Genomic DNA, 60948 nt, shown 5'->3' with positions numbered 1-60948 from the left:
AACAAAAGGCAGCCAACATCCAAAGAAGAGCTTTGAATGTCCTACAAGAATCATACCTGAAGACTACTTAAAGAAACTATAGAAAAGCTTAAAATTGTTCAGGCTGTGAAGAATGAAGGTGGTCACACCAAATATTGACCTTCAAGCTCATTACTAAAAACTCTGTTTTTGCCTTATATATTTCCAAGTGTTTTTTTTTTCAATAAATCACTGGATACATTTCACATTTTCCTAGCAAAATATAAAGAAGTGAGGGATGGCTCAAGACTTTTGCACACTGCTGTACTTTCAGATAAATGGCGAGCCCGTACATTTTAAGGTAATAAATAATAATAAATAACAGCACTTTACTTTTTCAGATTTCTGATTACTAACCAGGTTAGATACATCTGCTGTGACGTGACACACAGTCACTGGAGAAAACACCAGAGTACTCTCACAAAATGATGACAAAGCCTCAGAAAAATATGGAAACCATTAGCTTTTATTGTTATAGAGATTTTTACAAAAAACAAAAAAAATGTGCGATTCCCTCAAATACTTCAGAATGTTTTTCACATAACAGATTTGTGCCAAACACGTCAATTTCAGTTTCATCATTTTCAGACATAACAGATGATCTACAGACTTAAAAAACAAACAAAAAAAAAAATCAAGTAAGTCACCTTGGCATATAAGAAATCTGTTAAGCTGGATTGAGCAAACTTAAGTTGCCATGTGTTTGGATGAATGAAGACTAGTAATTATTTTAAGAAATGCTTCATATTCTGAGTTGTAAACTGTGCAGCCTATGCATGAAAAACATGTACGAGACGTCAGTATGATTTGAAACGGTGCGGTAGTGTGTATGCCAGTATAACTGTGTGCATCTGTGTAGGAGTATGTCTGTATATTAAAGGCTTCCCAGTGAAATGAAAAGACACTCGATGAGGGAGAGTTTGAGCAGAGCGCCTGAGGTTGGTGTGGTGACGGCCAAGACGACAAGAAAACATCAGATTAATTCTATATAAAAAGAAGCCCTAACAGTGATTTGTACCATCGCTTTCCGCCCTCGCTCCAAATTTCAAGCAAATGACAACATATTTCCAGCAGTCAGTTACACAGTGGTCCCCTCAATTAACAACAAAAGACTTAAAAAATAATTATCACACACGCTTGAAACTCTGGGTCTAAATCAGTCGTTAAACTCATTCTCAAAGCCAAATTTGGCACGATTCAGTGATTGCCTCAACATGTTTAAACACCCCACGGACCTCAAACGACTTCCTGAAAAAATCTGATGAATAAGTCACATTACATTAACTGATGTGAGGTTCCCTTAGGCGAGGAGGTGGGGGGTGGGGGGTGGGTTCACAGTAATGCGTTTACTCTAAAGGGTTTCATTGATTTTTCAGAGGGCTTTTTAAAGTGAACCTACTATGCTTTTCCTTCTTTTCTGTGATACAGCTTTTGCTACAAAGGTGGATGCTTTATTACAAATAGCCAAAGTTTGACATAATGAGGTCACCAATTAAGCTCGAGCATCAGAGAGCAGTAAACTCCTGGTTTCAGACAGATCTTTCTACTTCTGGCTCTGTAAAATGTCAGCGTCCTATCCTTCTGAATAAAGCTATCCTTCAAGCTTTATTTATTGGTTCTGTCATTGTTTGCATTTATACCTGAGCCCAATGTGTCTACACTAATCATACTGACTTGAAACCAGGTAGAAGACTTTAAAAGTGATCCAATCTAAGCACAAACTGCTAAGCTATAGACTCAATGTAGCTCTATAAGCAGAGCAGCGCGACCCACCGCAGGCTGGGCAGTGAATTGGATTTAAATTTAAATCTGATTGATCAGGATCAAACAACTAAAGGTGTACATATTTCACTAGCAGGTTTACTTCATGTATTGTGTTTTAAATCAAGCAAACACCGTTTTTTTGTTGTTTTTTTTTACACTGTTGTACATTTAGTCCTCTAAAAAAACCCAAACTCACTTCCAGTTTAAAGTTGACAAGATCAATCTAAAGGTTTCTGTCAAAAGTGGTGTATGACAGAGGTGCCAGCTGGATCGTCTCTTTGGCTTTCCATTGCACTCGCCTCTCCTCTTCTTGAGTCCACTGTCGTCTGATGATGCCATCTCACAGAGGACACAAGCCCGGATGGACCGGAAGTTCCTACTGTACCATCATGCTTCCCAAATTATGTGAACAATATATGAAATTCAGGAAAATCCCCAATAAAAACACATTTTGTTTAAATTTCTTTAAGTTAATTAATAACTAAAAAATAACCAGATTAAAACTGTTAACATAATAATAGAGTAACCATCTGTCCACTTCCTTCTACCTATCTAATTCCTGCTGTCAATGGGCAAGATGTGGGGTACAGTCTATTACAGGCTTAACACAGATTGACAGACAGCCATTCATGCTCACATTCACACTAGTTCAGCTAAAAATGGAAGTCCAAGGACTGCGGATGAAGCTGGAACACCTGGAGAGAAACCACAGAGAACATACAAACTGCACAGAAATGCTCCAACTCACTGCTGGATTTGAACCCAGGACCTTCTTAGAGTGAGACACCGCATGCCTCTTGAACAATTTTGGCTCCTCTATCATCAAAAGCCTTTTGTTTATTAGGTGCAGCCAATCAGATAAAAGCTGGTTTAAAAGCAGAGGAACTAACCTGCTTGTTTCAGAGGAAGAACTCAGAGGCTGCACCAATGCCCAGTATAAGATAAACAAGGATTATTTCCAACTGTGAGTTGTGCAAAGCTAATACTTGAGTCCAAAATTAAAAATGAGCATAACTGGTCAACTTCAAGGCAAAGAAGAATGATCTTTTATGAGGATTACACTTTCATTTTTTTAAAAGTATTCTAAAATTGCTAATTCATTTTCAGTTCAACAAGCACCAAACCTACAGCCAAATCCCCTCCAATCACTAAGAAATCTTATAGTAATTCAAGTCAGTACAACAATGAACAGAAAAAAACTTTGAATCGCTTAACCATGAAAAACAGGGGGAAAAAAAAATCAAGGGCTCAATGTGATTGATTTCAATAAAAATTTGCGATTGGATTCAACAGACTGAATGCACCTCTTCCTGTGGAGCGATACAACATGCTACTTTAGGCAAACATTCTGTGCTTTAGCTAGCAGTGTTTCTTATTGCCACAAGTCACATTAGGAATGAGTTCGTGTTCACAAACGGAGCCCATTGAGGGGCAACTGTGTCCGATTAGTTATATGACACTCTCTCTACGAGCAGCAGGTGTCAGCGTCTCTGAAATGTGTAGCTAACATAAAATAAATACACACTGAAAGGAATCGGCCGTGCACTGTTACTGAAATGTTATGTCGCTCCCGTGATGGAGTGCTCTGTCCAGGTTTGGCTACTGCCGAGGGAGGGAGGTTAGGAGAGCAGCTACTCTGGTCAGTAAATATAAAGAAGGTACAAAGTAAGCATCATTTGAGTCCATTTTGGAGTGTGTTTTTCGCATATTAAAAACGGCAGAGCCAAACAGTCCCGCAGCACATCTGTCAGCACTTTGTCTCCTGCGGATGGCTTTGCTAATCACATGCAAATGTTTGATCAATGCAGTATCAGCCCTTTACACTGCAACCACACTGCAAGAAAAAACTAGATGCCTGTAAATGGCACACAGAAATAATTTGTCAAAGCGGAGTACTCAAATGTGCAATACAGCAGATCTCTGTTAGGATCCCCCGGATTCAATAATGCCTTCGGAGGAGAAGTGTCTTATTTTCTACTCTGCAGCACAATTTGTTCTGATCTGTTCCACCTAATATACTGCCTTCTGACAGTCTGAACAGCAGTCATATAGAGAAAAGCAAATCTGATGTATTAAAATAAGGCGTGTGCTTTACTTAACCCCTTAACATGTGGCACTACAAAAAGGTTGATCTATGAAATAAGTTAAAATGTGTAACATACGGATAAACAGTTCATATTGGATGTTTTAGGACTAATCATACTTGTGTCCTTATGTACAATAAAGTGAGGAACAGTACAAGGCACACATTTAACAGTTGAATTGTTACAAAGATATAAATAACCAACAAAAAAAAGTAAAGAGAAGTTCATGAGTAGTGTGTGCTCTCCTCTAACTCTGTCCAATGTGCTTTCATTGATTTTTTTCTGCAGCGCTCTCGAGTGCCAACAGTGGTCTATTTCAAGACTTGAAGTGTCATCGTGGTTGACCTGTCCAAGCAACCTTGGGAGCAGTGACACCTTAACGAGGCTAGCAGCAGTCAGATGGATCACTGTGTGTGTGTGTGTGTGTGTGTGTGTGTGTGTGTGTGTGTGTATTAAATGATGTCTACAAAGCTGCCAGGGAACAGTCCCGTCCTGCCATTCCTCTGCAGCGTGCCTTTGAACCAGCCATCTTCCCTCTTCCTGTGAACAAACACAATGTCGCCCTCCTTAAGTTCCAGCTCTGCTTCGCTCTGGGGAGGATATGATACAACCACCCTGTACCTGAAAGAGAATAGCCAGGCAGATGGTGAATGATACACACTGCAACAATGGCAGTGAGTGTGTCCTGGAAACAGATTTAAAAACAACAAACAACCTGTACACATGGAAAAATTTGAGTACCGCATGTATATATCCCACTCAAACTGAACTGAATTAGGAACAACATAACATGGACACAAAGTTCTAGTCTAAACAGGCCTTCGTGAATCTGGCTATTGATTGATCTAGTTGTACAGATAAACAATAATCTGAAACAGTCCAAAGAAATTGCGCATTTACCTCTCACATATGATGGGACGTGCGTCATGCTGTTGAGATAAAAGAGAGGAGCAGGGCTGGCGGGGAGGAGGAGCGATAGGAACACATCCATCAAGGGGACTGCTCTTCCGATGGGAGGACTCTGGGACTGAGGAGGAGGAGGATGACGAAGCAGAAGCAGCAGCAGGTTCAGGCTCCAGGCAGCCCGCTGGGCCAGAGGGAGGGGAGGTGTCAGGGCCCACAGCACCATGTAGCAGCTCTCCAGCAGCAGCGGCCTGCTCTGCCTCAAGGGTAGGAGAAGAGGGGGGCGAAGGGCGAGACTTCTTCTTATTGGAGGACAACAGCTTCAGAAGACTTTTCTTTTCTCTCTGCAAAATGAAGACAAGCATTTTTTTGCAGCAACCTCTGAGGCGATGAGAAGTAATTTTCAGAAGCCGCAGACAGACATAATCTAATGTCTGGACCTGTTCGTTTCTCCCTACGGAAACTAAAAACTGTGGTGGGGCAAATTCCAATTTTTTTTTTTTTTTGCAGGCAAGGTAGATGTGTAAAAACATGGCATCTATTTGTTAAGCAGACATTAAAAATATATATATATATATATAACAGCCCCCCTTGTTGCTACTACTGGTGAATCGTCCCTGCATGATTAACATTTAAATAAAAATTAAGTCTCCCAGGGCATTTCAATCATCTGCTACAAATGAAGACATTCTTTATTATGATGGGAAAAAACAAAACAGGTATCTATTAAAAATACAAACAGCAACAGACAATTGGAGACCATTTTAATTCAAATCCATTTTAAAACAAATCCAACCTTGATGTCTTTATCCAGTCTGCAGGCAGGAGCTGCATTGTTAGATGTGGGATTGAGAGCGGAGTTGCTCCCAGGGCCGACAGGCACAGCGAGGACAGGTACAGGTCTCAAAGCGTCACTATCCAAAGATGCGGCGCTGACATTGGGTGGGGTCAAGGAGGCAGCTGCGCAGCCCATTGCCACCCCTACTCGAGTGCAGCCTTGTGCAGGGCTTGACCCGGGCTGTGAGCACACTGTGAGGTGTGGGAGATACGTCACGGGTGTTGAAGACTGTATTGGTGTCACTGCTGCTGTGGGCCTGTCCTGACTGTGACATGCAGCTGCAAATTCAATATATGAAAATTAAAGGTTTAAATTTGTCTTCATACAAAAGGACAAAATCCACTTTTAAGCCAGTGAGTTTACCTGTCCTGACCGCGTTGCGAGCCTGATTCACGGTCATCTGGGAGGTGACGTGCAGCGAGACTTTTGGCTGTTGGCCTGTGGCTGTTTGAGCTGTGGTGACCACCGCTGCAGGCTGGGAGCTGGCAGGTGCAGCGGCGGGGCATACAGTGAGCGGTTTGTTAAAATCAGGCCCTGAAACAATGGCTCCAAGGGGAGCAGAAGAGGGGCTGACGATGGTGACACCTCTGCCTGCCTGAGTGCACAGACTCATGGGCACTTTGGGCTGAGAGCTCCCAGATGCTGTCCTGCAGATGGAGAGAGGAAGTAAAAAGGTGTAAGACACAGTACAGCTTTATATGATGAGATGCATCTTTAGTGTGAAGTGTGCCCGGCAGCTGTAGTGTGTGCACTAGCATCCAGAACACCAATATATTAGGGTTTCAGAAAAGATTAATCACAGCCTGGACAACTAAGATTTCAGTACATCAAATTTAAGATACTGACTTTATGATAACCAAATATTTCAGTAAAGCAGATTGTTCTCTCTGGTTTGGAGGACAGTTGTTGCCCCAAATAAGAAAGTTTAAATATTTCAGGATCTTTACAAGTGATGGTGAGGTGGAGCATAGAAAGTCCAGCAGGACAGAGCTGCATCCTCAGTAATGCTAGCAATATACCAGCATGTTGTGGTGAAGACAGCAGAACCACATGGTGTAGCTTTTGATTTATAATTAAATAATCTTCGATATCTTCCAACTGTCACCTGTGTTCAGTAGCTGTGGGCAGTGTCTGAAAATAACAAGACTGCGGGTACAAGCTAACATAATTAGCTAACCCACTGGGTGGCTGAGCTAAGCCTTAGACACAAGGTGAAGAGCTCAGAGTGGAGATGCTGCTCCGTTGTGTCAAAAAGGAGACCACTCATCCTTACAAGGATGCCATCTGGATGTCTCCCTTAGGAGGTTTACGAGCTGTACCCAACCGATAGACCCAGAACTCCCTGGGGATTACACAGCTCTCCTGGCTGGCTTGAGAACACCTCGAGATCCCCTAGGAGGAATTGGAAAACATTGCTGGGAAAAGTGAGGTCTGGAATACCCGGCTTAGCCAGCAGTCACTGTGACCTGACTTCAGATAAGCGGAAGATTATAAATGGACAAATAAAAATGCACAGCACCGTAGCTCTGTTTTTAGAAGGACCTCAGTCAGAACATGGAGCATCATTTCCAGATTTAAGTAGCTTACCACTACCCGATCCACCTCATAAACACTTTTCTGTCGATGATGCCTGGACAATATTTTTGATTTTAGCACCTGGAGGAGCAGTCGTACCAATCATTTTATTGACCCTGAAGGAATCTGGAAAGTTTTAAGTCTGAGTGTCTCTCTGTGGTTGTTTGGAACTGAAGCAGCATATAGTAAATTACATTAGCCATAAAAAGGTAAAGATTTCTGGTCTTAAACGGTGACTAATAAGAGTCACGATTATGGTTTAAATTGACCATAAACCAAAAACTTACTAAAACCTTAAATGAGGTCTACAATTTTGTCAGACTGAAAGCTGAATGCAGGAAAACAAAAAACTCACATGAGGAATTTGTGCAGCAAAATGTATTCTTTATGGGAATTATTCTTTGCTAAGCTGGTTCAATAACTCAGCAGAAAGCATTTGTACAGAATAAACATCAGGTGTGGCTTTATCAATAGAACACAGCATACTTTACACTATCAGCAAACTGGAGGAATTTTTATGCTATAGCTTTGCATCATACACAAAAGGATGTGAAAGCGAGTGCACCTGCGTGTGTGTGTGTGTGTGTGTGTGTATACAGTATGCTGATAAGAATAAATGCCTGACCTGCTGACGGGGCTCATGTAGTTCCCAGGAAACACTCCAATCTTGCCTGTGTGCATGGACGTGCCCTTGAACCAGCCATCCTGACAGCGTTCCAGCACCAGAAACATCTCTCCTTTCCTCAGCTCCAGTTCATCCTCCTTTCGAGGAGTGTAGGGAAACATTGCCACATAGCTGCATTAAAAACAAACAAAGATGAGACATTTACCAGACACATAGATGGCTTTCATGGCGGACTTTCTCCCCTCTGGAATAAAAGCATGCCATTTGCTTTGCGTTCATCCCATCATCCAGTACATCTGTCATCGGCTCCTCTGGGAGCCTCCAGCAAAGACAGTGCCCTCTGACCCAGAGAAAATCTGCACTGGAGGACAAAACAATTTGTGGGTCATGTCTCTACCGCAGCCAAAAAACAGGCCTCAGCTGGGATGTTTTCAGTCTGATTTCAGTGTTGTCTGCGAGGGAACATAAATGGATGAGTCTGACATGCATGCAATGGCAGGAAAACAGGCATGAATGGATCTAATTCTTATCAGGTGTGTGGTTTGTCTTCAGGGAGTAATGAGGGTAAAAGGTGAAAGGGTCAAAAGTCAGGGGTCACCGAGTGGATCGACCAATGGGACCCAGGAGATTGTCACTCCCAGACTTTGACCCCTTCACCTGAGCAGAAGCTCACACTCTGCAGACTCTCAACTGACAGATGAGGGGGAGGGAGGGAGAAAGAGGGGGCTGTGTGAGAGACAGACGAGGATTTCCTCCCTCTGATCCGAGCATGTGCATGGGCCATCAGTGCACAAACCGCTTGTGACATTTCACTGCACATTTCAGAAGACTGCATATTTTCATGTGGGACTGTTTTTATTACTCACACTGTGGGTCTTTGTCTCCCACTTTGGTCGCTTATGCTGGGGGAGGGTCTCTGTCCGGCAGCCAGCGAATATGCAGCTCCACCGACGGAGGACTGGGGGGGAGGCGGTGGGGGTGGTGGGAGAGCATCCTATAGAGGAAAGAAAAAAAAATCACATTATTTTTCACTATGTCACTTATTTCCTCTCAGTTTGAAATAGAAAGATCAGGAAAAAAAGCAAAATGGACCACAGGAAGAAGAAAAAAACAAAACAGACTGCACACTGCATAAGCACAGAAACCAGTTTGTTTATGAGAAACAAAGGAAGAAGAAGAATGAGAGATCATCTGTCATTTGGGTTATTCCCTCCAGCTGTCAACACCAGGGAGAGTGGTTTGGCAGCCTCCGTCGTCTCGTCCCCGACGTCCCATTGCAACGGAGAATCTCCTTTTCTGCTTGTTTGTTTGTTGCTAGGACACCGCATAGCTTGATGTTAAATCCATTGCAGTATTTAATTGGGAACATATGAAGTGAAAAGCATGTCTGTTGGCACACTTGAGAGCAACCCTCAAACCAGTCATGAGTAGATTCATCTTGACTCACTTGTTTTCCCTTGGTGAACGTCTTTAAGGTCAAAAGAGACTCAAGCTTTTGACTGGAGACCTTTAAGGGATTTTCTTTGTATGTCTTTTGTGCTTCTAGGATTACAGGATTAAAATATAAGTCACCAACCTCCTATGTCACCACACAAAGCAGAAGTACAATTTTAGGAAGAAGTTGTCAAAAAATTCACAAGATTAATTTTTCATGTTTGAAAATTATAAACTTGTTATCAGATGTCTGCCTTTGTCTGCTGCCCAGCCTCCATTGCACTCTACCTTAAAATCTGTTACAATGGGTGGGTAAACCAAAGGACAGCAAACACATATTTATTCAGGATATGCTCAGTTGAGCCATATGGATCACATCTACCAGATGCTTGACAACAGGCTTCCCTTCCAGGTCCAGAAGGAAACTGTTTTCTAGTGCTCGCCCGAGTTCTCCATCTCTTTGGTGGTCTCATTGGAGCATCTAAACAATATGTTTTCTGGCTGCTTTCCTGTGGAGATTTTTGGGCATGCTCAATTTGAAGGAGGTCCAGGATAGATCTAGAACCCACTTGAGAGATTATATATTTTATGTGGCTTGGGAATGCCTCAAGAGGAGGAGGAGGAACCAAAAAGTGTTACCCTGCTTAGCCTGCTACCAAGAAAACCCAACTTCACATAAGCAAAATTGAATGGAAGGATCTGTCTTTAACAGCTCTGTTTTTCTCTCTTAAAAAAATAAATGGAAAATGACATTCTTTTACAACAGTAAAAATGGCCCCTGAAGCTTTTCAAACAGATGTTTTTGTTATCTTTCAATATATACTATTCTTTTTAGTGGAAATTTGTTCTTCTGAATAAAGATCAAACAGATTTAATTTTGGGTCTAGTGAAACTTCATCTTATTTTTTTTCCTCTTCACATGGCTTTGAGCTCTTCCCAAACCCTTTTATTCTTTCTACACTCCAAAATGGTGACGAAAATGTCCTTTTACCCTGCGTATATTTAGTACTTATGGCTGCCATATTTTTTAATAACAATTTAACCTGGCAGGATACAAATATTGGCATTAACCGGTTATAATTTTGTGTTCAAACTTTGGTTATGAATCCTTTTGTTTTCTCTTTGCCATGAGTCGTAGTTTTGGAGTCAGTTAATCCGTGTTTATAAGTAACTTTGGAAATGAAACACAGTAAATAATCAAAAAAAGAGAAAACAATGCATCATTACAAAATCGTAAACTGTTAAAAAAACAAAAAACAAAACAAAAACAAAAACAGATAAAGGTCTCAGTGTGTTGGAATGATGCTGAAGAGGACTCTCCTATCCAGGAGCAAGATGAGTCTTCCCAAACCGAATGCTGGCAGTTCTGCACAGCAGAGTAATAGCTTCCATGACACACTGGGGGAGGAGAGTGGCACTCAGACATCCCTGCGGTGTGCGTACGGGCTGTGTGTATGTGTGAGTGTCGATGTGCGTTTCGGTTCGCTGCCGACGCTTGAGCTGAGATAATTAGGTTGCCTGCAGGCTGGAGAAATCATCTGTACAAAAACATCATGTTGGGTTCCCAAGTGAAGCGGAGAGCGCAACCTTTTGTGTACACATTCCTGCTCATTCAGAAACTCCACATGCCAGAGCATACACACAGACAGACAGGAAGTGTATGTGCTGCTTTGTGTGGGCTGCAGGGACTTCTTGACATTTTTAGCTGTACTCATTCTTTTTCCCTCTGCACATAGGTGTTGTTAAAAAGTTGTTTGCAAAGTGTAGAATTGTAAAACCATTATCGGCACAGAATACAGATGAACAAAACTTTATGTCTAAAAGACCCTGACATAAACGGAGGTCTGGCCAATCATCAGCAACATGTTTTAACGCTCTGAGGTTTAAGTCTTCATTGATGGCAACCGCAAACCTACATTTTAATCCTACAGGTGATAGAGACGATAACTTAGACCTCAGAAGATTACTGGATCAGTTAATCCAATCTTAATAGAATAACCGGTATAATGTATACCATTACCAGATGATGTTATGCTGTTTTTGAAAGTCTGGAGTGACATAAGAGGTGTACTAAATGTTGGGCTTCTACCACTTTTTACAAGCCCTGCAATACAGTCCATCTAAGCTCCGGTAGGCCTGAAGGTGCATTTACACTTTGACCTTCAGGTCAAGGCCACCGGCCACTGAAATCTTTACTACTAAAGATTTCAGTTAAGTTGTGAATGTGAAAATCCTGAGTGACTTCCTTCTCCAGTTATCACATTCAGAAGATAAAAAAAAAAAAAAAAGGACCTCTGACCTTGAGGTCAGGGTCACTGACATTCAAACTTGTCCAAGATTTTTAGTAGATGCACTTATGGCATCAATTTCAAATTCCTACGTTGCTTCGTTTTCTAGTTGTCGTATTCACAAACTTGGGTGTCCACGTTATGAACAGCAATGCCCTATCAGCCTTTTAAAGGATGAGGGGCAAAAAGAGGTTATGGTGGGTGGATGTCTTTTTACTAAATTAACCAACAACAAGAGAACCAATGATCATTATTAGACCACTCAAGTCCCCAGTAACAATCAACATTTACTTTAAAAAAAAATTGCTCAAGACAGCATTTGTATGAATTTTAAAGTCTTACCACAGGGATGGATGTGTAGCTCGTCTCTGAGGGAAATGTGAAGACGGTTGCTGTAGTAACAGGACTGCTAGGAGGCGGGGTCACAATTAGGCCAGTTGTGCAAATATGTACCTGTCAACAAAAGACAAATGTAGACCATTAAAAACACTGCAACGACTCCTCACACACAAAGAATAGAAATGAGCTCCAGCTATTCTGATTAATTACACCTACAGGATGAGGACATATGTGCATCACCGCTGATCCCAGCACAGCTTTGAGTGTTTATGGCACAGATTTGGATGTCAGTACAGCTAAATAACCGTGCAACAATTGTGGTCCGGGGGTTTTGGCCCTAGATTTTAGTTAGGTTTATTGCTGTATATTTACTTCTTATTTTGCCCTTTGTTTGTCTAACTCCTGTTATCTTTTCCAGGATTTTATTCTTTCCTGTCTCAGTTCTGTTTCCTTTTGTGATTCATAAATAGATATAGTTTAAATATAATAATTATATTATATTAAATAAAAAATGTAAGACGTTAATATAATAAGTAAAATAAGATAATTAGCTGAGCTTCAGTTTTTCAGCCTGTATTCACTGTCTCCCTTTCCGTGTTAGGTATTTAATTGTTTTATGACTTCCCATTTTATACTGGTAGTTCCTGTCACTGGGACCTCTTTTCTAGTTTCGCTTCCCCTGTCTCATCATCTTGGATTTGTTTCGGCTGTGTCTTGTAGCCCGATGTTTCCCATCTCCCTGAAACCATCAGTTTGCATTAGTCCTTTGTTGCATTGCACCATTTGTTCACAATTGTGTTCTGTTGGTTTAACTCTCTCTGCCATGAACACAACATTGGAAAACCTCCCCTGTACCCTTAATGATAAGTTTAAACACCTCAGTGTATATCAATAAACGGTTCGCTGACCACTGGAATGGTCTCCGGGTAGCTGCATTCATGACTTTGGACTGCAGCTGGTGGTTTTTCTTTTGTTGTGCAGCCTCTGTGAGGTCTGCGTAGAGCAACATGAAGCAGGTTTCCACCGCCTCCAGATTCATGTTAGAATTTCCATCTAGTTAGCAGCAGATATCCAGATCTGTTTCAGCTGTAGTCCAACACAGGAAAGAGAAGAGACTCACTGGAAAAAGTGAAAAGTTTACAGCGACTGAACTTTGAAAGAAGTGAGGGGACTATCGATAATAAGCCTTGTGACAGGACCCTACGACAGCAAGGATATCCTCCACCCTCCCGTGACCTTGAAGTGGACGGATGTATTGTCAACAATCAGGGTTTCTCGTGCACGCAATAATTTTGGTACTCTCCAAAAAGGTTTTGGTCTTACTAATGAAAATCACCAGGAAAATGATAAAAATATACTTTTAAGCAGTTTTCTTTCAGTGAGATCTCATTTAATAAATCATATGACACATTTTCTTCTTATCAAATGGCCAAAAATAACAGGAATGGGCAAACATTTGTGTTAATTAGGGTAAGAGAGACTCACTGTAGTAACTACACACAGCCCAATTGTGCCTATTAGCATAATCACCCCCACAAGGCCAGTTTTTATTCAGGCAATAACGTGCGCTAGTAAATCTAATGCAGATGCCGTAGTTCTAGCAGGCGGATTAAAAACTACAAAATTCTATAAGAACATGTCTATGGTCTATGTGGGGGGGAAACTGACATGAAAAATTACCCTGTGACTCGCCTGTCACATTGTGTGTAAATGACTCTCACTGAAACAGTGACGCACATGTGTGGCTTTTTATTCCAGTTATAACCACAAAGTTGGCCTCATGACCTTACAGGCCAACAAAAATCAGGTGACTGCACAGCAGGACATTTCATTGGACATGTAAAGAGAGGCGGCTTTCCCAGTCAGTCATCCACATGAGTCATGATGGTGTGCTGGCAACAAGGCCATACTGTTGGACACACAATATCTCCCTGTAGCCTGTGGTCTCTCTCCATGGATGACTGCCTAAGACAGAGCCGCCTCCTAAGGTGTATTTTTCAGAAAGGAGGGCAAGAAAAAGCTAAAGCTAACTCTGTACTCAAAAGTGGCACTGTTAGTGAAACGGCTGTCTGAAAAGAATAAATGCCAAAATACAAGGAGGGTGCACTATGTTAAATTAAATACGTTTCCCTTGGGGTTTGTAGTCAAGGCTTTCAAACACAGCCTGTTTTCTTTGGCTTACCTTTGTCTATTGTTTGGGAATTGGAAGAAGAGAAGATGAGAAAAGGTGAAGGGGAGACAGGAGACAAAATCTGTGCGTATAAAGCCTGGGGACTCTTTCTGTCGTGTTTTTATTAAACAAAGATCTATAAATCACACATATCATTAGCACTGTTGTCACTGGGAGGGATCACTTTACACAGACGTATACAGGTTCTTTTATTCCTGAAATATCTTGATAATGATTACTGGGATAAGGTCGTTATAAACCTGATTATGCCTTCTGCACAGACAGACGGCTTTGATGATACGTGAATCATATTTACATGAAAAGCTTTTAGTTTTAAAAAAAAAAGAAGAAGAAAAAAGACAGGATGATCCTCAATATCCGCTTTACTGCAGACAAGCGCTCGCCTTGTCTCCCTCTCACAAAGCAGCACATAAACACTCACTGCAGATGAAAGATTAATGATTGAGCTTAATAGGGGGTTTTGGAACGTAGCATTTCTGAACGTCTGCAGCAACCAGACAATGAAGTAAGTACGTTAAAAAAAAAGAGGAGAGGAAAAAAAATACACAAAAATCAGAAAGTAACAGAAAAAATGTTTTAGCTGCAAGCTCCCAGACAACTCCCAGAAGTGGAACAACAAAATCTCTCTCAAAATAATAATAAACTACAAGCCTTATATTAACCTCCAACTCTACCATATTTTGATTAATGGATTCGACTAGACTGCATAAATTGTAGTTCAAAATAATCCTTACTTGTCTTACTGGGTCTTGATGAAGCCCCTCAGTTCATGTTCTGTCTGAAAGAAGCCACTATAGCTATGCAGTGTCTATAAAAAATGAATATTTCTTACAGGCCTGAAAAGCAAAGCCTTAAACCTACATGAATTCTCTCTGGCCAGCAGGAGGCGACTTCTCAGCTGCAAAAGCAAACTAGTTGTATAAAGTCTACAGGCAAACTAGCTCCCTTATCTGTGACTTTTGTAAACACTTTGCTGATATGTTTATGTCCTCAATCATTAGTTTTATGTGATACTAAATGGAACATGGCCATAAATTTTAAAATTATGGTCCTCGTTGCTATCAACTAGGGATAAAGCATGGTAGTCACTGTGTGACTGACAAGTCCCTAGCCAATAAGCATGAACCGTCCCAAGGTTTCACAGATACATCTGCTTGGATATGATTTCCAAAAACTAAGAATGAGATGGGAAAAACTGCTGCTTAAGACTCAGTAGCAGCTAAATGAGCAAGAGTGGGTGCTAATGACTAAAAATAAGAAAAGGCATAACAGGTCCCTTCCTATTATGCTCAGGAATTTAAACTACCAGTAAGTGTCAGGGAATCCACCTTCCCCTAATAAAACTAAGTGGATTAATTCAGCACCATTTATAAAATTACTTGAAATGAATTCATTACAATTTAACAGCCTTTACTTCCCTTTGATAAGCAACAACTATTTGAATTCTTTTCAAATACCATTTACTTATTATTAGATGCACAAACTTTAAGAAACGGACAGCTCCAGGCCAAGTTAAACCCACAAAACATTTGTCTTGCACAGCGCCAAGTCAGAGCTCAATCACAGCCGGCTGGCAACCACAAGGCAGCTGTGAGCTGCCGTCATGTCAGGGTTGGTGTGGAAACCTTTAGGGCTAAGCTGGAGTCATTTTTGTGGATGAGTGGAGTCACGCATCCATGATTTCAAACGCTCGGATGGAGCAATGGCCTGTTTGGTATGACGGGGGGAAAGGGAAGTCAGCCTAATTGCTGACAGAAGGAGAGTGAAGCCTCTGAAAAGCAATAAATATCTTGTGGAAAAAAGGGCTGAAGCTGGTTTCTGTTTTTCCTTCTTTTTCTTTTTTTTAAGTTATGCAATTACAGACCAGGGAACAGGATATTTACAAGTCAGCTGGTTAAATGACTCATCTCAACCAGAATCATGGAGTGAAGAGGAATGTACATTTTTCAACTCTGTGTGTTTAAAGCAGACCCATTATTCTCATTCCTAACTGCAAATCCTTATTCTTGAACTCTGTTAGAGAAGCTTTGCATGACTTATGGCTCAAAATAATCCTTGTTTATCTTATGCTGGGTTTTGCTCCAGCTCTGACTATCTGAAACATCCTTGATCCTCCTTTCTTGTGAATGGCTGCCCATCACAGGTTAAAGCAGCTTCTGTGTGTGGAGATGACCGTATTTAGGATGTCCTCTTGGTCGGACATCAGACAGATGCAGGAGTACAAAATAACCCTGTTCTACAGTGATTACTTTTACACACACATTGACCTCATTATTTAAACTCTGGCCATGTTTACTATGAGCTTATATATATGTGACAGAAATATATATGTTATATATATGTGAAAGAAAGGAAGAAACAATATATTTTCTTTAAAACCACAAATAGTGTGTAACATATGTTTGGGCACGTACAACCCATCTAAAAAATTTTGTATAGCATCATTCAGAGGCAACAGCACTCCCCAATGGCAGCAGGCTCCCCTGGCAGATTAGTGTGCCTAGGGCTGTGCGATATGACCAAAATCTCATATCCCGATATAAGACATTTATCGTCCTGACAACGATATAAATCACAAAAATGTAATATTTTCTGTAAATTCTGTGAATCTCGGGCAACTCGACTTGCGTGAAGTTTTTCCAGCTGGGCGTCCTTTACCTGGATTCGAGTGTTTTAACCGATGCATGAAACTATACATTTTTAGACATAAGTTGTAACGGCTGCCGTTTTCTTTCAAAGTTTGAGTCTAAGGTTTATGTTTTAGCACCTGACGGCTCTTTTTTTGCTTCTCATCCGTAAACTCTCTGCATACTCTTTCACGTGATTCAGTTTATTTTGAAAAGTCTCAACAGGATCTTGAGCTTTATTGTGAAAGGTTTACGTGGAAAACAAACAAGCGGGCTGTGGAGCCACGCGATGGATTTACCATCATTGTTGCTAACGACAACACGTAAAAACAGGCGCTTGTACGTCCATAGAGTGGTTATATTAAATATAAGAGAAAGAGAGAACTTTAAGAAATTAATATAGCCACTACAGTGACCATCAAAACGATGAAAAAATATTGCTGTAAACAGTTTATTTTACGACACTACGAAACAAACGATAGCGTAATAGGAAACGATAGATGTTTTTATATCGTCATCCGATGTATCGAACAGCCCTAAGTGTGCCTCATCATAAATTTTAAAAATGCTCATGAACACAACAAACAGCCTGAGTAAACATTCAAACCCAAAGAAATGTGTCCTGATTGAACAATAGTTTCTCCCGTAAAATGGAGTGACAACAGCCTTTCATGAACTTTTGCTGTAGTTTCACTAACGAGAAGCGCAGTGTCTATAAACACCTGGCACTAAAACGGCAATGCAAACAATGATGAATGAATTATAACATGTGCGACACAAAAATAGCATAACAAGCTCTTCAACGTTTCCATTTAAAAAAGAAAAAAAAATCTTTTAAACAGAAAATAAAGAAAACAAGGTTCCTTTTAAAACCCACATCCTTCTGCGTATCACAGTAACAATATGTATAATACTGCACTCTTTTGCAAATAACCTTTCTGTTTTCAGTTAGCGCATCGACTTCAAGAAAGCACCCTGCCTTGCATTGGCAGCTCCCTGTCACTGTGTGTGTTCCTGCACAGAATCATACCTGTGAAGGTGCGCTGCAGGAGAGGCCCCCGCTGATCTCTCCGATTCGAGCTGCTGCCGTGGGGTTGCTGGAGCTGATGAGGACCGGCCCACTAATCTCCATGGAGTGGCGCTGGGGGGGAGGCGCTAGCATGGGTTTGTGCGACATGGTGAGAGAGGTGAAAGAATGTCGTTTCTTGCTGTTCTTCTTCTCCCCTGCCCGCTGGGCACCATTTGTCTGAGGCCCTGAGGAGGCCCCTTCCCCGGAGTCTCCACTGGAGTCGGACGGCTTGTCCAACTCTATAAGCTGACGAGCTGCCGAATTGAACTACAAGAGAGAAAGAGAGCCAGCAGGGTTATGAAGAGAGGAGTTGGAAGTAAGAAAAATGAAGGACTGATGGTGGAAGAAGCATTAAAATGATCACGAAAACTGTCACTCTCTATAATTAATCTTATTGTCATGGGAAGTCTTTCTTAATGTATTCAGTGGAGAGGGTGAGGAAAAGAACGTGCCCAAGTTGGACATACAGTGTCACATTTTCAGTCCTCTGTCTCACATTTGTCTAACATACATATGTCTACACAGTTCAATTTAAGTCAAATTATTCACCCATAAACACAAGAAGTGAATTTTATACCAATATAGAGATTCTGTATCAGCCTCCAAGAGCTTTGAAAACATGAATAAGCTCCAACGTCAGCACTGTCACCTTTACAGACACAAATGAGGTTGCTGCTTGTCAAGCTTATAATTAACTAAGACAAAAAAGCTTTTATGTACTTAAAATTCTTTACAAACTTCCTAAAAGCACATTTTTACATATTTGCTTTCATGCGATATTTGGTAGTCCTATCGTCTCACCTTCATCATTTATGAATAGCTGTTCAGCTTTGTGTTAAAAATGCTTTTACATTGTTATTAGTATTATAATCTGTGTTGACTTTTTTCTCCGTCATGTTTTCCTCAGTTTTAACTTCTGTATGTTTTTGATCCTGATGTCTGCCCATCTGAATTTAGTATTCTGGTTTTGCTTTTTTGTAAAAGGACTTTGTGAAGATGCCATATAAATAAAATTAAGATAACTATTATTTTTTTCTATATAAAACCAAAACAAGCTCTTAGTTAAAGCCTCGGCCACAAAGGCCTAGAGACCAGTTGGCAACTCCATGGCAACCTTTGATCACTAGTTTAAAAAAAAAAAAAAAGCGGATCCCCTGACCAGTTAGTGAGTAGCTGTTTGGGGCTGCTTCCTGTCACGGGATGAAAGCTTGTGCCAACACATTTTAAAGGGTGCAATTTTTACTTTGAAGAAGACAGTTCTCTGGTTCTGGTTTAAATTGCACTTTTAGTTTTACTATCAGTCAGGGAGTAGTTAGCCTGTATTTGTGACAAATCAGTATATTCCATACAAACTATGACCGACCACAGCAATCAAAGTGATCAGCGATCAAAGGAATCACAAGGACTTTGGCGCAGCACCTTCTTTGTGACTGATTTTACTCAGTGACAGAAATCATCCCCCACAAACCTCTCGCCAACCAGTAGGCAAACAATAAGCATTTTTCCCCCAGTGACTGGGGGTTACGGGGCAGGGGTCACTGAATGTCTTCCTGGCCTGTGTGACTGTGGTCTAACCAAACTAAAAATAATAAAAAGCAACAATTTTGACAATTTTTCCCTTACAAAACACACTTAAAGTACACCACAATATGAAGATGGCCTCTTTACCTTTAGTCAAATTTGTTGACACAATTAGCATTAGGTTTGTGCACACATTTTTTAGACTAATATGTCTAGGATGACTTTTAATACATTAAAATAAACTGAATTGAGCAAACAAATACTAAATTATAATATTTCTGCTGTTCATGCTACATCTTCTGTGCAGGGGGCTTTAGTCTGAAAGAGTTGGTGGTTCAAAGCCAGTTATGAAACCACAGGCTTTGTAACCCTTTCAGGGACCATAATGTATGACTGACAGTGAGGTATAAATCAAAGAAGCAACACTAAAAAGGGTTCAGTTAATCACAGGGTGTGCTTACTTGCTGTCACAGGTTGCCCCAAGCAGCTCTGTCTACTTAGGACATAAAAGCTATGCATTACACTCAGATCCTGTGCAGGTTCATCACTGACATGTCAGCACATTAAGACATATACATGCAGGATTAAGAGCAAAGCACCAGGTGAGAGCCCTTCATCTCATTAAATTATAAGGCCAACTTTATAGATTAATTCATATGCACAACTGAAGACGCAACAAAAGCCCCTGAGGCGATGAAAAAAAAAAAACTATGACCTAGATATTCACCGGTTATGCAGAGACAAAGAACATTTTAGGTCGCTATACATTTGCTATGATTCTGCCACTGTTTATGAAACCAGAAAAACGACTGCCTAGCATCGAGGGGAGAAGACAACAAAATGTTCTATTCTGCAGTTTCAGTTGTTAAGATACAAAATGATTTATAGCCTTGGAAACACTGCATTCTGCTTCTGCAAAACCCCCACTCAGTGTAGAAAAATACGAGTATAAAAGGACAGAAAACATACAACAGCAATAAAAAAAATGCCAAAACAAAAACAAAAAAACAACTGTCACAGCTTTGAAAAACTAACCTCAAGACTATTCTGCAATCCAACTGATGGACACCATGTCTCCACCAAATGCATTTAAAAACATTTATTCTACAATGTTTCTATAATAATTTATATAAATTATTTTGGTGAGTTGCCCAGTTTTGAAGATATACTGACTACAGAGGTGCATGCTTTCTAATTAAACCACAAAACGTGACTTGAGGCGGTCAAATTTCAAAAAACAAAAAATGTCAGCAGCTGTAGACATCATCATCCAATTACCCAAAAATGTGAACAGTTTCATTTAGGAAACTTTTGTTTTTTGCTTCCTATGGTTTACATCTGCTATCAAAAGAAGGTTGAAGAGGGCTAACATTACAGCTCAGCCAAGGACGCCATTAACGTTTGCATCCTCTCCTGTTGTCACATGCCTCAGTTTCACTTAATGGGTAGATGGATGGGTGCAGTGTGATTAAAAATGAATATGATCCCTACAAGAAACTGTTCACAAGGTCTGTGGATATTTCTCAACGCATGATTTCCGGAAAGAGACTAATGATAATTTTTCTTTGTTTTTTTTGGTGCTCATAACACCCCCCCCCCTCCCCCAAAACAATTATACTCCATTATAAACTCACCAGACACTTTCTTAGGTACACTTTGTCAGAGTTGGACCCCTTTTGCCTTTAAAACTGCATTAAATCTTTACATATATTGTCACACGGTGTGTAATCCTGGAAGCAACCATCATAAAGGAATGGACAGTGCTCAGTAGGTATTAACTAATCCAAAATGTACCAATGAAACATCTTGAACACTTAACACTACCACCGCCCGAACATCTGACACTAAGCAGGATGGATCCACGATTTACATTTCGTATTATATATTTGGGAAACTGATCATTCTCTGCAAACTCTACAGAACCCAGTGTGTGGAAATCCCAGCTGCACATAATAAAGTGGTCAATGAGTGTATATTTAAGAGGAGGCAGACATTTGCAGAGCGAGTCGCACCTATTTGATCTTCACGTGAACAGTTTCTTCAAGTGAAAATGAAATGATCTTTCAAGGGCAAAGATTTGCTTAATTCAGTCTAAATTATTCCTAAAGCTTTTACACGAGACTGTCAGTGAGACCGCGACTGTCTAAATCTTCAAAGACGCTTTTAATGGTTCAATGAAACATAAGCATTTCAAAAGGATGAGGAGTATCATACATATTTTGTGAGATATATAAGGAAGGTGTTCAAAGGAAGTGATCTTAGTGAGACACCTGCTCCTGGAGCGATTGGTGACACTGTAGAGTCCCGTTAGTCGTCTTACCTCAACATACGAGATGGGGAAAATTCCAATTTTATCTCCCAGCATTCCCTCTGCCCAGTTTTCATCTACTCTGCGGATCACAGTCAGGATATCGTCCTGAAATTCCAGACAGACAGGAAAACACTCATTAAGCATACTGCTAACTAAGAGAGTTGCTCATCCTTGAGGAACAAACACTGAACAGAAATAATTAGGTGAGTGCAAAGTTTTATTAAACGGTACATGCCCACGAGTAAAAACACAGGGGTCATTGTGTTTGGAAAAATACTTAGTAAGCTTATTTAGGTTTTTGCTCATGTGGCACAAACTGATGAAAGAATAAACAGCAGACCATGACCCAACAGCTGGACAGACATAACTGCTTAATTATTGTAGTTAAGACGTTCCTAATTACAGCTGTTCATCAAGAAGTCTGGCTGAAAATCTAAACCATTTCTCTGGGCGTCAACAACCCTGACATTCCAACATACACACAAAACCTGAGTAAATGAATGCTTAGAAGAAAGAGTGTCACTGTAATGAGAGGTATTTTTGTTTTACTACACTGACCATGTGGCAGAAGTGTGGGTTTGCAGTGCTGCTGCGCCTCACCTTTGAGAAGGGCAGACAGTCCTTGTCGGCCTCTTTATCTTTGAGCTCAAAGTCATAGAGAGCTTTGCACTGAGGTGGCGGCTGTGGCAGCGGCTTAATAACTTGGACAAAGTTGGTGGGGAAAAAGCCGTGGACTCCACCCATCTCACCGTGGTACCAGTTCTCATCCACTTGTCGACGCAGGATGATAATGTCACCCTTGCTGAACTTGAGGTCTCCTTGTTCCTTGCCATCGTAGTTGTAGAGTGCCTTGGCACACGGGAGCTGGGGTACGCCCTGAAAACCGAGGGGGAGAGAAAAGATTGAAAAACTTAGTTGTGGACAGCTGCATATAAAGCTCAATCATTTTGTGCCTGAAGCATGTGTAAGAGAAAATATAACACACTTATATGATGCAAAGATGCAGAGTGACAGGGTTTTCATGAGTCAATACCAACATGAAAGCAAACAGCCAACAAACACAAGTCAGTGTACTGATGACAATGGCCAATTTCTCAGGACTTCCACAGCAGCCAGCAGATATCTAGAGAAGTCATTATTTATTAATGCAAAAAATAAATAATAAAAAACATGATAAAACGCTAAATGACATGTATATATGATGAATAACGTGGCAGAAGGACTATCCACAGTTTAAATTTATAATGGCTTGTGTGAATTTTTAACTGACTCTTAAGTAGATGCTAGAAGCATCTTGAATTTATAAGACAGAACACTTTAAATCTTGTTTTCTTACCAAAAATGTGCATGACAGCAACCACAATAGTTGTAAAACATAACATTTTAAATGATTATTATAATTCCAAGCAGCTTTTTTAAATATCCTGGTGTGAAAACTGAGAGAAGTCATGTAAATAAAATGCCTGTCCAATCCTGCCAAAGTCTGACTTGAAATCAGACGAGTTGTTTAGTCTCTTCTGCCCAGTGCTGGAGCCAGTGGGACTGCTACTTATCTTTAGGACTACTTATCTTTTTCAGCTGTTTAAGCATGAAATGGATAGATGGATGGATGTTATTTGTACAATATTGTGAAATTCCATATATGCTCCAAAACATTTTCTGTTGTGTAGTTTTAACATTTCTTTAGTTGGAACAACAAAGAAGGGTAGAGAAAAATTATAAAGTCTGACATTTTAAATGGAAATTGGACAGAATCCACACCAGGACCGTAGCAGTGGCGAACATGTAGCTCACAAGCATGTATTCAGCCCCTACATGAATGTATTCAGGGCTGTAACAAGTTCAAAATAAGGTTGAAGGTTGAATTTTGACAAACTTACTCTCCTAAAGGACCATTAATCTGCATGCAATCAAAGCCTAATCAAACAGAACTTGTGGACTACACATATATTCACATGTAGACACCCGTTTATCGAGATTAGGAAAAGCTCAAGTGCTTTTCACACTTATAGTGTGGCCGTGGCTGGTTGTGAGGAGAGAGCGTCTTCAGAAGGCTCAGGGCCCTGCTCGCTTTATCTTGCAGAGGAACTTTTTTTTTTAATCGCAGCCTGCTAGATCAGAGTCCTGAAAGGCTCATTCAGGCAATGACAATCCAAGTAAAGAGGGACAGCAAGTAAGGGGGAGAAGCAGGATAGAGGACAGAGAAGCATCAATGTTCTCTATTCAGGATGGGTGTCCATGAGGAAGGCTTCAGTCCAGACAACCCCCACCATTTATCATGCTGCTCCCTTTGGAGTGATCAGAATCACAAATGCTATGTAACAGACTGGAAAAAACTGAGTGTAAAATACACAGAGTAGAGCCTGCAATGAAGACTCAAGTAGATACAAGAGAGTGAGGGGTTAAAAAAGCAGAGTTTGGAGCTCTGCAGTCTTGTTAAAAACTAATGAACTGTTTAAAGCCTCAGTGGAGAGTAAAAGTACAGAGTGAACCATGATGGTGAGCCAGGGTGACATTGCCCTGCTGCAGAGAATCACCCAGCCTGAAGCACAGAGCCAATCGCTCTCCGACTCTGCTGGTCTAGCCTGTGGGAGACAGAGAAAGGGGAGGAGCGGTGCTGCAGCCCCCTGCACACTGCACTGGAACTGGGCCTCCTTTCAGGGGAAAACAGGGCTTTTGAGCCCACCCAGGCCTGGCAGGGATTTTCGTGATGAAAATGCAAATGAAAGTGCAAACTCTGCCATTTTTGTTTTAAATGACAGAACAGGTTCAAGCCATACAAAAACAAGTGGATATAATTACATTGTAAATATAAAATGCTTGTCCCCCTCAAACTGGGACAATTGTAACCACTTGTTTGTACACTGAGGCCAGGACTCAATAAAAACCCTTCAGCAGTAGCGCAGTGTCCAAAATCAGCATTCTTATGCAATCGCTTCTGTACACACTAAAAATCATTCAACATGCTAATAAAGTACAAAAACTGTACTGGAAAGAGGCTCATTGAAAGCCATGTAAATTTCAGATTTTCCAAATAATTCCATCAGTCTGGTCCATTTTCTTTAAAAATGCATAGATAAATTAATAATATGGTCAACGGACCTTAGCAATGGATGCTTTGTCAGCTTTCTTTCCTTTTTTTCTTTTTTTCATGGAGTTTTTCACTGAATATGACAATAAACTTCATTCATTTGTCCACTAGAGCTGATCGTGCCCACTCAGGATAACATTCGTGATTTGAGCAAACACAGAAGCAGCTCTCAGTTCTGAAGAGAGTTTTAAAAACAACTTAAAGAAGATTTAAAGAAGACAAGGCCGAGAGGAAGACAAACGCAGGAGAGGCGTGCAGTCAACTTTCAAAATAAAGGACCTGATGCAGACGAAACGCAGTACTTCTGAAGCAATCCCGGCATGATTTTAAAGCAGAAAACAAACCCGCGACACACATCAGGGGTACTTCCTTTACCACCAATTTGTGATTTCAATCTCCCCCTCATGCCTGGTGAAAGGAGGCACTCTTATTCCAATTTCTACTTCCATATTTGTATTTTTTTTTTTTTTTATTCTACTAGAGTAGCGTTAAATGATTTCAAGTATAGAAAAATGTTCATTTATTTTATAATGCACCCACTTAGATCATCATCTGCCAGAAACAAGTGTTGGAAGCTAGATGCAAGAGTGTGCATAAGACTGTCTTAAACTGGGGGTGGGGGCTAATATCCGGTGTGAATCCATGGAGACAGTGCTGTTGTTTCTGCAGGAGACTTTCATAAAGAAGCACCATCAACCCTGACCAAACATCACCCTGGAGAGCACAAGAAGCTTCTAACAGGAACATATGGAAGCGAGCTAAAGAGCTTCAACCACATGAATGCTATAAAAAAAAGTCCCAAACACACACATTACATAAACACACACACACACATTACATAAACACACAAGTGCACACAAATCGTTCTCATCTTTATTGCTTTTAACCCCTCCCTGGGGGCAGGATGGGAAGTGTACATCTCTGGATGAATGCTGCCGTGGAAAAAGCGCTGTCCTGATTTCAAGCTCAACTGCCAGACAGCCAAGAGAACAGCTATCTACAATACAGGATTTATTTTGGTCAAATCAAGTCGTCTTTTCTTCATTACACGCCTTCAATTGTTCAACATCTGCAGTGAAAGTTTATAGAAGTGATTATACAGCAACAGCAGCCACTGTCATGTTGCTGTAACACAAGGTCGCTACTCTAGGAATACGCAGACGGCTAATGACTTTTAGCCTCTTTAAACATTTATAATCCATGATTACCAACAGCAGCAAAATCCCACTTCAGCCCCCAAAAAGCAAAAGCGATAGTTTGCAGGCCACAAGACATTTGAGGGACATTAATTTTTCAACACCAAAAGCACTAAGAGTGTTACTTAGAGACAATTTAATACCACCCAGCTGCTAAATTTCAGCTAAAATAGTAGATAAGTGGTGTGGTGAAAGAAATATTTAGGTTTGCAGACACCGTATAAATAATTACAGTATGAGCACTGAGAAAGCACAAGTTACACCAGGCAGCTGTTTCATAACCCCATTAGACCACATTAGGTTGTTAATACTTGTAGTAGTTGTTATTGCTACCCCAAAACAAAACTTAAATAATAATTTCTGGTGAACAAAGCACCACTGCAGATTACATTTTTTTATTATTATTTATAAAGGCCAGTATTACAGAGGACATCTCTTGGAACTGAGGCTACAAGCTCACAGGCTAGCTTTCAATGTCAATCCCACAGTAAAGCCTACTCTACTTTATTATCGTTTTTGAGTCTAGTGGGATCATAATTTACAAAATAACATTATGTTATATTCAATATGACTTGAAATTACCAAATGAAACCATACATTTTTGTAACTATATTTTTTTTAAACAACTCGAGTGCTCGCCACCTGCTGGTCAGTATAAGAAATAAAGGCTTGAGGCACTTTTTCCATTGGTTTCACTTTTCAAACCCAGAAGCTGTCCTCTTGTGCTGCTGAATTTTAGGCATTTTATGGGTATTTTTACAATGACTGACTAACTAGAGTCACGGTTTGCACCAGTCCACTGCTGTTTTATGAATTCAGATTTTCTTCCATTACACTTTTTTTTTTTTTTTTTATCTGAACTGGAAGGCATGCAAACAGGCACAGGCTACTAGCTAAATCAACTGATGTGGGAACTGCTCCAAGAAAAAAGTCAAAGTCAAAGGAAAAGGAAAAGAGCAAAGGAAAAAGGAAAAAGGGTGTCCCAGTGAAAAGAAACTCAACTTGAATCCTCAGGATCCAGGTAACAGCAACATTACTAACGTGAAACAAGACTCAACTGAACTGGAACGTAAAATTCGCTGCTCGATTTGTAAAATATATGGTGCTGAAGTGACAGATATATGGAGAGCAGCAATGGAGATATGGGGGTAAGATGCTAATGCAGCTCAATGAGATTAACATTAAGCAGGGAAACGGATAAGAAATTGTCATAGTTAAAAGCAATTGCCAAAAGAACAATCAGACACAAAAGTAGGACCTGTGGTTCCTCCCCAGTTTTCAAACATGAATGTTAACGTGTGATTATAAGCAGTAACAAGTGGGGAAAAAATTGCACTAGAGGCTGTGAACACTAACCTGTGTTTATACACTGGAAAGCGGTACAGACAGATCAGAGAACGCAAGAGAGCCAAGCCCAAATGTGCAGAGCATCAGCTGGTGTGAGCAATAACTCTTGTATTGCAGATAATGCAATTAGACCTGTGCACTAAAGGGATTTAGCTGTTATAGTGTTCCCTTCCACAACACTGGATTATAACTGAATTACTCGAGTTTTACTCTACAGCACACCAACACTTCAACAACCAGCGAGTAGGCAGGCATAAAATGCATGCAATGTCATGGAGGAAAGACTAGGTCATATGGGGATAATTGTACTAACAGCTTGCCTTTACACATGTCATGTTTGCAAGAGACGTTTTAAAGAAAATATAGCAGACCTTTCTGTGAGACTGTTGCACATGGTTCCAGCACACCGTTAAACTGTTATGACGAAAAGGTTCATGCAATCAACCACCTCTCCAAAATAAAAATAAACTCTGAACATGATCAAACGTACTGCAGGGTTTTTCCTGGCTCAGAATCGCTGTTTGGAGGGTGACTACCCACAGCTGTGAGAATAATTGTCCACATACACTACAGGCAGTGAGTTCAGCATTTCCCACAGAATTAGGACTGTATTCGAGGAGGTAACGGGGGGCACAGGGCACTCATGCATTAGCACGTGTGAGCACTTGAGAAAGGTTTTACATCTGTGCTTTTGTAAAGCAGTTAATAAAGAATACACTTTGTGACAATAAATAATAGAGAACCAAATAACTGCCTCTTCACTGAGTTTTCTCAGACTCAGACTCCACCATCTTGAGCTGTAGACGGTGACGGCACTCTTTGTTCTACTCCTTAGCCTTGATGAGTGGCATATGAATGAACCAGTTCTCCACCTGCTGCAGGTTCTGGTTAGATTGGTCCACCAGCTTACAGTAGAGAGAGGAGGGACTATGGATGCCAGCTGCAGTTCATTAGAGCTGAAGATCATCCAACCGCAGACAGACAGATGACGAGAAACACCTCAACAAGGACCTGGCCAGCCAGGTAGTAGGATTTAAAACAAGAGATGGGAAGCTAGATGGTTAGCAGTGCCAAGACTTTCAAAATAAGAGCAAGGGGTTTGCCTACCCAAGTAAGGTCTATATGTGGGAAACGTACTTGACAAAAATAAACAAAAAAACAAAACAGTTACTTTTGAACATTTCATAAACAATAATGTCTATCATGCTTTAGTAAATGCAAAATGTAACAAAACTTATTGATAAATGATTAATATTAACCAAAAAAATCCTTTATTTTGGTTAATACTGATTATTTTGTAAAAGAGTTTTGTTTTGTTTTTTTCAACACAAGCTACACTCGTTTATCGAGCATGTACGTATAAACAGAAACAGACAAAAATAGTTTGTACAATTAAAAAAAACTTTAAAAATAAGGACAAAACATGAATCAGACAAATACAAACTGTTACGGCACTATAGTTGTTCAGTTAATATCCTCCACCTAGGTTTACTTATTACACTAGTCTACATCATTCACCACTTTATCACTCTGTAATCATACCGAGAGTGACGTGACTGAAGTTCAAACGAGTGGGAACTTCACCTCGGCCTCCGATACACAGATGTTCTGACACACACAGTATGTGATATTTCACATAGCCGTCAATAATTCCCCAACTATAAATCAATCTTTGAATTGTGTGCAGCTTGGGAGCCAGGGAACTACTGTTGTTAGTTCTGATCTCATAATCGATTAATCTTCTAACTTTTTAACATTTGATTATATAATCAAGTTCAGCATAATAAGTGAAGGCCTAATTCCAAAAATAATTTTATTACATCACTGAAGTAGAACGAAGGATTTCCCCTTTGGTTTTCTTCTTGTAACTACATTTTGGGGTTTCCGGGAATTTCTTTTTGCAGGAAAAATTCTACACTGCGTAATAACTGCTTCTGTTGTACACAGTCTGTGTGTACAGCTGCAACATCAGGGATACAGGTAACTTTTGCTCTGTCAGCAGTCCAAGGGTTGTGTGTAACCACAGCAGACAGAAACCTTTACCCCCTATGTGCAAGTGCCAGACATTACTCCACTCCCATATGGGCACCTCCAGATTCTCAGCAGGAGGTGAAGAATGAGCAGAGGGGTACTACTGCCAAAACTGTGTGTGTGTGTGAGGGGAGGGGTGTGGGGAGGCGTGTGGGGGTGTCTGTCCGTCTGGTTTGCCCAACAAATATTTCAAGGCCAAGACATGTCAAGCGTTCTACAAGAGGAGCACAGGCTCCATCTGCCAAGCTGACCAGGTGGTCATAGGACATTTGTTGTTCATTACAAAGTTGCTGTTAAGTGAAGATCTTGCCACCAACGCTGCAGCACAAGCACTGACACATGATGGGAGTGAAAAATTCTCAGGCCATCTTGTTTCCATTAGTTTAAATTGATTCCTAAAGGTCTTTTTAATGACCATTGCAGAGTGGGCTTTTATCACCGCTTCCGCATAATGTCTAAAAGGCTAAGAGTTCCTTGGCATGAAATGCAGAAACAGAAAAAGAGGGGCATACAAAGGGCAGTGATGTCAAGCTTATGAAAGCCAGGAACGAGAGATGTTAAAGAGCCAAGATGTTAAACAAAATGTGCCAAACACACGAGTGAGCAATCTGATCCAGAAAATCTGAAGCTGTTAGTGTTATAAACTTTTTGTCCTAAGATTTATTTTACTGCACATTTCCTTTCAGTGTTTCCATGGACTGTGCGTTTTAAAGGTTTCTTCCAAATATTAAATGCTTATTGGTGGCACCAGTGGGTCTGTTTTCATCCTAAAAAAAGATCTTGCGCTTACAGCTCTTCTGAAATTGCCAAGATCAGCTGACTGCTATCAAAGTAACTTACACTTACACTACAGATTAAGTTAATGGCACACACATTGCTTTTCACACTCCAAGCTAGAAAAAGTACCTGACTTTAGTAACCTGTAGAGCCTCCCTGAGCAAAGAGCTCCATTAGATGTGTCCTGTAGCTTCTTATGGTTAACAGCGATCATTCCTCAGATGCAGTTGTTTCAGTTTAATATTTCTGATATCCTGATGAACAGCTCTCTTTACGTCATGTGGCATAATTATTTTAATCCAGGTCAGGACTCTGACTTAATTTCTTCTTTTTTAACCACTAGTTGCTGATTTACTCAGGTGCTTTGAGTCCATGTCTTATTATTAACCACTCCTAATTTTCCAATCATAGACAGCTGTCCTGACATTATCCTGTCAAATGTATTACATAAATTCAATTTAATTGTTCTCTTGGTAACAAAAAGGCAATCATGCACCGAGGTAAGAAAGACACTCGAAATCTTGATGCTCCCTCTACCTGGTGTGAGAAGGGAACACTGTCACAGAAGAGTTGTTAAATAACCTGGTAATCTTCTACAAACATGAAATGTACTCCAATGTTTTATACTCAATGTTCAATGCTTTCTTCATGGTATCCTTACATTAATACTACTTCCATTCAAATCTTTCTTATACTAGACACAAGTTGCAGAGACTCCTGCAGGTGTCTTGCTGTTATTCATGAGTTCTTTTTCAATTCTTACAGGATGGCACATTTTGTTCTATGTGAGATCTTTGTAGGACGCCCACTATAAGTGAGAGTCCTGAAATTCTTCCATCTGTAGTCAATTTGTCTCCTTGTGTATGGATGAATTGATGCGTATCCATGCTCAGCTTTCTGCGTCTCTAAAACACTTCATTTAAGCTCCATTGAAAGTTGTCATTTAGGCATGGTTCACACCAAGCACTTCCTTTCAAGCTTTATTGAAGTTATTTGTCAGTAACTTCAATTTGTATGTCTTTATTTATAGGGAGGGACATGTCTACAAACCTAAGTCTGCACCGATGCACAATGACACACCTATCAGAACCATTGCGACACCGATTGCCACATCTTGTGTATAGATGAGCCTGACCGATTCACATTTTTCTCTAACAACTATAACTGCTATACCTGACATGATGCAAATGATTTTTCAGACAATACAACACTGACAATTTAAGTTTATTCCATCTTCTGACATTTTTTTTTACATGTCTAATCACAATGAGTGTATCAAGTTTGTCACAGGCCCCATCTTATCTTAATGACCTTGTAGTACTATATCACCCTATTAGAGCACTTCGCTCTCACACTGCAGGCTTACTTGTTGTTCCTAGAGTATTTAAAAGTAGAATGGGAGGGAGAGCCTTTAGTTTTCAGGTCCCTCTTCTGTGGAACCAGCTTCCAGTTTGGATTCGAGAGACAGACACTATCTCTACTTTGAAGATTAGGCTTAAAACTTTCCTTTTTGATAAAGCATATAGTTAGGGCTGGAGCAGGTGACCCTGAATCCTCTCTTAGTTATGCTGCAATAGCCGTAGGCTGCCAGGGGATGCCCATGATGCATTGAGTTTTTCCTTTACAGCCACCTTTCTCACTCACAATGTGTTAATAGACCTCTCTGCATTGAATCGTACCTGCTATTAATCTCTGTCTTTCTTCCACAGCATGTCTTTATCCTGTCTTCCTTCTCCCACCCCAACCGGTCGCAGCAGATGGCCCCGCCCCTCCCTGAGCCTGGGTCTGCTGGAGGTTTTTTCCAGTTAAAAGGGAGTTTTTCCTTCCCACTGTCGCCAAAGTGCTTGCTCATAAGGGGGTCATATGATTGTTGGGTTTTGCTCTGTATCTATTATTGTACAATCTATTGTGCAATATAAAGTGCCTTGAGGCGACTGTTGTTGTGATTTGGTGCTATATAAATAAAATTGAATTGAATTGAAAAAATATTGGAACCTGAGAGGTTAGATGACTACACTGAAGCTACCCATCGAGATACATCCACTAATTATGATAGTCTAAATTTCTGTGTCTCCTCGTACAGCGTTTCTTAAATTCAAAACAGAAACACAGGCTTATGAAGAGCATGCCATTACCCTCCAGCAGTGCTAGGTCTTTAGCTTTACTTATGGGAATAGTCGCATTCTGTGCCACTGGTAGCGCTAATGCGACCCCCCCGGTCACAAATTAGTTTCAATTTTTTTTTATAATATTCAATTACATAATATTGAAATGTAGAAAATTCACTTGGCAGGTCAACCTCTAAAAGAAAATGAAGACTGGGAAGTAACAAGTAGGACATGCCAAAGTTTTACTTTCTGACATTAGAATAATGGCGTCACACAGGGACCTTGAGATGAGTTCTTGTCACACCAGAGCCTCATGACAGAGCTTACTCATCTGGAGTTGTTGTCTCACTCTCACTCTGAGACAAAAGGAAAACTTCCATTCTCGAGTTTCTATGGAAACGCCACACAGGAGGACTTTTTTTTAAAGCTATTTATGGGTCTCTTGACAGTGCAGTGAATCTTATGAAAGAGAGTCATTCAAACTCCAGACAGTATCCTACTCTGGGAGAGGGCGAAGATGGGGGCCCAGCATAGTGGCAAAGTAATGGAAGTAACCACCTTAAAGAAATACTTTGAGAGTTTTGGGAAAATGCAGTTTGTTTTCTTGCCAAGGTTTAGATGAAAAGATCAATGTCACCCTCATGTCTTGGCTCATTGCACAAGACTACAGCCAATGGCCGGTTCTCATTGCTTTGCATAGAGACAGAACACAGGAAAGAAGCTAATCTAAGTAATAAGTCCTTGCTTTACAGTGGGTGTTTAAAAAAAAAAAAAACTTAGGCTGGAAACTTCAACTAGCCTAGAAAAATAGTCTGTTTCCTTCCCACCCCCTTTAAAGCTCATGTTTTTGAACTGCACCAAAGAGTCAATTTTTTCACTTTCTTTTTCAGAGTAACTACAGTATTCAGCATTGCAGAAAGTGTGACACTCAACAAGATTATCACCCTTTGTGGGAGTAAAGTTTAGGTAGCTGCTCTGCAAACAGCTGCAATTTTGAAAAATTTTAACATTTGTGACTAAATAAGATAAACTGTGTGTACTAATTACACTGGATTAGCCAGAAACAATTGTTCATATCTGGCTAAAAACTGTGCCAGAATCAACATGCAGAAATCAGAATTCATAAAGTTCAAGTGATATTTAGCGCTGGTGTGGCAGAAATCCTATATCTAAATGGCTGAATTTTGTATAGAGGGAAACGAGCAATAATCCATTCAAGCTTTCCAACAACTACAACAACTCACTGAGCTTGTTTGTTTCCCTCGCTACATACCAAATTGCTTCCCACACATTTGTCTACAGGCAAGAAAACACTCGGCAGTCTGGAGGCCAGATGGAGGCCTGGATCACATGTGAGAAGAACAGGAAGTTTTCAGAAGCCCTTGAAACTCTCCTCCTGTTCCTCCTCATGTTCTTCTCTGTTCCTAGGTCAGCAAAAGCGTCTGTGGGTTTTTCTGAAATTTATTTACAGACACAATGTCTTTCATTCCATTACTAAACACATCTATAGAGTAACCACTCGCTGACCCTAAACAAAATACCGTTTACTGCCAGTTCCTGGCCCTCCTGTGTACATTTAGGGTTGGTGGGAATCTGGACACTAGAATATAATAATCTTTTTTAGAGTTGAGGTACAAACTCCATAAGGATACCATGTGCAGCTCTAGGAACTATATCTCTGTATAAAGGTGGTGGTGATCACAGTGAGGTTGTAAAAACATTCAAAAATATGTTTCTGGCCCAAGTACCCTTTGTAAGCTACAGATTAGTCATCAGAGAGAAAGCATTTCTGCAGTAAAGGGGTACGGATTTATAGTACGGTATATACACACAATGCACATCTGCCACACATACGGTTTTCATGAAGCTCTTACGCATGCGGGTAAAAGTGCTGGCTTTAAACAAAACAACTTGCACATGAACTGGCATGTCTCTCTGTGCAGCCTTTTGCATATGGGCTGATTTCTTTACCTGGCTGGCCTCATATGAGGGGTAGAGCCTGGTTCTGGGTGGCCCCGGGATCACCCAGTCTGCTTGTCTGATTTGAAACTGAAAGATCAGAACTCTTTAAGTCTGTGCCAGTTCATACACTGTGCTTAACACTGGCTCTCACAGGAACCCACTCAAATTTCAGAGCAGACAGAGTGAGAAAGCAAAATGTAAGCTAAAAAGAAACAGAGCGAGATCAAAGACTGAAAAGAAAATGAGGCAAAGAGAGGAAGAAACGCTTGCCCTCCTGAACCTATAATATAGCTTTGTGGCACAGACACACTGACATTTGGTTAGCAGGCTAATTTAGCAACGCAAAAACAACTGGGGCAAGAAATCACTGGGGCGCACAACTGACGTGCCAAAAACAATAATCTGATAATGATTAGAACTGCTCAATGCAGCATTTTTCATGTTTTAAACACCTTTTAATTGCCAGCAGACCGCAACTTAAAAGCTAAAGACTTTCCGAACCTCTGCTGCCTATAACAGCCTTGCCTCTGTTTGAAGGACTTAGGCTGGACTTTCTATGCACTCCTGTGTTCTCTGCTGCTGCTATTTTCAGGTCCCAGCCTGAACAGTGAGCAATACTAACTAACATTAACTCTAAAACTGAGTCCACTAATCATAAACATCAAAAAATAACCGTCTTTCTAAGTAAAGACAAGCATGTTTGTACACAACGCAAAGCCTGCAGACATTACAATACCAATATGAACAGAGTCGTAGGTACTCCTGTAGGTCTTCATCTGGCTTGTGGGATCAACTAAAACCCTTAAATGCCATTCTTCTGGGGAATGTTTTTTAAAAATTTCTTTTTAAAATTACTTCCCCAGCCAAGTTTATGAATTAGAAATCATCAGATGATCCAGTGTAGCTAAAATACAGATTAAAGCTTGCAGGCAGAGCGTCACTTCCTCGCCCACTAACATTACCTCAAGCAAAACCTTCTCTGAATGAAAATGCTAGTGGACTAGCTTGAAAAATTATGTCACCTGCATACATGATCCTAACTTATCCACAATATCAGTACTGATTTTAGTAAACAGTAAAACATATAATGGCACAAACAAAAGCTCTGATTTCCAGATTAAAGCTAAGAGCAGCGTTGGTCAACTAGCTATCGGTAAATAGTTTTACATCATATTTGTAGCTTTGGTAGCTTTTTTACATGTAGCCACTGTGAAGTCACCCATTCAGGTCATACATGCTTTGGTGTGTATTTTGTGGGGTGGGGGGGGGGGGGCATTTTTATGCCTTTACTGGATATTTGAGCAGTCAAGATAGACAGGAAAGTGGGGAGAAAGAGAGGGGGACGGCATGCCGCAAGGAGCTGCAGGTCGGACTCAAACCTGCTTCGCTGCACTCTGGCCATGTGGAATATGGTCACCCGCTCACCCACTGAGCTAAACTGGCACCCCGGCATGCCCTTTCTGACTCTACCAAATGCCAAAAATGTATAAAATAAAAAAACTGTTCTATTCAATATGAAACTAAACTAACAATCGAGCCCATATAGTTGTAAAGAACATGTTTACTGAGGTCACAGGAAACTGAGGGACTTCTTTACTTCTATACACAGGAAAGATTTTTGTAACCACATGTTTCACCCCCTGTTGGCCATTGAGAAAAATGCAGCTTTAAGACATTTCACTACTTAAACTATTAAGATAAATCAATCTTCTATACCAACTATGGTCACATGTAAGTCTACTTTGTATACCTGAGAGCCAGTATAATAACAACAGTATGTATGATGGTCTCCCAGTCACTGTAGTGTTTTGTTAGCATAAACAAACCAACTGCAGTTTGCTTCACGGCCACAGGTGTTTTTAATTACAATGGTTTACTGGAAGTCTTGTATAGCTCTTTACAGTCTTGTAGACCAGATCAAGCTGTCTGTCAAACAGTAACTAAATTTATGCACGTTAGGAAAGTCCACGTAAGTTAATTACAGTATTACACAACCTCTGATTATACTGTAAAACTATTTAAACATTTTGTACTGAAACAGATTACAAGTCATCTCCTGTAGATGTAATGATAACATTTTCTGAGTAAGCAACTCATTAATCAGTACATTAACTAGATTAAAATGAATCAACTCAATCAATAGTGAGATTTTGAGCTCACAGGCTTCTTTTGTCACGTATAATAATAATTAATAGCCTGGATTAGCACAGAGGAAGTCAACTTGTATCCAAGCTACAGCGGGATTAGTTCGCAAATGTCACAGTATCTGTGTATTGAGTACTAGTCAATATGAGCTGAATACTAAGCATTTCCTCACATTACTCTCCACTGTGTTGGTGAAAGCATGCAGTGTCTGTAGCCTTTTGTTCTCTCAGTCATTCAGGGTGAGCCACCTGCTCTGCTCTGCTTCAGCTGACTTTAATTTACTCAGGGTGTTGCAAGGCAAAGGGAAATTTGACAAGAAGCTGGGCAACTACCTTTCCTACTATAACCACTACTATCATGTGTTCCAGTAATCTTTGTTAAATGTGTGCATGTTTCTCATATACCTGCTTATCTTTCAATTGCTCTGTTGTATGTCAGAGCAGTGGGCAACTGAAGAACATTTGCTTGCACTGGCTGGTATTTGTACGCCTCTACAGTGGACAAACAAGGCCAGGATATTGACACAGTCCTGGAAAAAGGCCAAGGCACAAACACTGCATCTGTTCTCTGAGTCAAGGAGCAGCACAGCAGTGACCATTTTTTGCTTTCTTAGCAAAGTGTGTGAGTGTATTTGGCCAGTCCACCCTAATTCAGTGCAGATGTAACATGTAACTGCTAGCCTTCCTTCATGTGTCTGGCATCCCAAACTGAAGTACCAAAGAGCAAATCTGGGAAAAAATTGTATACAGTTCAGCATCCTCACTAGCATAAGCTGAAAGTGTAGTCCTGTGTATTCTACAACCCAGTTTACCTGCATGAGAAGCCCATTTCTGAATTTTAGATTTCTCCTCTTCTTCTTATCTGTGGACAATCCCTTAGCTCTTATAAAAGTTCAGTCTCTGCTAACTGGTTAGCCCTTCCTGTGATTCCCTGCCAGGAGGTTGACCAGGAACTGCTGTGGTGATCCTCAAGGTATTTCATACAGAATTTTATATCTCTGCTCTCCAGGGAGTCTCTCCTGGACTCCAATTCAACTAACAGTGACTACAATTGCTTTATGCACTTCAAGACGATAAAGTTGGGGTTCATCCATGGAATAAAGAACTAACTATAGAGGCAGCAGATTTTGGCGCACCCATTTCATCCCCTACTGCAACAAATCAGTTCAAGTGTGTGGGAAACAGTATTGCTTGACAAGGTCATTGCACTCATTATTTAATAAGCTTGTGTCAGTCCTGAAGCTGTAGACCTCTGCTTTAATGAAGCACAAACTTAGTTTTAGTGATCAGCCACAACATTAAAACCACAGACAGGTAAAGCCTGTAACACCGATTACCTCATTACAATGAAAGTTTGATTCTGGAAACTCTGAGTCCCAACATTTTAAAAGGCACTGCAGACGAAGCAGACCCCCTTCAAGCAATGGCACGCCCTGAAAGCAGCAGTCTCTCCTACCAGGACAAAAATGCTCACGATGGAGAGCTCGTAGACTCAGTTTTCCAGCCCCAGATTCACTGCCAGGCACCACCAGACCCCGAACATGTATTGCGTAGTGTATCGAAGCAGTTTTGACAGCTCAAAGCAGAGCTGCATAGTTGGAGGCAAGTGGCGATAAATACATATCTTTGTTTTAAATATATAATAAAATAAGCATTAACAAGAAATCTTTCTTTCATAAGCATCTCGGTGACATTTCCTGCCCACATTTGCCATTAAGGGCAGACACATGGGCAGAGCTCATTAGACATTTGACGAGATTCACATTTCAAAAATCCCAGGTTGCTTTGGTTAATCATCTCACAGCAATACCATTAAGACAGATGCTGGCTCTTCTGAAACTAATCAGGATGCCCAGATTCATAGCTAATTGGCCTCTCGACATCATCAGCGTGAATTTCAGGGCCTCTCAGAAAGAAGAACAGAAAAGCAGACTGCTCGGCTCAAACTCGCACCAACATTTCAACATAGCCGTCACATGTCTGTTTGTGTACTGCCTGCACACCTGTGTTTTTGTGGGTGTGTACCGTATAATGGGCCCTCATGGATCTAAATTCAGTCTGTGACTCATTAAAACAAACATTGCTCAGGTTGTGTCAGACCAGTCATAGAGTACTGGGTGTGTGTGTGTGTGTGTGTGTGTGTGTGTGGGGTTGGGCTCAATGTACATTTGTCTCCAATCAGAAGAGTTATGATGGGGTGCAAGTTGAAAGCAATTCTCAAGTCAGTGCTTGTGGTGGGATGTGAGTGCAGAAAGCATATAATGGATGAGTCTTGGTCAGATCTCTCTTCTATTCAAGTCCCTTTCAATAATTAATCACGTGCTGTCAGCAAGTGAGACCTCACACATGTGGAGTTACTGAAAACACAGCCATCCAGTAGCCTAGTTTTGAATATTATGGCGAATCTTCTTGCAAAATAAGTCACATAAGACTCCTTTTAATCATCTGAACCAGAAAAGAGACGCAAGAGCTCAAAGAATGTATTCAATAAACAAATGATTAACCACAATGAGTTTTTTTAACCGTCGTCTTTTCCGTTATAAGTCACTGGAAACTTTTTTTTCACATTACAGCAAAGATCTATAGAAGCTAGTCTTGTCAGGTGGTTAGTAATTCCACGACATGGTTATTTCATCTAACATGACCAAACTTCTATTGAAATGAATACAGAGCCATAACTTAAATATTATAAATTATATGAAACATAAAAGTTACATTTATAGAGTCAAATAAGTAAAAATAAGGAAATGAGGATTGTAAGTAAACCCCCTCCACAGGTTTCACTACTACTAAACATGGGCAGTGTTGCACAACAGTAACCTGGATTTCACTTTTTCTGATTTAAGAAAAGAGCATCAACTATTAGATTAACAAATATATCTTATTAGCCTGCTGCTCCTAATGACCATGATTTTAAATGCAACAACAACAAAAAAAACCACAATTTTTTTTTGTGTTAAACTGACATCTGTCCACTTTTGTGCATCACTTTAGGTAAGCCAAATTATTCATTCCTGTATGTAAACAAGCTTAAAGAAGATTCATTTCACCCTGGCTGATACATTTACACACTCACTACTTTCTCTTCATGCTGGAAATTTAAAAATAACCTCCCTCATTTTCTCAGTCTCCATCTTCTCTTCCCCTGTTTGCAGAGGTGCACACAACCAGTTATCTTTCGTCTGTGCCCAAACAAAGCCAGAGTTATGGAAAGTGGCAAGTGCTACATGAATTACGTGTAGCAAGAGACATAATAAGCAAAGAACTTTAGTGGAACAATGAAATTGCCCAAATCCATCCTAAAAGGAGGTGGAACAATGATGCGGTGGTTAGCAATGCCGCTTGGGTTCCTGAATTCAAATGCAGCTGCCGGATGGGGATGTGTGGAGTTTGTGCCTGTGCCTGTCAAGGATCTCTCTGGGTAGCCTGGCTTCCTCCTTAAGTGGTTAGGTTACGTTCATTGCTGATTCTGAATTGGTTGTAGCTGTGAACATTAGTGCAAAATGCTGATAGACTGACCACCTATGAGAGCTGGGATAGGCTCCAGTTCCCTCCCCCGTGAGTTGGATGAGCAGTTGGCAACACTGATGGCTGAATATCCTACCCAGGTGTTCCTAGTTGAAACCCTGTTCTTCCCTACAATTTTACTATGATAAAATATGCCTGTAATAACACAGCTGAACATCTACTGAAGTTCAGCTTCTACTGAAGTTCAACCACACCATGACTGGCTCGGATCTTTCTCAGTTTGGCTATAGACTGGCTCTTTGTGGAAAGGTAGGCAAACACTATCGTTCCACAAAAAAGAATGATATTCTTGAAACGTTGTCTTTTATGATATGCGGTTCGGGCTGTTTGTCAAATCCAACAAATCTGAAAACATCACCTGAGCCACTTATCACATTTCCATAGATTTTATGACTATTCAATTAGCTGTCACTGAAAATGTGTTAGATGCAGATCGTTTGTTAAATTGAAAAGGCATTTTCATAAATCAAGATTTTATGCCCAGAGCTCTTAAAGTGATTAACATGTAATTTCATTTTTCAAGACATACACAATCCTGCAGTTCACTTTCCCTCAACATTTTAGTTTTACTTTGTGATCTAAATAACTTGTGACAAACTCAACTATAATCTTGTGCTTCGGGGAGTAGACTGTACTTTCCAAGCCTCTTCCGATTGCGATTACTGTTCACACTGCAAGTAAATGTGTTATGGCATCCAGTGGTGAAAAAGATGTGGCTGGACAGTTACATTTATCATTAACACTTCATCGTCTGGATACCCAGTCCCCTCTCACTGCTGAGACATCTCTCAGGGACAAATGCAGATTAACTGCACCGCTGGGCCTTGAAGAATAAACAGGAAACATTTCAGCACATACTAGAACACTAACATAGAAAATCAAGACCAGAAATCCTAAGCAGACATTTCAAATATTTTATGTACTTCCCCCCCACCCACCCACCCCCCTTAGGAAATAAGCAAGGTGAGTCAGAGGCTGCTGCAGCTGCTTAAAAGGTGGGTTAAGAGCAAGCAATGGCCCCAGGGTCAGAGGTCAAACAACTGAAAATGAAACTGAGCGAATCATGATTCTGCCTGAGGGATGGGAACTGAACACTTAACATGCCAGCAGTCAAACGGTCCATGGATGACCAATCCTGGCCCACCAAACACAACACAGGGTGAGAGGTGAAACTGTTATGTTAAGGTCAGCCAGGTATTAGAGGTACCTCGGGAATACTTTGTGGTTAGGGGGGGGACTCCTGCCCTCAACCAGCTGACAAAACATCAAAAGGATAAATTATACTGAAAACAACTGTAAAACAATTTAGTGTTACTTCATCACGCACAAGACAGACTAGATGACATTTTTATTTTGCTGACATAACCTGAATTATTGTGTGACAAGCACAACTGAGAGGATTGTAAAACAAAAAGCTGACAAGTTGTTGGTCCCCAAAACATTTTTCTAAGAGCCTTTACCTAGGTGGCTACTCGACCACACACAGACTCACACACAAAACACAGGATCTAAAGAAAGGCTTTTGTTAGCTTCCACAGGTGTGACTGGGACTGAGGTAAAGAAGGTCGTGGATGCTTGTCTTAGTATCTTCATGCTGACAGACATGCCAGGAGATGTGACAGACAAAAAAAAACAGAAAAAAAAAAAAGAGGGCCACTGGCAACTGTGGCATTTTATGTTTGGAGGACCACCCAGAATCCAGTGTCAAAACAACATAAAAGAAAAACATCAACACACACTGTTTACAAAACCTACACAATGAAATTAACCCTGTGAGGTCTGATGCTTCTTTTATCGCACTAATCTAAGAACATAAAAATGTAACTACATGACATAGCAAAGCAGACCTCTGACTCTGACTGGTCTGTTTCTGAGCAATTTTAAGTGTAAACACATTATTGACTTGTCGAAGCACACTGATGGACATGCTGTTTTTCCTCATTTTTTAGCTGTGACACTATATAGACTCTGGGTCCTTCCTGTGATTTAATAAACGTGACTTCTTCAAAATGTGTTTGCTTCAAGTACAACATGAACAGCTTAGTTTTACTTACACGGGCGCACACACAGCAGGGATTCAACACATTAAGGCTTAAGGCATTGTCGATGCTTGGTACTCTGACCTCATGCTATAAGGAAAAAAAACTTCTGTATTTTGAAAATTGTTTTTGTAATTCTTGATAATCTTGAGGGTGATATGTGTTTTAACATAAGATTTACCACAACATGGCTGTGCAGTCTAGTCTGTAAGTGCTACGTAAGGCTTTAATCAGTTGTTTTTTCCATGTAATAGAAAAATAAATTTGCTATTAAATTTGTTTCTCATCTGCACTTTTTTCTTCATTTGTTTTTTTTCCCTCTTTGAAGTGAACTCACTGTCACCTCATTTTCATTATCAAGGTTATTATAAAGCAAGCATTCAAGCAATCAATACACAGTCAGTGACATAAAAATCTTGTTGAAGGTTTTTTGCTTAGCTTAGATTTCCACAGTCGCTCTGAACCAAATCTCTATCAAGGTTTTTTTCTGCATAGAAAAGATTCTGATGACCCCACTATTTAAAAAGGTCATCCAGAGCCAGAGGTGGGAAATCAGCAGCACTCAAGTAAATGAAGACCCCGTAAATAAAGTTGGCCAAAGGAAAATATTTAACAAAGCATAAAAGACATTTCAAAATTGTTAAATAAGGCCAGAGTCTCATTATCTTTACTGTAAGATCCCCTAAAGATGCACTGCGATTCAGGAAAAACCCTGCCTTTGCAAATGGATGCCAGCACAGGCGATATATTCCACACAACACACATCAAAAACTATTTAAATCTTTTTCAAAATATGTATTTTGTTTTTCTTCAAAATTTAGGGTTTGGGTAGTTCGGGTAATCAGATCTCACAAGATGAAATGTAATAAGCAATTTATAAAAGGTAGCCCAAAGAAAATGATGGACACATCTTCTGCATGTGGTATAAATCTGACAGTGCCTTGGAACAAAATATTACCACTTAAATAAAGTCTGCCTGGAGGCTTTCAGGTGCAGAAGCACATCACTGCACGCTTGATTATCAACAGAACTACACACCTTAGTTACTGTGAAAGACGCAGACTTGTAACCACAATCACCACATAAACCTTAAAGAGGTGATGTCTCACAACGCAAACACGCAGACGATGCACATAAAATGCATGTTGATACTTTAAGGTGTACTGAAAAGGGTAAATGTGAGCTGGCAAGCAGGACGAGACCCAACAAGCCCAATGTTTAGAGGAGAAACAGTGACCTACAAGTGCTCATGACATTCCTCAGAGACACACCAACACAAAACATCCCCGCCTGTCTGGGAAAATACTCGGAACAAAAGTCTCTTCCTCTAATCGTCTCGACTAAAAATCTTGATGAACTAAAAACCACAAAAGGCAGGCGTACACCTTCGTCTCATTGTCGTCTTGGAAGCGGTAAAACCCTACAATGAAGATGCTTCAGATGCACCTTAATCTCACTTGATTCCGTCTTTTTTGCTTCTCCCTGCATATTATACAACCCCACGCATTCTTATTCACTGCATGTGTTCCAAAACATAGGTAGGAATCTGAAAATTGCCAAAAATGATGATTACGGTTATTATTATGAGCATGTTTGCCTATGACATCAGTAATGTGACAAACTGGCAAGCTGCCCAGGTTCCCGTCTTTATGCCAAAGGCATGATAGGATAGCCTTCATTCCTCTGTGAGACTGTGGATTAGTGTATTTACTATCCATCTACTACTAGGATTTAAAATTTACAAACTGGCAAAATTTTTACTTTGAGGAGGACTCATTCTGCTCACTTACAGTTCCATCTTTATATTTGTGGACTTTACTAGACTAGCTTTGCAGTCTAAACACAACGCTTAATATTATGATTTTTTTTTAATTGTGCATCTGCTCATCTTCAGAGAAAAGAAAACAGATATCTTTTGACATTTCTTACAAGGTATCTGTGAAATATTTTTCCCCAAAGAACCCTCCCCCCAGCAACTGTGGCATTTTATGTTTGATGGACCACCCAAAACCTAGTGTTAAAACAACATAAAAGAAACACATTAACACACTTCTTACAAAACCTACACAATGAAACTAACCCTCTGAGACCAGTGTTAAATCTAAGAACATAAAAATGGAACTACATGTCGTAGCAAAGCAGACCTCCATGAGAGCGATCGGTCTGTTTGACAGCAATATTAAGTGTTAACGAACAAGGATGTCTAGGGCTGGTTAGAAGGTTTAGCGTAGTGGTACAATTTAATGTCACAGTGGATTCATGTAGCGCTACATGCTATAACAATAACTGCTAAATATGTGGTGGTACAGACATGAAAGTGGAGCATCATATGTGCAATTATGTAAAAAGGAGGTGAGGAGGACAGACAGAGACAGCAGGGAGTATATTTTCCCCTTCCAGCAACAAGACACAGTAACATGTAGGGAAAGCCAGTGGACAACCCTCAGCTGAGCAGGAGCAACAGTGTTAGTTCCTAAAATTTTCCTGGTTATGACTACTCAGTATTGAAACCACAATTTTCAAACGCAAAAAACTTGACTTTTGAAAAACGAGTATCTGTTAAACTTGTAATTTTGTTTCTCATGAGGCTTCTTGAACTGAAAGTTTTGAGAAAATATATAATACAAGAACAGGTCCATTTACCATAGTTATCTGGAGTGTTTTTCTATATGGTAAAGTTAACAGGAACAGTAGGTTTATAAAGGTTAACAAAATACATTAGCTGAAGGGTTGTAGCTTTTGTATGTTAAAAAATGTCCATAGCCTTCTTGGGTCTTTCAATACATCATAAAAATTATAATAAACTGAACACTGAGAGCAAGCTGAATCCTGAACAAACACTAAGCTCTGTGTAATATGAGCATCCATCTCCGTAGCAGTGCAAAAGTCAAAAAAAGGACAAGTATAAAAACTATAAAAAATATGAAGTGCATTAGATGAGTATTAAAAGATACACAGTGGGAACCAGAGATGAAGACACACTGATTACTTCACTAGATAGCAACTGTTTGTTTGTTTCCTCAGAATGAAAGTCAGCAGTCAAAAGTAATTCAATTCAATTTATATAACGCCAAATCCCAAAGTCCTAACAGAGCACTTTACATAGGAAGGCCAAGGCCTTAAAACATCATAAACAGACCCAAAAATTCCCTTTCAGAAAGCACTTTGAGACAGGGAGTAAAAGAACGGGGAGCAGAGCCGACTCAGTGTCTAATAAACTCTAATCTCATTAGACCTTTAACAGGCTTCAGCACAGATTTAGACAGTGAGGAGGGAGGAGGTACATGGAAGAAATATGGCAAAAAAAAACCTCAGCTGGTGTCAGTGGCTCATAAGAGAAAATTACAGGTGGCTCTAAAATCCCGGCATGCACTGTCCTGAAGGTTGCAACTACTTGTAGACCTGCGTGGGAAATATAGAGGAGGCGAGAGAAAAGTGTGAGCGTGTTGAGAGAGCTGGAATGAACAGACCAAAGCCCTCTTGAAAAATTCCCAGTGGAAAGCAGTAAGTATGTGTTTGCAGTATGTGGGTAGCGTGAGGGTGTAATGAAGGGGTTCAGCCGCGCAGGCAGAGGTCAGCCAGCCGGCCAAGAGGAAAGGCCTCAACAACAATATGATGTCATCAAAGACCGCCAGCGTGACTCATCGACCTCAGACGAGGGAGGTGCACAGGAATTTTAATGACATCTCTCTACATAAGGAACCCATAAACAGCATTCTTTTTCTCTGAAGAAATAAATCCACTACAAAAGAGACAGAACACGCCACAACTTTATTACAAAAATAACTGAGGAACAAAAATGCTTTCCAATGTCCTGCGGGTACCTAGATATTAGACAACTTCCTTCAATCAGCTGAAAATAATACTAAATTAGAAGGCTGCGCTTTGCTTCCTGTGTGTTTAGAATTAATCCTTGAGGACAATGTGAGATAACGCCAGGAAGAAAAGGCTATCAAACACACCAGGCCTATAAAAAGGAAAAAGCAGCCCTCATTACCAAAGAAGAGACAACGACCTAATTACATCCCAAAAAGGTCAGGAAAGTATATTGTTTCACTTCACATCAGCTAATCATATAATGACACGCACACACACACACTCATAAAGACAAACACTCAAATCCTTCATAGCGTACAAAAGATACAAGCATCATTTGTACGTATTTTCCTCCTAAATGTAGCCTCCAAACTGTAGTTAATGCAGAGTGGAGGATTGAATTAAAAATTAACTCTGACAGTTTTATGACAAAGGCAGAAATTATCATGAAAGACAGTCTATTTTTATACTCTCAGTGCAGGCTCAACTCTCCAGAGAGAGACAATGATAGCTGAAGATATTCACTAAAAGCTCTCTCCAGTTCTTCCCCTCTCTCCTTCCTTTGCTCTGACCCAACTGCTATGACACCTGAACCCTGACCTTCGACTTCCAGACAGATCCAATAGCTTTACTCGCTCTCATGCATAAAACAAAACAAAACAAAAACATAGGAGTTATCTGTTCTCAATCCGCATGAACAAAATACTATGTTATACGAGTCAACAAGCGAGAAAGGCAGACAAAACACTCATGTAACGGAGCACCACGGAGGTGAGTCATCAACCTGACTGCGAGGGCCCAGACAACCACAGAGCTACATTCAAGACAAGCCTTTTCAATCCTCTCATCAAAGAAATGCCAGGGTGCCGTGTCAAACAACTGCTGCAACCCCGGAGATGATAAGAGGAGGGGCAGAAAGCTGAAACATTTGTCCCATTTGGTCCTAACGCCTTCACTTAACACTCATCAGTTTCTGTTACTGGTGGCCTTTCCGTTCATGCGCGCGCGCACACACACACACACACACACACACACACACACACACACACACACACACACACTCTCTACATGTGTCGGTCAGTCACTAGGATCAGACGCGACCCGAAACAAAACCCTGTTGTGCATCTGTCAGGCAGTCCCCAGTCAGAGCCATTCTCTGGCCATATAAGAATTGGAGGTGGAGCTCTCCCTCAACAGAGGAATGGCACAAGAGCCGCATCAAGCCTTGAAAGATCCCCCCCCCCCAAAAAAAAAAAAAAATCCAGGGGAACAAAAAAAAAAGAAAAAAAAAAAGAAGTGGGACTGAGGGTGTCACCCGGGGGCAGTGAGGCAGCTCAGTCCCCAAGGAGCACTGGCCAGAGATCAGTGAGAGCTTTGATCTCTGGCTTTTATGTTGTGAAAATGTTACACCTGCACTGCCATGTCTTTTCTTGTTCTCTGTTATCAGCACAGAGCCTTAGGAGAGCAGACTTGAGAGAGATCATTAGTCAATAGTATGACACTGTGAAAAATCTATAGAAGTGCTCGGAAAATAGAAAACCGTATTCATAGATGACATGGGCAGCATACCCTCAAAGGGGAATCAGTGTATTAGTTTCGAATGACCATCTCTCTCTCTCCCCCTTTTTTTTTGGTAACAAACAGGCTTTTCAGCACTGAGGGGAAATTCCAAAAAGCACAAACAGCTTTGAAATGAGCACAAAAGCTCTGAAGTGATACTTTGGCAAATGAGGCGGGTCCCCCAGTAGCAATTTACAGCAAGGCCTCTGATCTTCATACCTGCATGGCTCGGCAGCTACATTATCAGAGCTTTGACATTCCAGTGATTCTACACAAGACCCTGACATCTTTTCATCTACCCAATCCTCCCTTCGTGGAGACCAGAGCTGTTCAAAGAGGGGCCCACGGGTCTGTCATGGGTGTATTTACAGCATGAAATGTAAAGAATCTAAAGAGAATTTGTTAATTAAAACATATTTTAAAACACACATCACATGTCATTTTATGGTAAATAGGCCTGAGCAGCTTGGAGAAAATCATAAATAGCATAAATCACAACACATCATGAAGAAAAATTGCATTTCTTTATTTCCCGCTGGATTCTACGAGTGTTCGTGTGAAGGAAAGGGCTGCCCAACCATGTTAAGGAGGCACAGTTATGCTGTTTTACGTTAATTGATAAATAAATACCATGTGCCCACTGTGACAGTGAATAGGGATGTGCTGATCTGATATTGCATATCAGTGACAACAGTGACAACACACCAGATCTGTTTTTTATGACACTTTGAGTCAGCAGAAGCAGAGGCATTACAGCTTGCAGGAAGTTTACAACAAAGGATAAAACGTTTGGAGGTATATTCCAGTATATATTCTTACACCGACAGACTTTCTGGTGGCTCTTTCTCACTCTCTTTAGGTTTAGTGTAACTCTTGCTGGGAAGCTTTTGCTGAACTTACAATGACATAATACACTGTTGTCAACTCTGTCATTTAATTTCACCTGTCTTTTGACAGCTCTGCTCCACAGATGTGTGTTTGTGTGTGAGGAGCAGCAAGGATGACCACTTAGACTGAGAGTGAGTAAAGGAGAAACTAGCACAACTATGAATGACAGCAGTATGAAGCAGCTTAATGACTCTTAACACTAGGGATGGGTATCGTTTAGGTTTTATCCGATACCGGTGCCAAACCGGTACTTTTGAAACGGTGCCGGTGCTTAAACGGTGCTCAAACCGGTGCTTAAAGAATGGAGAACACAAAATTGGTCCAAAAACCTCTCATGTTCAGCTGTTTGTTTGTTTTTTTTGTAAAAAGATAACAATGTTAGCCTTTTCTGCAGCTATAGGGCATATAAATATATGGTATCACTCTTGGCTGGAAGCAGTGCTTAAACAATGGAAAAAAAACACAAACTTTGTCCAAAAACCTCTCATGTTTAACTGTTTTCCACTTTTTCTTTGGTCATTTTAGCCTTTTTGGCCAGGGTGAAGGGAGTATCTACCATCAAACAAGAAGACAGCCGCATGTAGCTATGATGATGTTTGCTAGTTCACCTTACATGCATTAATTTAATAACGTGGTTAGCCTACTCAACGTAAATTACACATGAACAACATTAAGTCACTCACGCAGAGAAGAACGGCTGCTGCTGCCATCATCATCCTCATCATTTCTGCTACACTGGCAGGGCTAGGGGCCAGGACTCTCTTCTTCGGGTTTTTGGGGGATATTGCTAATTCCGGGTCTGATAACAGGCACCACACCGGTGGCATGTGCCGGTGTGAGGTCTCACAGCAAGCTTTTAAACATGGCGCATTTCTCGGCTTTAAAAAAAAAAAACCGCTATGCGTCGCCAGGTGTTTCATCAGATTCAAGGTGTTACCTCCTTTGACAGTATCACAGTATCAGCTTAAAGCACTTGTTGCAGGCTGCTGAGTTTGCATCTTTTGCTGCGAAGTACAGCCAGACTCTTGACCACTTCGCCTTGGGCATTTCTAATCTGTAGCTCTGCTCTAAAAGAACATACGTACCTGGGCCCGCATACTATCCTCGGAAACGTAAAATGATTGGCTAGAATTGGCTCAGGAAAAAAAAGCACCGAAATGTGCGCTGCTTTTCGGTCTGGTTACTACCGTTTATGACAGCACCGGTGCCATCATGGCACCGGACACCGGTACCCATCCCTACTTAACACTGACCTTAAATGTGACCAGTGAAAATAAATTAGGTCAATAACGTGACCATATTTATAAAAAAATGTATTTATCTTGGTCCTGTTCTCATTTATCATTTTACTAATCAATACCAATACTTTTACAAGGTTATACAAAGTAATGTGTAAGTCAAGCTAATGCTCCCTTACAGGTAAAAGATTAATTTCCACCATCTTCCTCAGAGTGAGAACTTTAGCTGATTAAATTAACACAGGTATCTGATCATTACCTGATGCAGATACCTCAGCATTGTATCGGAACTGAAATGAGTTAAATGTGCACTTGCTTTAAAATAAACAGTCTGCAGTCATCAGACATAGTTTAAGAAGGTGGTGGTGAAAGTCTGCTCAACTGTAGGCAGATCGTTTTGCTGACTGGTGAATGACATTGAGGACTTCACAACAGCAACCAGACTGCACTGCCAAAATGAGGGCGAGGGGATTGTCTGAGAGTAAACTGATTGCACTGCTGTCTGGGGCAGTCAAATAAATAAAATAATTTTTAAAATATACTTGGATATCCATCCATAGACCTGGGCAGCCCACCCAAATAAAGTCTATGAGCCAGTTTCCTCGTCATAGATAATCCCAGTCCTAGACTAAAAGGAAAAATTCAATGAAGATCCCCGTAGGGTAAAGAATTTAGTCTAGGATTAGGCATAATCCATGTCTGGGAATCTGCATGTCAAACACTGAATATGACATGACACAACAACACATGCCATCTTAGGTTGAACAGCTTATTTTGCCCTTAAAAATTAAACCATCATTAAACTCGTGTTTTCTTAGGCTTAGACATTGAGAAACAAATGTTGTGTGTTGTTTTCACTCTTTCACCGTCATCTGTGTCTCATCAGTGGTATCTAAATAAAACTACTGAAACACAGACTCCAAGTCTTTCACAATTTTCTTTCTGCTCTAAATACACTTTACAAGTCCCCTCAGTGTTGCAGATAAAACAACCACCCTGCAGATCCACCCTGAATTTCACAAGCAACACTGCAGCAGGGATCGCAAGAGCAAGGCTGTCTGTGGGATATGACAATGTCAGCAACTAAGAAAGGCCTGCGAGCTCTTCTTACGGGAGTAAGTCCATCTACTGTTGGCATAGAGTGCAGGATCATTTGGTGGCTTAACTATTAACTGCTCTCAATCACTGCCTTCAGTAATGTTGGGCTGCTAGTCAACGGGCTGGCTTTGGGATCACCATGATAACCGTTAATCCGCAGCAAGGATTAGAGAGCCAGTAATGCAACATGCTGTTTTTAATCCACACAGATTTTCTCTGTTTTGTTTCAGCTTGACCATAACAATGGGAAACACAGATGTGTACTCACTGAGCCATGTTCAGGTAGTTAATATACTAACCCGGACGAGGGTGCTCTTAGCCTGAGCTCGCTGGGGTTGTGCTCCCGGGGTGCCCTGGTCCCGGGATCCACTTCCATGTGCCCTGGCCATGGCTCCAGATGTACCATTTGTGCAGACTGCCGCCCCAGGGCCAACCCTCCGTGGCCTCTGCTTGATTCCATCTAAGAGCCGCACAAGTAGGATGTTGCTGGGAAGTTCATCCACGGCACACTCCACCAACGTCCGGCACTCTGGGCAGCGCAACTCCCCGCGTGAGCCAAGGATACCTTGGAGGCAACGCCGGCAGAAGGTGTGCTGACAAGGAAGAACCTTTGCCGAGGCATCTAGCCGCTCGAGACAAACGGGGCACTCGAGCAAATCCAACAACACGGACTCGTCCATTCTCTGTGTGTTCTGCCTCTAATTCAGCAGAAAAACATGATGCTGATAAGGTTTTTGTTTGGAAGCACATCAAGTACTGTCACGTCACTCCCATGCCTCGGCTATTGCCATGGCACCTGCATCAGCTTAAAAAAAAACACAATAATAATAAAAAAAGAAAAAAGAAAAAGGTCAAGACATTCATATTTATCAACTGTATACACAAGAAATAGGTCATGGCATACGTATTTAACAGACATCGCAGATGGCTGTAACAACTGTAACAATTACAAGATAATGACTAAAATTTTAGCACAAACATCCACAAAGTTTGTCACGTAGTTCTCAGTGAATATTGCTTCAAGGTACTTTTTACTGGCAATGCAAACTCGTACTATGAACTGAACTGTGGTTTTGGAAACCCCTTACATGCTTACATATGGCTGAAGCTGTATTGTGTTGCTTCATAATTTGAGCATCAAGCCATCATGAACCAAAACCAGTTCCAAAAAAGTTCAGTCCACTAGTATTGCATTCATCCAAGCTTATCACTTCTGACAGCTGCACACTGCAGAGCAGTGAAGTCAAACTCAGGGCAGCAGAGCTTCTGCACACCTGAGAATTTCAAGTCCTTTTTCTACTTTCTATAAACAATGTGTTCAGATTTGGAAAAGATAAAGCAGCTGGAAATTTGTGTAAGCTTACTTTGTTTCTGCACACAGAAAAGTGATCATGGACCAATAAGGATCAATAAGAAGAATGGATTACAGCACTGATTCCAATAAAATGCCATCCATCTCACAGGACTGGTCTCCAGCAGCTCATGTCTCTTATATTGAGAATTATATCATGTCTATAACAGTGTTCTTAGTAAAGCCAAATAGGACAACTGTATCAAATTCCCGTTTCTTCTGATAAGAACCTTAGTGTCTCTAATAGCAACTGCAAATCAAACGACCTATTTTAAAGGCTATTTATACGCAATGCAAGTTTACCAAGGTTACTGCATGTAAGGATGAAGATGTCTCCATTTAGAGCATACTAAACACTTCTGTTTACTGCACACTTGAAGGCAAAGTATCGAAAAACAAGCCTACGGAGACTTCAAATGGATTATAATGAGATTATTACGGAGGAGACCTCGATTTTTTCAGAGCAACAGAAATGTTTGTGGCTCCAGGAGTCAATACTTTTAAAGCTGTTTTAAGAAACCTCATGCATAAATTTATCGGCGAGCTTAATGCCTCTGAAAATGAAATCATGGTGGGCTTATAAAGTCTAAGATTTAGTACCAATCCAAGGCATGGAGACACTGCTGCATGTGTCTTTCTATAAGACATCTACACCCTATTTTTTCCGTGCTTTTAAAATGGGGTTTCTTCGTTTTGTTTTATATCTGCACTGTAATGCAGAATGAATTGCCGCACTAAAACCTAACATACATAGGAGAATTGTTGCTAAATCTCGCAAAAACATTAAAAGGAAAAAAGAACAGTTTTAAGGTCTATCATTAGATTACCTAGCGGGGGACAGGAGGCCAAGTTAATCTCATTTACTCGACAGCGGATAATTACACCTGGCAACTGTGATCTTGGATCCTCGGACCCTTTAAACTGACTGTACGGTTAACACCGCCGAGCCAGACACAAAAAAAGAGAAACCTGCAGCAGCGGTGAAGCACTGAAGTGCAGTGATTTGTGTTTAAAGAGCGGAATCATGCAGGAGGATTCACACACGACTAAGTAAACCTGGTAAAAAAAAAAAAAAAAAAACAAATCCTAATAACACAACAAACTTTAATTATTAATCCTCATTTTTTTCCTTTTTTTTTTTAAATGACAAAATCTTACGCTTATACCGCAACATTGTAACAAAAAACGAAAACATTACATAACGACGCTAAACAGTAACTAATTATTCTTATGCTACTTTCTTTTGAGGTGGATTATTCTCGAACTGAACTACAAAAAAGCAAATTAAACTAAGTTTGTTAGCAAGTATCGCTTCATAACAAGGAGGCTGCTTTAATGTCGTCCCCCCTTAAAAAAATACCCAACAGTTAAGTTTGCGCACTTGGAAAATAAAGAGTTTTAACAACTTTAAGACACAAACAAATATATTTATACCACTCCTAAGTACTTCAACTACTATTATTATGTAATTCAGCTTACCTCTTCCAGAACAGGACTCCTCCTCTTGTTGCTCTGTATCTCCCGTAATTTTTTTTTTTGCCTCCTTGCTAGTTAGCAAGCCTTCTCAGATATCTACAAACCACTTCTCTGTGAGTATCCAGCAGGCAAATGCTGCCGTTTTTACCCAGACAGGTTTTGTTTAGAGGCGCACACCGCACAGGAATCGCAGACCTCTATCAGATAGTGGAGTAAAACCTGACATGAGAAACACAATACAAGAGAGACAACGGAACTCCAGCCTCACCGAGCGCCATGCTGGTACTTCTGCTCTGCGGGACTGCTGCTGGAACAAGCCGAGAGGGGGAGGGAGTGAAGTGGCCTTCCGGTGCTGTCGGAAATGGGAACATTATGGAGGCTCAATGCACAATAAAAGTAGATGGAAGTAGGAAAATACACATCTTAAAGGTGATATAGCTGATATATAACTGGGAAAAAGTATTCCCATTAAGGTGAGCAGATTCCAACAAAATTTAAAACCAGGGGCTTTTGCAGGATTTCTTTTTCCACTGAAGGGACCAATAACAAGGCAGGGGCGGTGATAATTCTACAAACTGTCAGGGCAAAAATTCCCAGGGGGCCCCTTCATCCAGCCTTCACTGCCATTACTTTATAAATATTCTGAAAACAGCAAAAAACGAAACAAAAAAAAACAGTTTGTGAATGTAACTCTCTGTTACGGCACAGCTGCCAGAGTCAGACAGCAAAGCAAGGTAAGATTTAGGCAGCATTTAGGTGCTAGATTTCTCCACTCTCTCTTTTTCTTTTTTCTTTTTCACTTTCAAAACAACAACTTCTTTTCATTTTCACTTAGTGATTGTCATTGCTTTCATAAGGTTTGTTTAAACAGAATTGTTATTGCCACTTACAGTGGGAGTAAGGGGACTCAGGTGTGCCCCCTCAGGGAGGTTAGAAATCTCAGACTATCACTACAAACTTTTCACTACTGGCCTGGTGCCCCAAACAACAAGCAAGCCTTGCATTGCTTGGTTGCCTTTGAGCACATCCTGAGTTATCCTCCTTCATGAAACTTAAACTTACAAAATTTTACAACATTAATTTAATGTTTTATTTAATGTTTTTATGGAACAGACTACACTACTGTGTGAGTGAGGAAATTTGACTTTTACCAAAAATACCTTGAGTTAGAGTAGAAAAGCACTATATAGCTACCAGTGTTTTTGTAGAAAGCATGGGTAGATTATCTGGCTAAAATAAATAAATAAACTTAAAATAATTAGATTAATGCAGTATGCATGATCAAAAATTATGATTCTTTAAAATGTACATCACTCCAGCGTTGCAGCTGGATTCAAAAGATTCAGCAAAAAAAAAAAAAGATAACTAAAGCTTTAAAACAATTGTAATGAAGTGTAATGAAGAACACCATTTACATCACGAGTAGAAGCAGAAGTAGATAGTGATGTAAACTGCCTCATATAACTAATTTTATACCGCTATTTGTGTTTTAATACCACGTTTCTAATAATCATCAGCTACTTCAGGATTACTACAACGTAAGCGGTAGATTTCCGAGGTGCACCAGAAGGCAGCACCAGTCGTTATCAAAAGGGCGTGAACTGAATCGTATAATGAGCTGTAATGATGTGTCAAAAAGCAGCATCTTTTCCCAGACAGAGTGCATAATAGCTCCTTTTTTCATTTCACTATTCGGTCACCCCTGTGGGCCTGTTTGGCTGAAAGTCGAGTTTAATCACATAGCATCTTAAATTATACCAAAATATGTTGTTGTTTTTCTGTTCAGTTACAATTTTCCAACATTAGGAACCTCTGTTCTGTCATGCAGCAATAACGGGTGACACACTTTTACCTTTGTTTTGGCTAAGGGATGTCTGGAGAGTTATACAGGGACATCTACTGGTCGCGTTTTCACTATTTTCAAGTAGATCCAATCAGATTTATCCAACTCCTTTTACTTCAGGAGCACATACAATCCAATTTGATCTCAATTGGTCAGCATAAATATGAAAAGCCCTGCTCCTCTGAATGTCTAATATCTTTAAAAATGTGAAGAAATATTCTGAAAATCTCACATTCAGTGCGCCAACAACAGACGGATAAAAGCTTTCACTCGTTTGTTTTAGTTCTCAGCAAGTCTCACAAACATCTCGTTGGAGAATCTCCTCCAGATTTGATGGTCGTCTGGTATGGACCTCAGTTGTAAGTGGGATTCAGTATCTAATGTTCATTTTGGTCTTCTGAAGGTGGTTCTTTACCAAGATGTGCGATGTGTGTTTTGGATTGTTGTCTTGTTGGAAGATAAACTGATGACCAAGACCCAGTTTTGTTGCTGACTATTTGACGTTTTCTTTCAGAATCTTAACATATCCTTCTTTCTTCATGATTCCTTCCACCTTGACAAGATTCACAGTTCCAGACACATTGAAGCATCCACACAATGAAACGCTCCCACCACCTTGTTTCACCATGGGTGTTCTTTCTCCCTTCCTTCCCCAAACATAAGCAGCGTTTCTGTGGCCAAAGAGCTTGAGTTTTGTCTTGTATGACCAAAGGATGTGCTTGCAGTATTCATAATCTTTCTCTAGATTGTCCTTAGCATACTTCAGAGTGGCTTGAAGTGGATTTCTCCAGTCCTCACAGTTCTTCCTGTGCAGGGTCATTGTCTTGTTTGAGGCTATAATTCCTGACTTAACTAATTAACTCTTATGTGTCTTGGCAGTCATTGTGGGATCTTTAGACACGTCTCACTACTTTCCTTTCTACAGTCTTAGAAATCTTTTGTCTCCTATCTCTGCCAGGCTTGTCAGTGTGAATAAAGGCACAAACCCTTCACATGCAGAGTTTTCGTAAACAACAACAGTAATTTATATCTTTATAATTCAAACAAATTGCCTAAATGTAAAAATACTTTAAACTTTTTACTGTAATGCTGGCACTTCATCCCGACATGGGGTAGAGCAATTTAACTCAAAAACATTGAATAATTAATTTCTTTATTGCATTTTTCACACTTTACAAAGCTATCTAATGGGCCGAATTGGAGCCCCCGGTGGGCTGGTTTTGTCCCCCGGGCTGCATGTTTGACGCCTATGTTTTAACTTTTATGTAAAATACTTTTTAGTCCTGAGCTGAAGTTCTGATGCTTCTGTAGTTTCATGACACTGGGATGATATTATCCTATCTTTTCTTGAGGCAAAGGCAAACTGAGTCATATAAAAGAAAAAAGGCGAAAGGGAGATGGAGGACATATCTCCAGAGGTGCTGCTTTAACCATTTATTATAAGATGTACATTTGAAATGGACCTTTGACTCGTGATAACCTTTTCTGCAAACATAGAACTACTTGAGGGAGAGAAGAGCAAGCGAGACACAGCCAGACAATAAACATGTGATTTATTTTTATCTTTTGGAGGACACTGTATATTGAGCAAGAGGGAGAGATGAAGGCGAGGGAGAAAAAAGGCAATAAAGAAAAGAGATTTATTCAGAGGTGGCGCTCCTCTGTCACATGCAATCCCACGGGAGCTGGTAGAAGCCCGCAGGTCATATTTCCTTGCCGTTAGGAGGCTGCACTCCGCCCCTCCACCTCCACCCAGACAATAGCCCCTGCCCCTCCTTTTCAGCTTGACCCCTGTGCATTACCACACACTCGCATTCAAAGACATTAAATAATGTTATTCGGAAAGACAACGGGAATGATTTGTACACCCGGAAAGGCAATAATCCTTCATAATGACTGCACCTGAGGGCAAAAAAACCCCCATCACTGCACACACACATGCAGAGCTGCACACGATGAAGGGGACAGCTGTGCTTATACTTACTGCTTACTGCTTATAAATGGAAACGAGGAAAGCAGCAGAGGACATGACAAGACATATGTCCCAATTTCCACGAAAGGATGGGCCCTGACAGAAATATTGCTCTCTCTTGTACAGTCCATTACTGTAAATAGATGTGCGAGACACAAAGTATTGAAATACAGCCAATACCAGAGAGGAAAGCCATTTTTTATTGGCAAGCACAGATTATAGAGCTATTATATGTAGTGTTGCTCACCAGTTGACATTTCACTGTGTCTTAATTGAAAGCAGCCCAAACGCTTTAAGCCTAATGTGCTCCTAAGATCAGGACTCTCACATCCAGTGATATTCATTTGTATTACTTTGATGAGGCTTTCAAACTTACTAACTCAGCCTGAGGCAACCTGCTTTCAAATTAGATTAGGCACCGTAAACTCAATGTCAATGAACGCTGCATGATAATGCTTGAGCGCATACATTTCTCTGTGGGGTGATTTTTCCTCTTTTCATGCTTGGATCAAGGAGGCCCTATGGAAAATTCCGAGAAGAATTAAATTCATTACATCCTCACTATAATGTCAGGGGCTTTGCGTGGGAGGGACTGAAACTATATAGCTCATTTATTTAACTCTGTTCATGTTTTTATCCAGTGTGGGGTGGTGGGGAGACGGGAGAGGCAGGGCACACCTTGGATAGGTCACGAGTCAAACTCAGAAAGACAGACCGTCACCTACGGACAATTAGGAATCACCAGTTACCTTAACATGGACATATTTTGGAGTATGAGAGGAAGCTGAAGAGAACCCATGTAGACACAGGGAGAACATGCAAATTTCAATGCAGGAACTCCAGGGTCTGACCCCGATGAAGGCCACAAGCCGAAACGCGTTGGTCAATTATTCAAGTTGTTCATCTTCCCTCAAGTGTTGCTGGAGTTTGTGATTTCTTTCATCCTCTCCATGCACCTTGGAAGTAGGTGAAGTTGTGCCAGAAATTTTTGCTGCGAGAACATGCAAATTTCACAGACAAAACCCCAGCAAGCCGGTGGCTTCATGCTGTGATGACAGTGTTAGCCACCACACCACTGTGCCACCCACCAATTCAGGTTAAACATGACTAGATGTGACCTTACGGTGACACTGAAGGTATTGATATTTGTAAGAGAGTGCCTTGGAGTTGATATCATTGATATCATTGTGAAATCACAAATACAAAATGCCTCAAACAGAACCTCATTTAGACAAACAAAACCCTCTGAAAACACAATAAAAAATGCAATAAGGTTTCAGAAAACACAATTTTATTTTGTTTCCTTGCTGTTGTTCCACTTTCTGAAATTTTGTGTTCTCTGTTTTGATGAGGTTTTTGTAACATTGTGTTTTTCTGTTATGTTTCAGTTGTTTTCTGTGTTTTGGGTAGTTTTGTGGTGTTTTCTGTGTTTTGGGTAGTTTTGTGGTGTTTTCTGTTATGTTGTATTTCCTGAAATGTGTTTTTTTTCTTCTGTGGGTGGCCCAGTGGTGTGGTCAGTACTGTCGCCTCATAGCAAGAAAGTTGTGGGTTTGAACCCACCAGCTGGCTGGGGCCCTTCTGAGTGGAGTTTTCCTTGGATTCTCTCTAGGTTCTCTGGCTCTCTCCCACTGTCCAAAGACATGCACTTAGTAGGGTTAGGTTAACTGTTAACTCTTAATTGCCCATAAGTGTGAAAGGTTGTCTGTCTCTCTGTGTTAGCCCTGCGTCAGCTTGGTGACTTGTCTAGGTTGTACCCCGCTTTTCGCTCCACAGTGGCTGGGATAAGGTCCAGCACCTCTGCGACCCTGTTAAGGATAAGTGAAAGAGAATGGATGGATGGTTCATTTTAGGTTAACTGGTTCTAAATCGTCTGCAGGTGTGAATCTGAGCGTGAATGATTGTCTGTCTTTGGATTCGCCCTATGGCGAGCTACGACCTGTCCAGGGTGTACCAGCCTTTTGCACTTTAACAGCTTGGATGGCTCCCACACCCGCCGTCCCTGTAACACCAAATTCAATTTTGCAATAAAGAAATTGGATGTTGCATTTTGGCATCACTGGGCCACCATACATTTTATTGCAGCTGTGATACTTAACAGAACTCATAACCACAAACCTGAAGAGATAAAGGCAAAACTTCAAAGTGACTTTCTGACAATTCTATGTTTGCAAGACCTAAAATTAGATTTGCTGTACCAAGACTCCACACTGAGCCTATAATGCACTTATATCTAAAAGAAAGCCATAAGTGCTGTTTCAAAGTCCCTCATGCTCTGATTATACTGACAGTTGCTTGCCTTCATGTACTATATATGTCCCTCTTAACAAGTAAAAATGCTAATCACTACAGAAATAAAACAACCACCCATGCATAATACAAGCCACATGGTGGGAGTTAAAACAGAATAACTAAATCAGATATGGAACAACAAACAAGCACAATGCCACCAAGCAGTATAAATAGTGAATGAAGGCATTTAAGGGCGTTAAGAGCTGCTCCTGTCGGGCCCTTGACTAAAGGTCTAAATATATTTAGAGGCTTAAACCCACATATAAGTACATGTATTTATGTGCAAAGACTCAAACTTCAGATTAATTTCAGTTAAAAAAAAAAAGCAAAATAAAAAAGGAATAAAAGCATGCAAAGAGAATTTAATCCACTGGATATCTGTGTATTATTTGACATGAAATCCAATGTGTAACCCTCTTTGCACGCCTCAGCTTTGAAACATATGCAGGGCAATGACATATTGCAGTTTAAGAAGTGTCATATTTATATTAGGGCTGGTGTCAGAAATCAGTGTTCAGTCCTTCATCACCGACTAGGAAAGATTTAATTTATAAAAGCAACATCTTGTAGAGATGTGAAGATTCTCACCTCAGTTTCTGGCCTAATCCCCAGGCTGACTTTTACTTCAATACTAGTGGCACTAATCAAAATATAATTCATTGCTTTGCCCTGACAGGACTGACGAGTTCAAACCTGAGATATGTTAACTACAGACAAATAAAAACAGAGGGACCTAGAACTACTGGGGAACTCGTATGAGGCCATTTTTTCTTAATGAAAGGATGGTACTGTAGGTCAGCTACTCAAGTATACTCCAACCCATACTGTACACATACCGATGTCTCCTGTCATGGTAAATGAGATGTGGTCTTAGAACACTGCCTCGTGTTATATTATTCCACAGGGATCACGACTTCAAATAAATCTTGCTAGCTGACAGGAAGGGTTAGTGGTCCGTTGAAACAGGCTGTAGCTGAAAATAGCCTTGTGTCCTCACCAGTGGCACAGTCATCCAATGACCCGTGAAAAGTAGAATGATTCTCTTTCCATAACCACATTTCTAATCTAAAGATTGTTTTAGGAATAAATAAATAAACACGCATTAAATTTAAAAAAAATAATGTAAAATTTTGGGGGTTGAGTTACTTATTGTACACTGATTTGTTTAAAACCTAAATGTACTAAGTCTCACAAAACATCCATGTACTGCACTGAAGAGAAACTAACTTAAATGAAGCCAGGGTCAGGCTGTACTTTCATGCAATACCAATCTGTACCAGGAGATGGTGCAGTGAGTCAGCCATTTTTATTTACAACTGCAACCTAGCAAAAGGCAAAGGCTTACCTGCACAACATAATTACAAAAACTGCCTTTAGGAATATTTTGAAAGCTGTTTACAGCTGTTTCAATTAATTAAAACTACTAACAAAATATAAAGAAACAAAAGCTATGATGTTACATCCAAGATGTATATTTTGTAGCAGAGATAACAACTGAAGTTAAAATAAGGTCAGGTAACATTTTATAGCCATAGTTAGCTAACTTAGTTTGTGGAAAGCATACACAAGCAATAGATGAATTAAAAGTTGTCTTTTGGGGTAGCAAT

The 60948-nt window shown here is 40.5% G+C and overlaps 1 protein-coding gene across 1 annotated transcript; it reads right to left on the bottom strand.

Moving 5' to 3' along the window:
* Positions 1-466: 466 nt before the first annotated feature.
* On the bottom strand, positions 467-53510 carry sh3rf1 (SH3 domain containing ring finger 1). Its single transcript, XM_063466889.1, has 12 exons — positions 53241-53510; positions 50710-51215; positions 22188-22463; positions 21597-21692; positions 17717-18022; positions 11872-11982; positions 8674-8801; positions 7808-7978; positions 5971-6254; positions 5566-5885; positions 4767-5113; positions 467-4487 (listed from the first exon to the last, which is right to left on the bottom strand). The coding sequence occupies exons 2-12, from the start codon at positions 51088-51090 to the stop codon at positions 4319-4321; spliced, it is 2589 nt and encodes an 862-aa protein (XP_063322959.1). The 5' UTR covers positions 51091-51215; positions 53241-53510; the 3' UTR covers positions 467-4318.
* Between the last annotated feature and the right edge of the window lie 7438 nt (positions 53511-60948).

This window comes from Pelmatolapia mariae, linkage group LG23 (assembly GCF_036321145.2).
Source record: "Pelmatolapia mariae isolate MD_Pm_ZW linkage group LG23, Pm_UMD_F_2, whole genome shotgun sequence".
NCBI classification, from domain to species: domain Eukaryota; kingdom Metazoa; phylum Chordata; class Actinopteri; order Cichliformes; family Cichlidae; genus Pelmatolapia; species Pelmatolapia mariae.
Note: the sequence above shows the minus strand (reverse complement) of the source record. Positions and strands in the feature narration are given on the sequence as shown.

Coding starts and splice junctions, on each gene's coding strand:
- sh3rf1 (XM_063466889.1), bottom strand. CDS start 51,090: ATGGACGAGTCCGTGTTGTTGGATTTGCTCGAGTGCCCCGTTTGTCTC. Junction 5,114..5,565: donor GACTGGATAAAGACATCAAG/GTTGGATTTGTT, acceptor TTCATTTTGCAG/AGAGAAAAGAAAAGTCTTCT. Junction 4,488..4,766: donor CGTCCCATCATATGTGAGAG/GTAAATGCGCAA, acceptor ATTCTCTTTCAG/GTACAGGGTGGTTGTATCAT.